General features: G+C 32.1%; 2 protein-coding genes and 1 long non-coding RNA gene across 5 annotated transcripts; 1 reads left to right on the top strand and 2 right to left on the bottom strand.

The window, feature by feature from the left end:
* Window positions 1-30,926: 30,926 nt before the first annotated feature.
* LOC110419136 (uncharacterized) lies at window positions 30,927-32,950 on the top strand. 3 transcript variants are annotated; one of them, XM_021432058.2, is made up of 4 exons: window positions 30,927-31,029; window positions 31,107-31,498; window positions 31,600-31,682; window positions 31,818-32,950. In XM_021432058.2, the coding sequence occupies exons 3-4, from the start codon at window positions 31,632-31,634 to the stop codon at window positions 32,772-32,774; spliced, it is 1,008 nt and encodes a 335-aa protein (XP_021287733.1). In that variant the 5' UTR covers window positions 30,927-31,029; window positions 31,107-31,498; window positions 31,600-31,631; the 3' UTR covers window positions 32,775-32,950. The 3 variants fall into 3 exon arrangements, with proteins under 3 accessions (XP_021287733.1, XP_021287717.1, XP_021287725.1); XM_021432042.2 differs by having other exon boundaries at window positions 31,590-31,682; window positions 31,818-32,949; XM_021432050.2 differs by lacking the exon at window positions 30,927-31,029 and having other exon boundaries at window positions 31,069-31,498; window positions 31,590-31,682; window positions 31,818-32,949.
* A 6,476-nt stretch (window positions 32,951-39,426) lies between these two features.
* On the bottom strand, window positions 39,427-40,111 carry LOC110425709 (uncharacterized). The gene is made up of 2 exons (XR_002446058.1): window positions 39,981-40,111; window positions 39,427-39,841 (listed from the first exon to the last, which is right to left on the bottom strand). It is a non-coding gene; the product is annotated as an uncharacterized LOC110425709 (long non-coding RNA).
* Window positions 40,112-42,675: 2,564 nt separating this feature from the next.
* On the bottom strand, window positions 42,676-44,178 carry LOC110412760 (arabinogalactan O-methyltransferase 1-like). Its single transcript, XM_021423380.1, has one exon. The coding sequence runs from the start codon at window positions 43,956-43,958 to the stop codon at window positions 43,089-43,091; it is 870 nt and encodes a 289-aa protein (XP_021279055.1). The 5' UTR covers window positions 43,959-44,178; the 3' UTR covers window positions 42,676-43,088.
* Between the last annotated feature and the right edge of the window lie 11,288 nt (window positions 44,179-55,466).

Raw genomic sequence — 55,466 nt, 5'->3', positions numbered from 1 at the left:
CAATGTTTCAAATATTGTAGAAATGGTCAAGTGAAGGTAGTCATAGCGGATGCTAAACCATTTACTACTGTAGAGGCACACTTAGTTGATGATAAGTTCTATTTTGAAAGTACTTTTATGGAAAAGGTACAATTTAAAGGCGATCAGGGAAATGATGAAGGACAATCATCAAGGGAAAAGGGAGAGAAACCGTCTTCATCTACAAAGGAAAATAATGATCTTATCAAAGGCTTAAAAAAATTGACTTTGCCACTTACTAGTCTAGAAGAGTCAAAATTCGTCAAGTCTCCATTGAAGAGATTTATGAGGCCAACAAATGGGCCATTGGTTGAAAATGTTGATCTTTCCTCTCAAAGAGCTAATGGTTTCAACCTTAATGCTTATAAGCTCCTAATAAGGGCTGGGTACAAGCAAGAAGAAGTTTCTAAGTTGGTACACGAGCCTAGTGAACCAACCAAAGAAACTTCACAAGATCCTTCCAAGAATCATAGAGTTTGGCAAAAAAAGACAAATGATGTTAAAGCTACAAAATCAAGGTTAGGATTTACACCATTAAAGTTGAAGATTCATAAAAAAGCCTCAAGATATATAACGACTGAAGAAGTCAGCGATGAGGAAGAAACCCCAATGGAGTCATCTAGACTTTTAGTTTTCAATAGCTTGGGCATAGCCATGACTCGAACTTTAGTTTTTGATCGATTAAGCATGCCTTTAGATCAAGGTTCAGTGTTTAATCACATTAAGAAAGATTCTACAAAACAGACTTTAAGAAGTTTCGTCAGTTTAAGGCTAAAGGGAAATCCCATACGAAAGAAGAATAAAAAAGGCCTTATGACACATGAATTAAAGGATTTTCATAGCATCATCCTTTCACGAATGAAAAGAAAATGTAAATTGATTGTAACAAATAATGAAAACATTAAAGGCTAGAAGGCGCACTGTGGCTGTGACTAAACAAGCCTTATCTTCAAAAGAGGAAAAGCAAGAAAAAATGGAGATTTTCACATGTAATTATGTGTCTATAGTAGAAAGTGATGAAAAATCTAAAAAAGAACATATCCAAGAAGCTCTTCCATCATTAGAGGAAGGAAATCGGCCTACGACTGATGAATTAAAAGAAGTTAATATAGGCACTACAGAAGATCCTCGTCTAATCTTCATAAGTGCTAGTTTAACTTCTGAAGAAGAAAAATCTTATCTTGACCTTTTGACAAGGTATCGAGACGTCTTTGCATGGGCTTACAAAGAAATGCCAAGATTGGACCTTAAAGTTGCTGTGCATCATCTAGCAGTAAAGAAGGGCGCTTGACCCATTAAACAAGCACAACGACGTCTCCACCCTAATTTAATTCCCCAAATAGAGGCTGAAGTCAATAAACTCATTAAGGCTGGCTTTATTTGAGAAGTCAAGTACCCTACTTGGATCTTAAATATTGTTACAGTTAGGAAAAAGAATAGCCACAATCAAGTTTGCGTGGATTTTCGAGATTTGAATGATGCTTACTTAAAGAATGACTTCCCTCTCCCTTTGACAGAAATAATGGTGGATGCAACAACTGGCCATGAGGCTTTATCTTTTATGGATGGCTCCTTTGGTTATAATCAAATTCGCATGGATCCAAAGGATGAAGAACTCACTGCATTTCAAACTCCTCAAAGAATATACTGTTACAAAGTTATACCTTTTGGGTTAAAGAATGTAGGCACCACTTATCAAATAGCAATGTCAAAGATATTCGACGATATGCTACACAAGAATGTTGAATGCTATGTGGATGATTTAGTGGTTAAGTCCAAAAAGAGAGTTCATCATTTTGAAGATCTATACCAAGTATTTGAGAGATTACGTCGATATCAATTGAGGATGAATCCCTTAAAGTGTGCCTTTGGAGTATCTTCAGAAAATTTTTTAGAATTCATAGTGCACCATCATGGGATTGAAATTGATCAATCAAAAATAGATGCAATCATGAAAATGCCTGAGCCAAACAATCTCTACGAGATTAAAGTTTGCAAGAAAGATTGGCTTATATTCGACGCTTCATATCCAACTTGGTTGGTAGATGTCAACCATTTAGTTGATTGATGAAAAAGGATACGCCTTTTGTTTGGGATGAGTTTTGTAGTAATGCTTTTAAAAGCATAAAGTCTTATCTACTAAGTCCACCAGTTCTAAGGGCTCCTACACCAGGACGTCCATTGATCCTTTATATTGCGACACAAGAACGCTCTTTGGGAGCACTTTTATCACAGTAAAATGATAAAGGAAAGAAAAGTACGTTTTACTACCTTTGTAGAACTTTTAATGGTGCAGAATTAAATTATTCTCCCATTGAGAAGACATGCTTGGCATTAATGTTTGCAATTAAAAAATTAAGGCATTATTTGCAAGCTCACTTTGTTCATTTAATTTCATGAGCAGATCCCCTCAAGTATCTTATGTCAAAATCGATGCTCACTGAGAGATTGGCAAAATGGGCTCTTTTGTTACAAGAGTTTGACATCACATATATCTCTCAAAAGGCCGTTAAAGGACAAGCACTTGTAGATTTTCTTGCAGACCATCCAATTCTAGATAATTGGGAATTCTCTGAAGATTTCTCTGATGAAGATGTTCTCTACATTGAAATCCCTAATCCATGGGAACTATACTTTGATGGAGCAGCTCAACAAGATGAGGCAGGTGCAGGAGTCATCTTTATCACCCCAGAAGGAGAAGTATTACCTTGTGCATTTACTCTCATTGAAAATTGTTCCAACAATGTAGCAGAATACCAAGCCTTGATCATGGGTTTAGAGATGGCAATGGACATGCAAATCACTTAACTTAAGGTGTTTGTAGATTTTAAATTGGTTATAAACCAAGTCCTTACACTTTATGAAGTTAAAAAGCCTGAGCTCTTGCCATATGTCAACTATGTTAAGAAACTTTTGAAGTGGTTTGACAAAGCTAGTATAGAACATGTGCCTAGAAAAGAAAATAGGCAAGCAGATTCTTTGGCTAATTTAGCGTCAGCAATTGCATTGCCAAGTACAGAATTAAAAGTGCCTCTTTGTAAACGATGGATCTTACCACCAATCACTTTAGTTGAAGAGGTCGATGTAAAGTCTAATGTCGTCTCAATCCTTGAGGTGGGAAAAGAAGATTGGCGACAGCCGTTGATCAACTACCTACAGCATGGGAAGTTTTCTAATGATCCAAGGTATAAAACAGAAATAAAGCGTCGAGCTCCTCGATTTATTTATTTCAAAGGTACACTCTATCGTCATTCCTTTGACGGAGTCTTTCTTTGTTGTTTAGGAGATAAAGAAGCATACAAGGCTTTACAAGAAGCTCATTCAGGAATTTGTGGGGCGTATCAATTTGGAGCAAAGTTGTACTTCCAAATGAAAAGAATGGGGTACTATTGGCCAACTATGTGAAGGAAGCATAGACTATGCTAAAAGATGTCAAGCATGTCAATTTCATGCTAATTTCATTCATCAACCCTCTAAGCCAATCCACCCGACAGTTACATCATGGCCATTTGATGCTTGGGGACTCGACTTGGTTGGGCCATTACCTAAAAGTTACACAGGACATCTCTACATACTTACAACCATAGATTACTTTTCAAGTGGGCAGAATCAGCATCTTATCGAGAAGTAAAGAAAGAAACTATTGCTACCTTCATTAGAACAAACGTCATTTATCATTATGGCATGCCACGATGCATCATAACAGATAATGGAAAACAATTCGCAATGGAGAAGTTATGTGCACAGTTTAACTTCAAGCAATATAATTCTTCCATGTACCACGCACCAGCAAATGGGTTAGCAGAAGCCTTTAACAAGACTTTGTGCAATCTTCTCAAGAAAGTTGCTAATTGCGCAAAGAAAGATTGACCAGAAAAAATAGGGGAAGCTTTATGGGCTTATCGTACGACATTTCGTACACCTACTCAAGCAACTCCGTATTTGCTTGTTTATGGTGTGGAAGCTGTTCTCCCATTAGAACGTCAAATCCCATCATTGAGAATTGCCATTGAAGAAGGTCTTTCAAATGAAGATAATATTCGCCTACGCTTTGAAGAACTTGAAGCATTGGATGAGAAAAGGTTGGAAGCACAACAACGCTTGGAATGTTATCAAGCTCGATTGTCCAAAGCTTTCAACAAGAAAGTTAAACCACAATCATTCCAAGTGGGAGACTTAGTTCTTGCAGTGCGAAGACCCATAAATACTACACATCGTATGGGTAACAAGTTCCTCTCAAAGTGGGATGGACCATATGTTGTTCAAGAAGTCTACACTCATGGTGCATACAAAATTGTTGATCAAGATGGAGTAAGAGTTGGCCCAATTAATGGTAGATTCTTAAAACGCTACTACGCTTGAAGGACAGATGCTCCTTGGCAAGAGCTTAAACGACACCCAAAAAAAAAAACTGTTAAGTTGAAAATCCTTAATAGGACGGCTTAGGCAAAAGTTAAGGTAAAAATAAAAAAAAAGCCTACTAACTTGAAAATCCTTAACAGGACGGCTTAGGCAAAACTTAAGGCACAAAAAAAAAAAATAAAAGAAGATATGAACTACGTTATGACTTGATCCTTCTTTATATTAAGAGGTACATAGGTAGCTTGGTCCCATTGCCAAGTTCAGTCACATCAAAAAAGAAAAATCTCTTACATCTAGCATGGCTCAATTCTTTATGATGATGAAGCTACCAAGATAAAAGATCGAAGAATAAATCAAGTTTGTAATTCTTTGTCAAGTTATGTGATTTTATCAATTAAATTGCAATTGCAAGTTGAATTGTTTTGAAGTCCAATTGGTGTCCAAAAAATTTGTGGAATATAAAGTATTTTGAAGGTTTCATAGGATTATCTTTTAAAATTCTTTTCACAACTAAGGAAAAGCAATAAGAGAAGAAAATTAATCTTTATTGCTAATTTGAAATGCATTACAATGGGAAAGAAAATTTTAAAGGTCTAAATCCTAGAAGAAAAAAAAAGCTGCATGAATAAAGAAGTAATCAAATCAAGGCCTCCACTTGAAATTTTTTAGTTCTTCTTGAGAAGATTCGAACATATTCTGCAGCAATTTTAAGGAATTAGCTTTGCTTTCACTCTAAGTAGGAGAAGTCTTGATGGAAGCTATCTTTTCATTAATCTGGAAAATATTAGCTTCCCTCATTTTCACTTCATCTCTATTTGCTTTAAGAAGATTCAATTTCACTGTTCTTGGGATGCAAAGCATCTATTTCCTCTTCAAGATTTGTTAGCTCAGCTTGCAAACCATTAGCCTCCTCAACAAATTTACTCTTAAGAGACTCCTTTGCCTTGAGACGAATAACTAGTTTTTGAAGCTTCTCGTTTTGATCTTTTGTAGATGCACTACTAAAGGATGATTCAAGGTCAATAAATTTGTGAACTTGTCCAAAATATTCTTGAACTGTGTTCCTCAATGAGGATGAATCCACAATCTCAACCCCTTCTATTACAACAAGAACCTTTTGAACCTCAGTAGTGAGAGAAAAAACTTGATCGAAAGGAGTTTTGACAATTTTTCATTGAATACTCTCCCATAAGGTTATGACAAGTTTTAAATGACAATCATGGATTACTTTATCAGCACTAAATTTAGAAGCTTCTGGAAATATAAAATGACTAGCCTCGGCACACAACTCGGTTGTATTCTTAGAAGCATCACCAATCTCCTTAATGATTACGTGAGGAGAAATATTTTCTTGACTTGAGGACGCATTTGAAATCTCTTGAGCAAAGTGGTTTCCTATCTTCGTTGCAAGCTTGTTAAATCCATGTGGATTAGAAACTGAAGCTATGCTAATAGTAAGAACTACTTTATTGACAAACTCCTTGGTTAGATCTTGGCTTAGAAGTCCATTCTTCCAAAGTCATAGTTTTACTGCAATATACTTCTTTAAATAGTTTTATTACAATTCAAGATTATGGTTTTATTGCAATACATTTCTTCAAGTAGTTTTATTGCAATACACATCTGCCAAGATCATAATTCTCTTACCTTTAGGTAAACATAATCCAAATTTAACTTGGATTGCAAGTGCACCAAGGCATATTAGGATTCTAAGAAATCCTAGATTTTTTTTTAAATTTCAAAACTTGTCCACTTTTCACATTCAAAAATCATGCGTGAACAAGTCTTGAGGGGGCATTTGTAGAAGGAGAAAAATTATCAGCTAATTACGTGCCACTATGTGGATTTAATAATATCTTAACCATGTAATTAATTATAAAATAATTAATTTATTGGTTGAAGACATATAATTGAACCAATTCACCTATTGGTATATATTTATCCCTTGAGATTATTTGGAGATAATATTTATATTTTGACCAATCAAATATTAGTTATTGGTCATTCAATTTCTCTTAATAAATCAAAATAATTTAGAGATAGTATTTAAATTTTGACCAATCAAATATTAGTTATTGGTCATCCAATTTATCTTTAAATAAATCAAAATAATTTGGAGGTAATCTTCATATTTTTGACCAATCAAAATTTAATTATTGGTCATTTAAATTATCTTTAATAATTATATTAATTTAGAGATAAAAATCAAATTGAATTATTTAATTTATTTCTAAATAAATTAAGATAATTTGGAGATAATACCTAACTTCGGCCAATCAAAATTCAAGGACTCAAAGCCTGGCCAATCAAAAGACTTTCAATGAGTCATCATAAGTTATCTCTAAATAAATTAAAATAATTTAGAGATAATTTAAAGAGATTTTATTCTCATCAAAGTCTCCCACTTAGCATTATAAATAAGGGGTTTCTCCAAGCCATTTTTATTCATTCGGAAGCATTCGAAGATTGGGAAGCATTCGAAGATTGAGAGCATTTCAGAGATCAAGAAGAATATAAGATTTCTGAAGTGAAGATCAAGCGACGGTGAAGTTCGTGATCAAGATATCAAGTGTTTGTGATCAAGATTAAGTCGTGAAGACACTTGAAGTGAAGATCAAGTGTTCGTGATCAAGATTAAGTCATGAAGACCCTTGAAGCGAAGATTAAGAAAAGTTCATGACTCTTGAAAACGAATTGAAGAAATTAATCAGAAGAATTTTCAGAGATTATCACTCACATCATCAAATATTTGTATTTGTCTCATAATTTTCAAGTCAAGAAATTTTGACGAGAAATTTATGTGTACAATAATATAAAATATTTTCATTTCTCAAGTTTTCTTTCTCTCTCTACCCATCTTTTTCTTCTCCTTCTCTTTTTGCATTTCCCTCTATCACTAGAGGCCGACAGAAAAGGCAAAAGCAGCACCAGTGTCGGTGAAGGAAGTGTCAACCTAGTGTTCCTCGACCAAACCAATTGCTAGATATTGCAATTGAATTTGGCACTCCATGGCCAGATTCGATCGCAGGGAGCATCGATATAGTGCTCTTTAGCTTGATCTGGCCACAAGGAGCGCATATCAACACTCCTTTACCTTGACCGACCACATCACTAGTGGTTAGCCGGTGAGAAGAAGAAAAGAAAATGAAAAAGAAAAATCAAAGTGAATTTAAAATAAAAAAGGTTTAAGTTTTAATTTTAAATTATAAAAAGTTATTATTTTAAACTTAAAAATTATTAAAATTTTAATTATAAATTTGTAATATTTTAATATGTTAAAAATAAATAATAAAATAAAATAATGATGTTAATGTTTTAATTATAAATTATTAATATTTTAAATGAAATATAAATTATTAAAGTTCTATAATTAAAATAAAATCATATTAAAATTCAAATAAATTTTTTTTAATATTTTTAATAAATTATTAAAATAATAAATATTTTAATTTAAAAATTAAATATTCTAGTAAAATGTATTTTTGTCATTTGTCACTTATTTCTTAACTATTTTTATAAGTATCCTACCAACCAAACATTGGAATAATGCATAATAGCAATTTTTGTCATATTTCATTCCCATAAACCAAACTACATAATAATTATTCTTCTCTTATTTTATTTTCACAGAATAGATATTCTATTCCCACTCTATTCCATAAAGTTTTATGTGTGACCACAAGGGATATGTATGGAGTTTACCATAAGTTAATTCCTATACTCAAATATATAGGCAAACCTAGTTAAATCTCAGCTAACAATGAAGATTATTTACTACACTCGAATGTATGAATGGATAACTTGATTAGGTCTCAGCTATTAATCAAAGTCATTTACGATGCTCAAACATCTGAAACAATAACTTGATTAGGTCTCAACTAATAATTAAAGTTATTTACTATACTCAACGTTGTGATCGAATAACTTGATTAAGTTTCAACTACTAATTAAAGTCATTCCTATACTTAAACATGTAAATTGATAACTTGGTAAATTTTAGGCACTAAATTAAGTCCTTTATCAGCCAATAACTCTATAGGTCTCGACAACTAAGTAAGGTTATCTACTATACTCAAACATGTGAATGAAGAACTATTAGCTTTATTATTATTTTGACGTGACAAAATTAGTTTAATTTAATGAACTTTGCAAGTGAAAGATATTTTTATATATGAAGAAAAATATCAAAGGATTGTTAAAGCTGAACTTAATAAAAAAATATTTTGAAATGTTTTAATTGTTTGAACATATTTTTAATATGGATGATCATACTCTTAATTTTCTCAAAAGTCTCTTGTTTTCAAAATTATATGTGCTAGCCCAAAGATCAATTTTTAAAAAGAAAAGACTTGATTCTTGAATGAAAATGAAGCAAAATATATATTTTTTAATTACAGAAAGAATAGATTCCAGAGAAGAATAAGTTAGGTCTCGAGCAAAGATCAACAGTGAAGAATCAATTCTGAGACAAGGAGAAGTCGGTCCTTGAAAGCCAAAAGCTTCAAGAATTGTGAAGAACTGACATCTTAAAGACAAAGAATTAATTCTGGAGAGACAGAATGCGAATGGAGAAAAGAAAAGAAGAAAGAATTGATTTTACAAGGAGAAGAAGCCAGTTCTCGAAGCACTGAAAGTACAACTCAAAAACTTGTTGACCAATAAAGGCATGGCAGAATTAGACAAAAGTAGAGCGGCAAAATTCAAGCTTGAATTCAAATTTTGGCACTAGCCTATAGTGAAGAACTAACACTCTGAAATAGAAGAATTGATTCTTCATAAATAGAAAGCTACAGATTTTATGAAGAACCAACAACTCAATTAGAAAGAGTCAATTCTACACAAGCGACAAATTTGTGGAAGTTGGCTTGAAACTACAAGAAATGATTCAAAACTTACTCTAACGGGAAAAAAAATCTTAAAGGCTATAAATATTTATCTTAAAAACGTTAACGCAAGAAGAGAAGATGATTTTCAAAAGATTTTGAATCATCCTTGAAGAGGAAAAGAGTGAAAAAATAAGAGCAATAGTTGTGAGCAGAAAAGATCCTACATTTGAGCAAGTAAAGAGCCTAAAGTTCATATACCCTTCAATTAATATTTCTTGAACTTATACCTTTCTTGATCATTTTTATTTTTGTGAAAACACATACGTTTCTGAACTTAAATTTTGTTATTACCTTTCTATAGGTTTTTAGTTTGTGATTAACTTGAATCCACTATTGTATTGGTTATACCTCCAAGCAAAACGTCGAGAGGTTTTGCTTGATTCTTTACAAGGCTTATTCTTGTGTAAAGGTTGTGCTTTAACTTGAAAGATAGTGTCTTGGTAGAGGTTACGTTTAATCCTACAAAAGGTAAGTTGTAAAGGTTACGTCTGATTTTGTAAAAGGCATATTGTAAAGGTTACACCTAACCTAACTTGCACCCGAGCAGTTGGCTCATTAGTTGGTGCATTATCCCCTTGTCAAAAGAGCAGAGTTTGAATCCCCCCTCTCCCAATTATAAAAAAAAAAGGTTACACCTAACCTTATTGAAAAGGCAAGCTGATAGTAAATTCAAACTCCTTGTGCTATCAAGGGAGAGGGCATAAGATTAGAAGGATGAATCTCTATAAAATTCTTGTTAAGTCCCTTCTTACTTTGTTGCTTTTTACATATTGAGTTCATGCTCTATTTTATTGTTTTATTCTTTCACAATTGAATTGATTTTTTATAAAAAGGGAGAATTCTTACTTAACAACCAATTCACCTCCCTTTTGGTAGTTTTACTTTAAGCTTATCTTTTTTAATAATAACCTGCTTAAATCTTAGTTACTAATTAAAATCATTTACTATGAAGTGAGATTTTCTTGCTTTTAGTAGTTGAATTATCAAGATCATTTACTTCAAGATAATGTAATTTATTAACAAAAAAAAAGATAATGTACGAAGTTTTTACTTGCAAGACATTTTGAGATGCATGCTATTTAAACAAAATTTCACTATATTGTACCTTGTAAGTTGTAACTACTTGGGCTACTTATATGGCTTGTATAATTTTTGTGAAAGGGAAGTGTTTTGTATAGAAATTATCTTAAGGGAAAAAATTTGTTGCCTTACATGTACAAGGGGTGTTGGGGGAATGAGTTGCAATCACATCACAAGTGCAACAGAAATTTAAAATGTTTGGCTTAGGTAGAATTATGCTTTGGCTATTTAATGTAAAAAAACTTAATTAAAAGAATGTATAATTATTCCTATTAGATCTTTGAGCACAAAATCCAAATCCTTTATCCACTAAGCTTGAGTTATAGCAAACCACAAGCTGTCTAATTGTATAGCCTCCAATAATGATCTGCACAAGCCAACCAATAACTTGATTATATCTAAATAAATATAAATTATAGCCACGAGTTAGTTTATGAAAAATAATAAAAAAATCATAAGGCATAATGAATGCCATATACACAACCACTGGTTCCAAATGAAGGAAAAATGTTTTATTAATATTGAAATGAAAGTACAAAGGGATCGAGAGTATAAATGTTCCATTGTCGGGCCATAAGGAAAGCCTTAGATGATTAGCCACCAACATATCTTAACTAGTGAAGCAGCCCAATAATCCGTCGACTGCTCACCCCTTATAAAGAGCTAATGAGCTTTTACCCCTATGCCATAATGAACCGTTACAATGCGTGAAATGGGAACACTCTTTCCCTCAAAGGTCTTCCTTTTAAAGACTCAACAAGCTTTTATAATTTGTTGATCAGATTAATACATGCAAGTACACATGACCATATAAGTAATATAAAGGTATGTTGAGTATCATTTCCTATAGAGATGTACACCTATTTTTACAAAGTATCAAATTTATAACATAATATATCTTATCCAAGCACTTATTTTCAATTGATTAATTAAATTAAAAATAATTAATTAACGAAGAATAAATTGTCACTAAAAGAAATATTTACTCAAAACCTAGGATTATGTTGTCTTTCAAAACTTTGTTCGAATTAAATCATTTTCCTTAACTTAAATTAATAGAATACATGGCTAATCTAGAATCCAAATTATGTACACGTCTCTGTTGAGATCATACACACATACCTTTTCAAAATTAATCCCATATGTCAATGCAAATTAATTAGAAAAAGTTTATTAAGTTCGTATTCTAACTTAGTTGCCTAAAGTATTTAGGTATATGTCTATCCTAAACACGAAACTATCACCTAACTCTGAAGTGAATAGAATAAAGGCTATTCAAAACTATAGTTTATTCTAAACTCCCTTTGTTGAGTTCTATTTAGATACCCAAGACATTTCAATTGGTGATCAAGCAGTGAAAAGCATTAAGTGCATAATTAAATAAACCATGCAATTTCCATTAATACCAAGCAAGGAAAAATCACATATTCAAACTACATAATGAAATATCCCATATTCCTAGAAAACAAATTTGGTTCATCATTGTATTTACAACAGACATGATTAAATCAAGAGAAAAGACCATTTTTACAAAAAAGAAAAGAAAGAAATGAAGAGTAAAGAAATATCAAAGCGTTTTCTAATTCTTGATTCTCGATTCCTTCAATTTGTTCTTATTTCTCTCATTGAAAACCCTTTCCGTTTCTTTCAAAAACTACCGTTCATTACCTCTATGAACCTTTTTTCTCACTGCTAAAAGTCACCTATTTATTGTCTTCAATAACCCTTAAAAAATTAATTCCCGATTGGCTAAATTTTCATAATCCATGTTAGAGCATCGTGATACTCCACACATTATTTTTTTCATTGTCTTCCAATAGGTGCCACGACCCTCCTCTTTACATGCTGTTGCGTTGGCCTCTTAAGAGTTTGTATGGGAGCATTGCTGTTCCCTTGGGAGTGCGGCCTTGACTCTTGCAAGGCCGCGATGTTTCTCCTTGTGCTACCTTGGTGCAGAGCTACTGCAGTAACTCATATTTCAATGCAATTTTCTCCTACCTCGAGGCTGATATTGGGAAAGTAGTAAATATGAAAGTTGTAAGTCTGCTTCTTAGCGTTCCTACAATCAAGAATCACATTGATGGAATCTCTGTAGCTTTAGTTATGTCTAAAATACTGAAACATATTCAGTGAAAATCTGCACTTAGTCTCCACTACATTGTTTGTCACCATTTAACTTTATGCATTTAAAAACCTACAAACACAAGGACTAAATCAATATTAGCTTAAAATAGGACTTGAAGCATGTAAATGAACTAGAGTTACTTGAATTAAATTAAGTTAACATGCTTTAAAACTAAATAACTAAAAACATAAAAACTATATAAAATTAACTCAAAACATAAGGACTTAGCTATTTTAACATCCAAAATGTGGAAAAATAACTCTATATAATAGAGTTATCATAATTATGCTACCAAGTACCATTACATTATTTAAAATCGAGACATTTCCCCTTAAGGAATAAAAAATTTAATCCCTCGGACAATTTTACGCCAGGGCCATATGCAATGGTTGGCTCTTGAAATCCTCCTTCACTTAATTTGTTGACACCCTCATTGATTGGTTGGCTTGAAATTCTTCAATTTTTTGCTTGAAGGCATGAAGGTAAACTTCTCTCTCTCAGGTGATTTCATTTGCTCGAAAACCTTCCCATTTAACCAAGCACTCTTGTATTGGTCGTTGAGAGAATTAATCTTGTAAGAGGTTTTCCCATCCTTGGCAGTAATTATTACTGGGCCTTCATACTTCTGTACTAGTTGTCAATCTCTCTTTCTTAGGAATTTGAGTTGTTCAGCTAGTAGTAAAACTAACACAAGGTCACCCACCTTAATATGTCACATTTTTTACCTTTGTCTGCCCACTTCTTCATGCGGTTGGAGGCTTTCTCTAGATATGCCCGTGTAATATCTATTTGGGGGCTTTTTCCTTGATATGACTCCACGGAGGTATGGGGAAGTCTAGGTTATTGCCCAGAGATAACTCCAAAGGGGCTTTGTTAGTGGAGGGGCTTTTTTGCAAATTGAAACATAGTTGAGCCATATTTAGTAGATTATGCTAATCTTTTTGGTTTGCTTCTATAAAATGTAGCAAATATTCATCTAGTAATCTGTTAAAGTGTTTCATTTGGCCATCTATTTGGGGATGATAATTGAAAGAGATGTTAAGTTTTGATCTTAACAACTTGAGCTCTTTCTAAAAGAAACTAGTAAACTTAGGATCCTTATGACTAATGTTGCTCTAAAGGAAGCCTTAGTATTTCACCACATGTTTGAACACCATACGCGTCATATTTTTTGCAAAGTTAAACTTCTAGATCGGGCAGACATAACATACTTAAAAAAAGGGTCCATTACAACTAGAATCGATGCCATATCTCTAACTTTGGGGAGCCTTACTATAAAGTCAAGGGAAATGCTTTCCTAAGGTATGGTTGGTACTAGTAAAGGTTTGAGCATTTCTACTGGCTTTTGTCTCTCCACTTTATTCTGTTGGCAAATGAGGCACATTTTTCTATAATCCATCACATTCTACTATATATGTGGCTAATAGTAACCCTGTTTCAGTAACATAATAGTGCGCTACCAACTTGGATGTCTTACCAAGGAGTATCATGACATTCTTGAATCAACTTCTGTCTCAATTTTCATATTCCTGGAGCAAATATCCATGGCCCTTTTGTTAATATGAGCTTATTTTCTAACCAAAAATACTTTAACTTTTCACTTTCCACTAATTTCATAATGGTAATGGCCCAAGGGTCTTATTTTAAGTTCTTTTCAATAAGGTTATGGATGTTCGTGGTCACTCTACTTGTTGTCATTAGAGCTATCATTCTGAAAGCTATGAATTCGACCTTTTTGCTGAGGGCATTGGCCACTTGGTTAACTCTTTTGGCTTTATGCTTGAAGAGAAAATAAAACTTGGCTAGGAACTCCTACTATCTCGCTTGTTTTATCGTAAGTTTTAGTTGTGTAAGGAAGTGATTGACTGTAGTGTTGCCTATCTTAATCACAAATTAAGAAATTAACAAATAGTGTCGCCATGCTCGAAAATAATGAATTACTGTTAAGAGTTCTTTTTCTTGCAGCTTTGTTCAACTTTTTGGTTTCAATCACGATCATATGTCTTTCTTACAATAATAATCTTATGAAAGCAAAGTTTGATGCATCTGTTTATACATCAAAAGGCTTTTCAATATTCGGGAGTGCCAAGACAAGGTCTGTCATCATCACTTCCTTTAAGTCTTCAAAAACTTCTAGACTTTGAAGTGTCCAACTCCATTTATGTCACTTTTTGTAGTAATTCCGTGACTACCATCATCTTCTTTGAATACCCCTGTATAAATCTCCATTAGTAGTTGGCTAGCCCTAAGAATAAATGAAGTTCAATTATATTCTTAAAAGTCACCCACTTCTTGATTGCCTTCACTTTCTGCATATCCATTCGAATGTAACCTTGCTCTTTATATGGCCTAGGAATTGAACTCAGTTTATGCAAATGCACATTTCTTTCTTTCCACATATAACTGGTTGTCTCATAACCTTTAGAATACCTATCATAAATGCTCTTGATGTTTTTCTAATGTCGAACTATACACCACAATGCCATCCAAGTATATGACCAAGAACTTATCTAGAGAATCATGGAAAACCTGATACATCAATGTACAAAATTTGGAAAGAGTATTTGTTAGTCTAAAAGGCATAACAAGAAATTCAAATGCACCATATCTTGTTACGCAAGTGGTTTTCAGTTAATCTCTATCGATAACTTTTACTTAGTGGTATATAGACCTAAGGACTAATTTAGAGAAATACTTTGCACGACTTAGTTGGTTGAAGAGTTTTACTATAAGGGGAATAAGATATTTGTTCCTTACTGTGACTTTGTTCAACTCCCGATGGTCCACACATAACTGTAAACTCCCATATTGCGTAACCTAGAATAATATCGGGGCTCCAAAAGGTGATTTTGAAGGTCTAATGAATCCAGCTTGTATTAACTCATTTAGTTGTCCCTTAACTTGGTTAGTTATAAGGAAGCCATCCTATACGATCCTTTGGTCAGAGTTTTGACTCCCAAGATTAGTTCTATCTCATGATCAACTGCTCATCGAGGTGGTAGCTGTTTTGGCATCATATCCTCAATTTTTTCAAAAACCAACTTCACTCTTCTAGGTATTGGGTTTGTGTTATCTTTGCCTTTGTAGATAAGCATGGCCACATAGGAAGGTTCTCTTCTCTTAATCCTTTTTTAAAATTGGATGGCTGATATTATCTTCTTTCATCTCTTAGGTAAGATTGTAGTAAGTACCTCACATGGTTGTTCCCCAAAAAACATTAATAGTTAGTAGTAGGGAATGGAATGACCAGTGCTTTTATCATAAGTTTAAGCCAAGAATGACATTAAAGTCATCTATAGTGGCAATAGTTAAGTTTACACCCCATTCCCAAGAGCTGATCATAATCTTCATGTCTTTATAACTCCCCATAATAGATGAGGCTATGAGTTGACTATTTTCCATTACCCAAAATCTTTCTCAACCTGAAGATCATATCTTTTGGCCTTTCTCGAAGTGATGAAAGTGTCGGACACCCTATGTTGAGCATGACTTTGGTCGTTTTGCCATTCAACAATACATCCACATACATGAAACCCCATTAAGACTTTTTTTTCATATTTTCTAGTTGTGCTTAGAGAGCGTTAAGGGAATGAATTAAACCCATTAGCATCGATTCCTCCTTGATTTCGTCAATTAGGGTGTGGGGTTGAGGTGTCTATACATTGGATGTACATATTGCATTGGGAGTTACTTAGTGTGGGCACTTGGTTACTTGATAAGGTTCATTACATAGAAAATAAGATATGTGGAGTCGTGGTTTAAAGCCCCATGTCCTATTTGTTCTTGGTTGGGAAGTGTCTCTAATGGGTGGTCTCCTTTTCTTTTCTTCACTCAAAAGTCGCTAACTTCTGGCAAATGTTGCCCCAATGTAGCTACTATTCCTCGATAAAGGGTCTTTTCTTTTATTTGAGCTATCATTATAATTAGTAAGAAATTTAGTAGCTACCATTAGTGGTGAGTAATTGGACGGTTTGGTCAGTTTAATCAACTATATCTAAAGATCAAATGGATCAAACATTTTTAAAAAATCGATCATAAACGACCAAACATAAAAGAAAACCAAATAAACCAAACATTGAATTAGTTATGTCAATTCAGTTTTAGACCAATGAATCAAAATTTTATCATTTTTTATGCATATTAGAATATTAAAACTTATAAACTTTGTTAGCATTGAGGTATCTTATGTTTTGATCTGACAAAATTACATAGAATCTTAGCTTTAATGATAAGAGTTTGAAATTGTCTAGATTATAATTTTCACTTTCCCAAAATCATTCAAGTGTTTGAAAAGCCATTCATGATTAGAAAGCATCACAAAGCTTTTTAAAACATTAAGTCTTTCGTTGAGTAAATATAGAGCAAACATGCTTTGATTGATATTTAATCATAAGAAATAAATAAGGAAAAAATAGCTAAATTGACGAGCCAAAAAGTCAAGGAATCTTGAAAACATAAGGCAAAACTTGACCTTATGGTAGAATGGTTGAAGAATGATTGAAGAATTGTGAAATATAGAAGGCATAGTCAACCCTATAAGCTCCAAAGTCAACCTTATGGCAAGATGGATGAAAAATCATGAAGACATGAAGCCATAGTCGACCCTGAGATAGAATACAAGCACAATTCTAGATTTAAGCAGCCACAATAGACCTTGATAAACCTATAGTCAACCTTGAGGTAGAACACTCACAAGAATCAATGATTTGAGAAGCCATAGTCAGCCTTCAAGCACCTATAGTTGACCACACCAAGCCTAACTTCGAAAATCACATGCTTCTAGAAGTGGATTGAGTAGAAGACCTTAAGAATTGAGTATGGAAGTCTTAATTCAAGATTTTGAGGAACCATAGTCGACTCTAGGAGCATGGTAGTTGAATTTACAAGCACAGTAATGGCCAGATCTGATTCAAACTTGTGTTTAACGGCTTCAAACATCCTTGAGACTATTAAAAGTCACCTTTAACTCATTTTGAAGAGAGAAAAGACCAGCACTACATTTGAAAACCCTAGAAAGAAAACTTCTTCATCTATATACCTCTTTAGACTTCATTTTAGTCTTTCACCAAACATTCAAAAGCCATACAAGCTCATTCACTTGCAAATCCTTGAGCTTATATTTGTGAGATTACTTCTTCTCTTTGTACACCAAAGCTTAAACTTTTAGCACCCATTCTCTGTGAGGAAAATATTTGCTATTATTCCTTTATACAGATATTTGTAAAGGTTCTAACTTAACTTTGAAAAGTTAGTATGTGGGTTACTGCTTACTCCAGTTAAAAAGTTGGTGCAAGGTTATTGCTTAATCCCGTTAAAAAGAAAGTGTAAAGGTTATCACTTGATCTAATGAAAAAGTCGATGTAAGGGTTATCGCATGATCTAATTAAAAACCAAGAATCTTTTTAGTGGATTAAAAATTCCTTGGTGAACTAAGGGAGTCAATGTAGGCACTTTAGAAAGTCGAACCACTATAAAATCCTTATGTTTTAATTTATTTTTATGCTTTGTGATTTATTGTTGACGCAAGAAGAAAATTTATTTACAAAAAGAGGTTATTCTTCATTAAGCTTGAAAAGAAAATTTTAAAATACCAATTCACCCCCTTCTTAGTGTTTATTACATTTAGCTTACTACACTAACAAACTTCATCCATAATTATAAAATATACAATTAATCTAAACATAAAAAATATAACATTTGTTCCTTCACTCACATAGTTATGGTTTTTACATAAACCATCAAATTAACATTCAAGATTCAATATAACAAAGAGTCAAAGATAATAAAATTAATATCCACAAAATAAAACTATTTAGGTTTAGATTTTGAGGAAAGAAAGAAAGAAATAGTAAAGACTAAACAAATAGTAAAGGTGAGAAAGAAAGAAAGAAAGAGCAAATAAGGATGGGTGGTAAAAATGAAGAAGTGAAAGAAAGAATAGGGTGGGGGGTGTGGGGTATTAGCTTAATTGGTAGTAGTAACTTCGTAATTAAAAATTAAAAAATTAAATATATATTATATTTTATATAAATTTAAAAATAATATATAAAAAATATTTTATATATTAATATATATAATATTAGTTTAGTCTTTTGGTTGGTTCTGTCCAAAAATTTTAAAATCGAGAATTGACAAAATAAACCAAATGGACTAAATGTTTTGGACCAATTGGCCTAATGGACCAGTTGGACCAAATTGTTTTACCCAAATCGCATTTAGTTCAAGTAGGTTATTGGTCCGGTCAAGTTTTGCTCACTCCTAGTTGCCATCGTTGAAGTGACATCCTTCACTTTTTGTCGCTGTAACTTTGTCCTAGCCTATGGTTTTAGACCATTGAGGAAATATAACAACTTTTCCTTTTCAGTCATGTCTTTGATATCCAGCATCCAAGTGTTAACTCCATATGTTTTTATGACAACAAAACATCCTTCATTTATTAATGTTTAACTTCACTATTTAAGTGTGTAGGATAAAGTCAATTCCCTCAACAAAATGAATGATTAAAAACAAGATCATATACTAGATAGGTTAATCAATTAAAGTGAGAAAGATGAAAAGAGTTAGTGAATGCAGGGTTTTTGCAACTAATTATCAAGAAGCCTTAATTAGTTAAAAATTGGCTAGCTTACAAGTTGAAGCAAAGCAGAAAAATTTTAATCAATTAGAATTCGACTTAATTGATTAAAAAGGGCTAGACGAAGAAAATCATACGTGTGCTAATCGGTTAAGGCATGGGATTAATTGGTTAGAGCACAAGACATGAAGAACTTCAAAGTGCCAAAATTCAAATTGGAAATAAGTTTAACCGTTCAAAAGAGCCAAATTAGTAAAATTCAAATTCAAAGATTTTTTAACTGATTATAGCCTATGTTAATAGGTTAATGTTGAAGGAAATGAAGTCTCAATTAGTTAAAGGGAGAGTTAACCAATTAGAGGTAGTGTGTTGAAGTAGATAAGCTTGAAGACAGATATCCCTTAATTAGTTAGAATCTCCTGTGATTGGTTAATAAAGAGCACACAGTAGCAACATAGTGCAAGGTAAATAAGCTATAATTGGTTAGAGCTGCCTATAACTAGTTAGCCAAACTTTGTTTGCCTTTTTGTATTTAAATACTAAAGGACAAAATAACAGCTAGAATGCCATCAGAGTTGTTTCTAATGGCTAGGAACTATCTCTAATAGAAAAATTTGACCCTTTCAGTATAAATTGAAGCTCTAATGGTCAAGAAAAGTAGATTGAATGAGAACAGAGCTACTTTGAGCAAAAAGCCAAATATCTTTCATAAAAAACACTTGTTCTTCATTCATCTTCGAGAAAAAGTGTTTGAGCTTACTTGTAATCTTTCCAGATTTGTAAAAAATTCTTGTTGTACTTTTTTTTCTTTTCTTTCTTGGGAAATTAGAATGTAGGAAGCATTCTAAAGCTTGTTGTAAGGGATTAAAGTTTGGGTTAGAAGCTTACCTCCTAAAAGTTTGGTAGAAGCTATTAATTTCACTAGAATAGTGAAGTTGGGTTAAAAATCCTTGATTGGGAGATCAAGGTAGTGGATGTAAGTTAAAAGGATCGAACCACTATAAATGCTTTTGCATTACTTCTCTTTAATTTTCCTTACTTGATGTCATGTAACTTTAAAAAGTTCTAATCCTTCCCTTCATCTAGTTGATTAAGAGCTTTACAAGCTTTAAAAGGCTGAACAGAAAATTTTTAGTGCTATTCACCCTCCTTCTAGGACTTCAACTCGACGAATGCTAGGTAGAAAAGTTCCTCATAAACTCTCGCATGGATCTTATTTACGCCAACTCCCATAGCTTTCACCTAGCCATATACCCACATTTTCGAAAAAAAATTGATTCTTTAGTTCTTGCTTGAGGTCAACCTAGGTGTTGATAGGGCATTCATCATTAACAAATTTTAAACGTCACTATAACTTAGCAACCCTAGCAAGATACATTGTGGCCATCACTACCTTGTCTTCTTCTAAATCTATATGGACAGATCAAAAGTACTATTATATATCAAAGAGGAAACTCTCCACCTCTTTAGCATCTATGGCCCTTTCGTAGTGCTTTGGCTCTTTCCCCTTTAACTCTTGAGTTTGCATTGCCATTACTTGCAATAATAACCAAAAGATTTACTTAAGCTTTTAATTCTTAAAACTCACCGTAGAGAGTGCTTAACGCATTCCATGTCTCATTGCTCAGGGTATTTATCATATCAGTTAGTTCCCACTCGATTTTCTCAATTTTGCTTATTCACTCAAGCAGGACCGTTTGAGCCTTTACTGCTACCATTACGACTTCTACCTCTTTAATTCTCTAATGGTTCTTTAGTGCACTTTGCATGTTCACTATGTTTGCTTTTTCACTTAGCACATCTTACTCGTGCTTTATTACCAACTGTCACAGATTATGATCCTTAACTCAAGTATGCCATAGCCCAGTACGATGCTTGGGTGGACATTTCCACACAAGCCAGCCAAGAACTTGATTACATTTGAATAAACAAAAATTATATCCATGAGTTAGTTGATAAAAAGCAATAAGAAAATCATAGGACATAATGAATGCCATATACACAACCGTTGGTTCCAAATAAAGGGAAAATGTTTTATTAATATTGAAAAGGGAGTACAAAGGGACTGAGAGTATAAATTGTTGATTCCATGTGTTTTTTATGATAACAAAATATTTCTTAGTCATTGATGTCTAACTACATTACTTAAGTATGCAGGATAAAGTTTAATTCTCATAATAAATTTAAGGTTTAAAAGGAAGTCAAGAAGCTTGTTCTTGTAAAAGATGAGTTAATCAGTTACAAAAGTCAAGAAGACAAGACTTAGTGAAAACAGAATGTTGTTAATTGATTAACATAAAGCCTTAATCAGTTAAGGCAAAAATGGGTGCTATACAAAAAGAAAAATAAAGAAGTTTTAATTAGTTAGCACAAGGGTTAATTGATTAAGAGGGTATTGGACGTAAAGATAGAAATTATTAATTGGTTAAAGCTCAAGCTTGAAGCACCTAGAATTGCCAAAATTCAAATTCAATATGATAATGACCATTAAAGGGCACCAAATGAAGAAATTCAAATTTAAAGAATTCTTAATCAATTGAAGCCTATTTTAATCAATTAAGGATGAAGGGAGAGAAGTCTATCTTACCCAGTTAGCATAGTGAAGAGAACTGCTAGACATTACAAGTCAAAGAAAGCTTAATCGATTAAAGCTTGTCTTTAATCGATTAAAGAGGCATTGCTTGCACATTTGGATTTAAGCAGTAGAAGACAAAACGATGGCTAAAACAAGGCCAGAACTGTTTCCAATGGCAAGAATCTGCCTCCAATAGCAAGAATCTGCCTCCAATAGCTAGAATTTATCTCTCAAGTATAAAAAGCCTCTTCAATGAACATAAAAGGTTTAAAGAAATTCCACAAAATTTAAAAAAAGCCAAAAAGAGTAAAAACCTTCTCTTGCACATTTGTATTCCACTCTTATCCCTTGTAAAGTGTTTGAACTTGATTTTTATATCTTACATCAGCTAGGTGATTAATTATACTCCAACTTTTGTTTATTTCTTGATTGATTAGAATGTACGAGGCACTCTAAGGGTGTTGTAAAGGTTTAGAGCTTGGTTAGAAGCTCACCTTGTAAAAGCTTAGTGAAAATTATTAATTTTATTGGTTATTGTGAAGTTGGGTTGAAAATTCTTGATTAGAAGATTAAAGTAACGGATGTAGGTCAGGCCGATTGAACCATTATAAATATTGTGTTTTGTTCGCTTCTTTTAACCTCTTCTTACATGGTATTCACTAAGATATCAATTTTAAAACTTACATGCAGCTTTCATCTTCCAAAATATTTTTAAATGCTATTCACCCCACCTTTAGTACTCCTTTTGAGACCAATATAAACGCACCATCGTTGGCCCATAAAGGTAGCCCTAGATGATTAGCCACCAGTATGCCTTAACCAGTTAGGCAGCCCAATAATTTGCCCATTGCTTACCCTCTATAAAAAGCTGATGAGTTTTTACACCTATGCCACCATGAACTTTTATAATGTGTGAAATAAGGACACCCCTTCCCTCAAGGGTATTCTCCTTAAAGAATTAATAGGTTTTTGTAAATGTGCTATCGAATGCCATTACATTGTTTACAATAGGGACATTTCCCCTTAAGGCATTGATAGCTTTATTATATAAAGTTATTTTGACACATTTGGGGGTTTAGTAGCTGTTGTTCAATTTTTTACCGACGCAAGTAAATGTATCGCAAAGATAATATTGTGATGAGTAAAGTGTCAATCTCACAGAAAATTGAATTAATCCTTACTGTTAACTACTAAAATTAACACACTCTAATTTTATCTAAATAATTAAAATTAAAACTAATAAAGTAATAACTAAAACTAATCCAAAATATATTAGCAAAATTATTTTATTAACTTCTAGTGATTACCAGACCTAAGATTATGATATCCCTCAATACTTCAACTAAATATTGTCTCTTTCTCTCTTAACTTAGTTTAATGGATTAAGTTGTTAACCTAGAATCCTAAATTATTTATAAACCTCTATCGAGTTTCTCATAAAAATAGATCTCTTAATTAATTTACTATATGCCTATACAAATTAAATTGAAAAAAGATTCATTAAGTTAATGCTTTAATTTAAGCTACATATGGCTTATAAGTGTATGTCTATCCTATATGCAAATCAAATCACCTAATCAACTAAGTGTATTCAATCATACGCTATTATATTCAAGGTTTACCTAAATCTTCTTCGTCAAGGTTTAACCTAGGTTTCCAATTCAATCTAATTAGTGATCAGGCAATTAAAATCATTAAGAACAGAATAAAATAAACAACTTAAATCCATCAAACATAAGCAACAGAGAGATAAATAAATCAGACTACATATTGAGTTCAATCATAATCTTAGATAAACAATTTAGTTTCCCATCAAGTCACATATCATTGTTAAATAAAATTTAAACATTCAAAATAAAACCAAGAGAATAAGAGAATAAAAAAAGATAGAAAAACTTAAGAATTGTATTCTTGATATCCAAATATCCTTGAATCCTTCAAATTCTTCTTAGCTTCAATGACTTTGTGGCTTGACTTTCTGCTGTCAATCTGGTGTTTATTTTTTCTCTCAAAAGTCCTCTAAAAGATTGTTTTTATATGGCTTTGAAGTTAGGCCAAGTTGGGTGAAGAAAGAGGTTAATTCTAAGAAGGATTTCCTCATCAGACCACATGGGCCATGACCTACTACCTCCAAAGCCGCGGCTTGGACCATTTAAATAGAAGAAATCATAATTTTTCAAGACTATTACAGTGTGTCAATTTTGAAAAAAAAATTAGCTACCTTTCAAGCTAAACTGGGTAAAGTGGTACACGTGAAATTGTAGCTTTTTCTCTTTGGTTTTCAATGATTCAAGAATCACTTCATTTAGAGCTTTGTAGAGAGAGTTATGGTTGAAATATCGAAAATGTGTAGTGGAAGTCTACACCTCAAAATAGCTTTCCTTCTTCCACTAAAATTGTTTTTTCATCAAACATCTGCAAAAACACAAATGAATCAATAACAACCTATCTTACCAACATTAATACCAAATTAAGTATAAAATTAACTAAGATTAGATTGACTCATCTAAATTAACTAACCTTAAATAATTAAATAAAACCTATTAATTTCTATGCATTACTACAAGAACTAAGCTAAATTCTTATCAAAATTAAGCCCAATAACTTTATATCATAAAGTTATCACATTATCAGTGGCTAGATCTTTGAGATTTTAGTTTCAAATTTTAGTATTTTAGGTTTCTTTTAGTTTAAGTTGGATTACAGGTTGAGTAGTTAATTTAAGTTATTTTAGTTTAATTTTACTTTTTTTTGCTTTAATTTACTTTAAGAATAGTTATTGTTGATTTGTCTCATTGCTATTGTAGGATATTTGATGAGAACGATTCATTTGATTTAAAATCACACAAATATGGTGATAGCTTCAATCGTACATGCTATAATATTTCCAAGATAACTTGAGCTACAAAAGTCCAATTGATGTGAATTATGCTAAACAACATGCCCACTCAATCTCTAATAGTATTGGGTCAATCTCAACTTGAAAATCTTACTTCAATTAAAATTTTGGTGTTTATACTTACCAATTAGTCACTTGTACTAATGTATAAATGTTAAATCATCTTTTTGGCTATTTTAACTTTCAGTTAATGATATAAGAATCGAGACCAATACAATCCTCATGTTTGATACCAGCATTTTATATCTCATTTAGCAATGGATTCATTAATAAACTTACCCTTGTCAATCCCAACTTGTAAAAGATTTATGAATCCATATATGCCATAAAATGCCAGAAGCCACATTGCCAAGATTGCATCATGCTAGACTAGGATGAAGTATCTGTACCCAAGCACATAATAGAAGTTCCTTAGTTTTAATGTTGACAAGGAATAATGCATCAAGCACAAATGAAGCAACACCAAAGCTAAAAGAACTCACAAATTGCCCATCTTCAATAGATAAAGCAAGGCAAATGTTGGTTATCCAATCTTAGAATTAATTAAATAAGTAACATTATTTAATTTAAAAAATAATTAAATTAATTAATATATTAATAAATTAATGAAATAAATAAATTGTAACACCCCTAACCTTGATATGAATCAGATATGATATTAGCTAAACTTTTAAGGAGTTAAATTATGTTTTCAATTTATGTGCTTGAAGCCTTAAGAATAGGCTTATATGTATATAGGGAATGACTTTGAATTTATAAATGTGTTTAAAGACTTTTGATGATATGTTGAAATAGCTTAAGCTAATTGATGAGCTAATTTGAACTTTGATGAGTATGATTATGCTTATAGGTGGATGACTGTGAATATTGGCATAATTGAAAGCCTTGAATGGATTTGTGCATATGTTTGACACTTGGACACTTAAGGATTACACTTAGCCAAATTCTTAAAAAATGATTGATGAATCTTAAAGATTGAAGGTTAGATTGAAATTTTGATCTTATATTTGAGTATAAGTATAAGAATTATGAATTATAATAGCATTTTGAAGCGTGAATTGAATAGGGAGTGATTTGAGAGTTTGAAATTTGAATTTTTGGTAGTTTGGAGTGTTAAAAATGCCTATTCTAGAGAAAATGTATCGATACATTCACCAATGTATCGATACATTCACCAATGTATCGATACATTCACCAATGTATCGATACATTCTTGGCAGGAAGAATAAATAGAGGCATTTTGAGAATTTTCTATCGATACATTCACAAATGTATCGATAGATTTGAATAACACAAGCGTACTATGTAATTCTCTTAATACATTGTCTAAAGGTATTGATAGATTTGAAACAAGGGACATTTTATGAAATGTGTATCAATAGATTTTCCCAATGTAGTGATACAAATAAGGTAGTGAGCATTATGCTTGATTTTTATCAATACATTGCCTCATGTATTGATAGATTTGAAGAAAATTTGTGAAAATGTATTAGTACATTTACAAATGTATTGATACATCCCTAGGTATTCACAAAAATAAAAAAAGAGTTCGGGTTGTTCGCCCATTTTAAAATAAAAGAAAACTATTTTTCTTTTTACCCCTCTGAAACCCTAACCCTTAAGTAGACTTTGAAGCTCATTTGAAGTAGATCGGGGCATCGAAAACCCTTTTAGAGGTAAGATTAACCTTTTACCAATTATTTTTTATTTAATTGATTTATAACTTTGAAATCCACTTACTCCAACTTTGGTGAAAATTCTCCCCTTTGAGTTGCTAGAAATTTGGAGTTTGGAATTGGTTAAACCCAACATCAAAGGTAAGGATTTAAGCCTTTGAACTTAAGATTTGAAACCTAGGTTTTCACCACTATGAGTAGTGGAACTAAACCTAGCTTGGAATTCTGGAAATGTTCGAAAGCTAAGAAATAATTATTATATGATTTGATTAAGGGAAAATAAAGCTATTAGCACATTGGTGAGTGGAGGGCCATTAGAGCCAAGAAAAGCTCAATTTGGCTATGGAGTAGCCTTCGCATATCACATATGCTAAAAGGTTGAGTGAATATGACGAATGCAAGAGAATATGATGAATGTTTAGGAGTAGTTTACTCAAGACAAATAGCCTCTTAGAGGATTATCAGTATTTGATGCCTTGAAGGACCAAGGGCACTTCAAAATGATATTGAGCTAGCTAGGAATTTAAGCTCGTTAAGTATGATCTTTGATGTGAAATGGTATATATGTGGTATCAAAGGCATGATGGCCTTGATTGTGGTTATATGTTCCTTCCGATGATGAGAAATTTAGAACGTTGATTTGATTTGAGGTTAAGTGGAGTCCTATCCCTGTGATCTATTTTTTGTCAGATGCTTTCGTCTTTTTGCGTGATTTGATTTTTCTCCGATTGCTTTTACACCATTCATGATTTGAATTTTTGTCAGTGGCCTCAGCCTTGAGCTTAATTTTAACCCTTTGTCTGTCACTTTAGTGCCATACGTGATCTAATTTTTTGTCGGTTGTTTTAGTACTATGTTTGATTTGGCTTCGTTAGTTGGCCACCATATGTGATTTGATTATATCCAGGGAGGACCACTCAATGATTATAATTTGAATAATGAGTAACATGATGAAGCAATATGATCATGTGATTGTGGAGAAATGATTAAATATGATTAGTAAATGATGACATAAATTTGAAGTTAGTAGAAATGAGTTCGAATTTGATATTGATCTTCAGGCAACTATGGTGTGCTATGGATACTAGTTTTCTAACTATTTTCAAGGCAAGCCTAACATGATATGAACTATTTGTAGATGATCAAAGGCTTACTGAAGATGTAGGAGAAATTTCAACTCAATCAACAAAAGATGAGAAATACTTAACTTGAAGAGCGAGAATAAGAAACTTTCTTTTTGAAACTTCACTTTTTCTTAGGATTTCTTCTTATGGTGCTCTCCCACTTCACATATGAGTTCTATCCTTCTCTTTATGCTAAAAGACCTTGTTCTAGCCTTTTGACACTTGAATTTCAAAATTTTAGCCTTTAAGTTTGGCATTTTCTAGCTTGTCTGATATGGGGTCTCAATACCTATGATCTAAGCCTCGATACTTTACGTTCCATTCTTTACTGATGTCTCAGTACGTCAGACGCTTATCTCGATTCTTGTTTTTCTTAAACAATCCCAAACTAAGCCTTTCTCGATATTCCTTTGGCTCGGTCTCAATACACGGAAACTTGCTCTCTAAACGATCATATTTGGATAGGTAGTTTTGATACTATTATAAGCTAGTCTTAATACTTGTGCAATTGACCTTTAGAATTTTTAATTTTGACAATATGGTCTCGATACAATTTTCTTGTGTCTCGACTTGGACACTTCCTCTCTGGAATTTGATCTCTAGATGTGAAGTCTTAATACTTAAAACCTTGAGTCTAATGCATTCGGACAAAGTCTTGATACTTGAAAAGTTGTATCCCGATACACTTGGACTTACTCTCTAGAATTTTACTCTTTTAAGAAGTTGTCTCGATACATGTAGGCTTGATCTCAATACTTCAAGGCATGCTCTTTGGAATTTTGTCTTTCACCACATGGAGTCTTGATCTTGTCCAAAGTTGTCTCGATACACCTTCATGCTTAGGTTGTTTCTTGAGGCATACAAAGCTAATAGTCTCAATACCCTTGCTTGAGGTCTCAATACTTCATGTTAGCTTAAGCCTCTTCAGATACAATAAAGCTTTAAGTATTTAGCTTATTTTTCAATCAAAATCACAGGGGTTTTTGCAAAGTCCTAATGCACTTAATTTTCATATTTTGATCATTAGCTTTTGTCATATTAAAACAAGGATCAATCAAAAAGCTAAATTGGTGTTGATGGATGCAACCTAAAAAGGTCATGTGTAGGAGGTATTTTATCAATTATAGCTATTGATGGTAATTGTTAACTTTTTCCTTTTGTCATTGTAATTGTGGAGTTAGAAAATGGTCATGCATGGTCATGATTTTTGCAACTATTGAATATTGTGATTGGGGACTTCAACAAACCATTGGTACTTATGAATGATGGCCAAAAGGTAAAATGATCCATTTACTATTTCAATTAATTATTTTATTGACTTATTATTTGCTTAATTAATTGTTTGAATTTTCTTATATGGTAAGGGTTGGATGACATCATCATAGAAATCATACCTTATATAAGTCAAAGAAGGTGTGCTAGGCAGTTATACAATAATTTAAACAAAGGCTTATAAGATTGGCTTTAAAGGTAAATTTCTGAAAGGTTAGGAAAGCTTACAATCAATGGGAATGGAATGCGGCAATGATGAGGATAAAGGGTGAAAACGGTGACACATACAACTGGTTGATGGAAAATGTGGAAAGGCACACATTTGACTCTAATGTGAAGGGTGATCATGTCACCAACAGCAGGGCAGAGAGCTTCGATCAGTGGATTGGAAGTGTCAAAAGCAAGCCTATATTGACACCAAAGATATTAGGGTCAAGATCATGAAAAGGTTTCATGATATATATGAGAAGGCATGTACATGGAACTATATGCTTACTCAAATTAAGAAGAAACTAGATGCTGCTAAGTAGAATGGGAGGTTTTGCAAAGTGGTGTCTACTAGGGAAAGTGAGTTCAATACCTTTGAATATGGAAGGACTTTTCTAGTAAACTTAAGGCTAAGAGTTAACAATTATCCATGGGGGGTTTGTCAGATTATAACCCTATCTTGTAAGCATGCAATAACTTGCATTATTCACAAGAGGGGTTATATTTAACTATATTGTGATAATTATTACTCTAAAGAAAATTTCATGCGCTAGCATATAATGAGTTCATTCACCCTATGCTTGATATCACCATGGCTGAGTTCAAAGGTCAAGTTGATCAAATGGAACCTCCATTATGTTGCCATATGCCTAGTAGATCCAAGAATAATTGAATAAGGGAACTTGGGGAAGCACTAGCTAAGACCAAAATGATAGAAAGAGAAGCACTGCCAGATGTACTTTCTACTCTAGGTTTGGTTATAGTACAAAAGAACTTGTCCTAGAGTTCCTATGGAAAATAATAGAAAGTTAATTCCATTTTTCGGCATCATTTTTTTTTTTAAAAGAAAACTACATAAAAGAATTTTGGCATCATTTTCAATCAACCAAGTGAGTAACGCTACCCAAAATGATAAGTCAATATTGAGATGGAGTGCCAAAAATCAAAAGCAAGGAAGAAATCAACAAAATCTTTCTTCTTTTTTTTTTTAGAAAATCAACGAAATCTTGCTTTTAGAGGAGCTTTAGCTTCTTGTGGATGCTTCAAACCCTAACCTTCTTCTTTCTTTGATAAAGGAGGGATAAAATTGTTTACAAAATGCTATGATGTTATTAAATAAGAAAACACATTAACGTTGGATTAACAGTAGGACTTATATGTTCAGTAATACATGTATTTTTAGGATAAAGTGTTCATTTTCGATACTAATAGATCCAAACTGAATTATGATCAAAACTTAAAGTAGAGATAATTTACCCATAATTTTTTTTATAGATGCTTACATGTTATTACAATACTCTACTTGTTTATCTTCAATAATTATCTAATAAATAAAAAACTCATAGCGAAGCCTAGGTCACAGTCTGGTGCACATAAAGGTGAGATGGCCTTCACAAGGCACTCATTTTCTTGACTCTTATTTAGTTATTTTCACTCCCTAATTCTCGTTCCTCTATTTGCAATGAGACACTGACTTGACCTTGGATATGCACCTCAAAGTACAAACTCTGGCATCCTGTAACTATCCAACTCTTGCTGGTCCTTCGATTTAGCTTCATTGTCAACAGGAAGGGTTTTGCAATGGAGAGCCATACGGGGGAAGGGAAAACATCAACAATAGACAAATAAAAACTGAGAACCCTAAAATGAAAGAGTATCAACCAAGGCCATTGGCCACTTGAAACGACGCCAACAAATTAATTATCTTAATTTGATTAATATATAATTTTCATGAGAATAAAATAAGACGTGAACCATGACCAAAGACAATTTCTAATGGAATATTACTTTTCTTTTGGGGGTAGCAATATAGCCTTTTCTAAAGACTCGAATGAAGGGACTTCTGTCCAAGGAAATTCCCACTAAAGGTTTGTTGTGAAACTGACGTCGTCCCAAACGGTCCATTTTTCATTCCATCTTAATGCTCATGGCTCAAGCTGTACAGCATTCTACTTTTTTCATATATTTATCATAATTCCCACTGAAGACAGAAGACTTGGAACAAAGCATCTTTAAGATAAACTAGATTAAGTGATTCATTTTTTTTTAAAGAAAAAATAATATGTATATTGTTCCCTTTTCCATTCCTTTTAAATATCAGCTGCAACTCGCTTCGGCAGAGTTAGGCGTTTAGTCCAAATCAATGTTGTCAGCAGGTCAATTATTAGATAGGCTAGCCCAGAGACTGTGACTTGCGAGCCAAATCCTATGCATGCAATTATTGATTATAGGTACGCCCAGGCTCTTTTAAATTAATTTAAATAAAACTCCTCATTTTGATGAATTTTTCATTTATGATCCTTTGCAGGTAACAATTCGATGGAAGCTGGTGATGAATATGAATTAGTATTTTTTTTTTTAATAGTTGGCTTTGCGTGCCTTCCAGTCTCATTCAGCTGCTCCGTGTTTTCGGATGTTATTGAAGCATTTGATTAAAATAGTTCTATGTTGCGGGTCACTGCTGTTGTCACTTGGCGGCGCTTTTCTCTTGTTGCTAAACTTTTGATTGCCCTTTTAATAGTACTGATTTCAATCCTCCCCAGGCTATCAGTAATTGGCCCTCTTTCCTGCCTAATTTCTTCTTTTTTTAGGTGTTGCTTGCAGGTATGTCCAGTGTATGCATATAGTCACTCTTTCAGGTGAGGAGGCACCATGGAAAGGAACATACAACAAAACCTTATTCTGCTTGAAGAATCCAAGGTTTTTGCTTTTCCTTTTTACTTGGAGGTTGCTTTTGTGTCGCTTTCGGTTCATAAAAACTAACGTAAGGCTTGCATTTGATCATGGTTAGGATGCTGCAGATGGTGAATTGGATAAATCAATCCTACTTTCAATGCCCAATTCACCAAGTCAAAATGGCAGACCACGCAGCATGGTTATCAAGGCAAGTCCTATAATCTAGCCTTTAAAAACGAACAAAATCATTAACAGGTTCTCCTTTCATTGCGTATTAATTTGATGGTGTTCTTCCCAACCTGGAAATTAAAAATTTGATTGTGACTTGGGAATTCAACAACAGAAAGCGCACAGTGTAATTCCTGCTCACTTGGTAGCTGAAGCAATCTCAACATTACAAGGCCTTGACTTGAGATGGTCTGGCCCTATAACACCCAGCGAAATGCAATATGTGAAGCAGTATGTCTTTGCAAAATATCCGCAATATTGCAGTGGGCTTGTGGAAGATGGAGAAAAGATTGATCTTGATGATCTTTCCATCAATGAGGAATCCTCTGAGAACGAGACCATGACCGATGATAAGCGAAAATCCCCAAGGACTGTTGGCAGCAGAGAGTGTTTTTCCTCTCCCTCCAGTATAGCCACTAGCCTCTCTGATATTGAAAACACTCAATTGGAGCCTTCAAGACTTCGGGATATCCTCACTAGGAAAACTTCCTTTCAAGGGAATTTCATTTCAATACCAGAAATTCAAGCTCAAAACAGGGCTTTGAAACATTGCGGGCTAAGTGACGAAGAATATTTAGTCCTTTTCATGCCCAACTACAAGGATGCTATGATGCTGATAGGAGAAAGCTACCCCTTCTTTAGAGGGAACTACTATTTGACAGTCGTTACCGAAGAATCCGACTACATAAGGGAATTCGCCACCCGTAGAGAATCAAAGGTTATTTCTGCACCAGAAACTTGGTTGGATCTGAGGATTAAGGGATCTCAACTTAGCCAAAACTTCAGAAGAAAATGTAAACACAGCCCCAAAGGCCTTTTCTCGTACCCAGCTGATGTAAATGGGACTAGATTTTCCATGCATTGGATCTCAGAGGCACACAGAAATTCGTGGCACGTCCTCCTTGATGCCACAGGTTTGGTTTTCGGTGAAGGTCAGGAGCGGCTGCCCCTAGCCCTCCACCGACCTGATTTTGTGTTATGTACGCTCGATAACACGCATGCCCAGCCATCCAAGATTATCTGCCTCCTTGTGAGGAGAACATCATTTGATACATCCTCATGCTCAGCATAGGTTCACACTTTTCTTCAAGGCTTATTTTAATTCATATTGACGTAGTAATGCAAAAGTATAATGTATAAAATATATATTTTTTCAATATATTCTTTCACCCATAAAATTTATTTACGTAATTAAGTACTACTAGGCCAAGGGAAGGGTCACAATGTAAATTCTTAATTTAACTATGCATTAAAAAACGATTTCAATGAGATCAAGCTATAGTAATTGGGTTTCAACCATAAGTGTTGATCACGAAATCTTGTTGGTGGGGATTGGGGGAGCTAGCCCGTAGCCACAGGATGGGTAATATATAAATGTTATTTATTTTAAATATATAAATATATCCAACCCATCAATTATTTGGAGTCGCATCACAAAACCTCTCCAACTTGATTACAAGTATCATGACCTTGTCTTGTCACTTTTGGTTTTGGGCATTCATCGGGTAACGATACATCTATTGTCTTTGGAATGATGTTTGGCTTGGGAACTCCAGCCTTGCAGCCTTTTTCCCCCAAATTTAGACCCCTGCAGCTGATAAAGAGACAAATATTGGTAGCCTAGGGCACTGCGCCAACAACAAATGGTGCTGGGATATTAAGCTACGTAGACAACCGCTCAGTTGAGAACAAAGTCAGTGGACAAATCTTTTTGAATTTTATTGATGATATTCAATCCCACCCTCCCGATAAGGATAAAGTCAACTAGAGAACAGTCACAAGTGGTCAATACTCATCCACTTCCTTGTGCAAAGCCTACCATGACTCCCACATCACTACACACGAACCTTGGAACAGCCTCTGGATTGGTCTTGCACCCTTAAAAACTGAAACCTTCTGTTGGCAAGTTTTACGTGGGAAATTGGCAATCAAAGCTAATTTGCTTAAGAGGGGAATCATTAACAGCGAAGAGGCCTCCTGCACGTTATGCAAAACCCATCTAGCAACCCCTTTCCACTTTTTCTTCAACTGTAATATGGCTTGGGAAATATGGTCTCTTTGTTGCAAGAAATGGAATGCCAGTAGGGTATCTCCAAGGAATGTCGGAACTTTCTTCAAGGCATGGATGCTTTCGCTTGTACCATCACATCAAAGAGACCGTTCGAGGATGTTGTTCTTTACCTCACTTTGGTCTTTACGGCTATGTCTCAATGAAATTATTTTCAAAAACAAGACTTTTCGACTCTCATCATATTGCTTATATCATTTTGAAATATTTTAAAAAATAATTCTTAAAGATAAGATATTTTTAAAAAATAATTTTTTATAATTTTAATTATTTTTAATTAAATTAAATAAAATTATTTTTAATGAAATTACATATCATGATGTTACACATTATGTACAGAAATATATTACACGTAATTATTAGATTGTTATACGTCATGTATAAAAATATGTAACAGGTCATGGTTAGGTTGTTACATGTCATGGTTAAGTTGTTACATATCATGTACAAAAAGTTGTTACACGCCATGATTAGGTTGTTACACGTCATGTTAAAAAAAATACTGTTGTTACACGTTGTGTACAAAAATATGTTACACGCTGGTTAAAAAATATTGTTACATGTCATGTTGAAAAAAAACTACTGTTATTATACGCCATGTTAAAAAAATATTATTGTTACACACCATATTCAAAAATATTTTGTTACATTTTAATGCCTAAAACTGTTGTTGTTACTTACAAACCAAAACTTCAAATCCTCTCAACTCTTTTTATTTCTTTTTATTTTTTTGACAATTTGGCATCAATTGAAGTGTTTCTAACATATTTTTGTAAATCAAAACACAAATTTTCTTATCTAAAACACCTATTTTGACTAAAAATCGAAAAAAAATTCATTAAAAACTTGGATTTATAAATTTTAAAATTTTGAGTTTATTAATGTCTAGATCCCAAATTGATCCAATTAAAAACTATTTCAAACATCTGCGATCATTTCTACTATTTAGTTTTATCCAAAATACCTAAAAATCAAATTCTCCAAATAGGCATCCACTCAAGCACATTAAAACTATCGTTTGGTATCTTCAAGGTGCTGGAAAGAGAAATTTGAAAGCGTGAGAGAAAGAAATCAGGAGCATAATAGACGAATGCTAAAGAGAGAAATCGATAAAATTAGAGCGAGTGGGAAGTTGAGAGAGAGAAATTGGAAGCACAAATGAAAAGAAATTATAATAAATAGTTTAATTTATTTGAAATAGTTTTAAGAATATTTTTATCAAGTCGTGACTAAATATGATTAAAAATAATTAAATTTATTTTGATGATTATTTTTAAAATACTTTTATCAAGAAATGTTATTCTTCATAGATTCCTCTTATCATTTTCATTTGACACAGTAAGAGTTAATTGTAGTTGGGACATATCTCTACCATTACGTGCTTACCCAACCCGACTGCTTCACTGACAGTGTAAAAAGGAACAAGGTGAAAGCTAATATCACCTGGACACCACCACCTCATTGTACGCCCAAGCTGTATATTGATGGTGCTGCCAAGGGGAAACCTGGGCCTGTTGATGTTGGTGGTGTCCTAAGGGACCACCAGGGAGTCATAAAAGACACTTTCTCTCACAACATAAGAATAGAAGACTCAAAATTTTTCGAATTCCAAGCCATTCACCAAGGACTCAAATTCTTCCTTGCTTCTGATGGGCCCCAACCTTCAACCTAAAAGTTGAGAGTGACTCTTCCAACGCTATCTTATCGAGTACTTATCACAACAAGGTCCCTTAACGTATGAAGCTTATCTCCTACGCCATTGAAACTCTCACTAAAAGACTAAGCAAGGTCACTCTCAACCATATTAGTCATGAAATCAATACAGTGACAAATGGCCTGTTCAAAGCTGGTGTTCTAAGAGTTTATAATTTCAATACTTTCTTTGTTTTTCCTGATAGGGGTTCCTTATCTCCTCATATTGATAGCTCCATTTAGGCATGCTGGTTTATGTATGAGCAGAGTTCTTTTATTCCTTAAGGCTATGGGTTGTTATGGCATTCACTTGAATACTGTAATGTCACTCTTTCTTTTGTAGGCACATCAGATCACTTCTAATGCTTAGCCAATCCTCATTTGCGAGGCTTCGTTTGTCTACAACGGTAAAGCTTATATCTCCCTTGTGTGACCTTATCAATAAATTTACCTTTCAAAAAAAAAAAAACACAATGTTTATTCACCTTTCATAAAAAGATCCCTTAGCTATAAATGGGTAATGACTAATATATAAATATATATATATAATAATTTGACATAAATTTTTTAAAAAAATTAAATAAATTTTATTATTTTTTATTACGTTCAATCAAATTTTTATATTTTAATTTTGAATCAAATAAACTTTTATGACTACTAGTTAAGGTGACATTTGGTAACATAATCTGTTTTTGTTTTGAGTAAAAACAGAAACACTGTTTTTGTATTTTTCTTAAAAAAACAAAAATAAAACACAATTGGTAATATTCTTGTTACAAGAAACTTTTAAAAATAAAAACATGAAATCATGTTTGGTAATATCATATATTTGTTTTTGTTATATACTAACTTAAAAATATATTGCAAAATAAAAGAACAATTAAGCCATATAAATCTGCAAAATACCATTTCTATAATTGTTTTACCAAGTTCAAAACCTGCACCAAGAGGTAAGAATACAACCAAAGACATAAAATTCAAAGAAAAAAGTGAGAATTAGAACAATGAGTTTCAAAATTAACATTTAAACCAATTATCTGCCATGGACACTCGCTTAAATCTAGTTCGCAATATCATCTCTTACACGAGCCATTTAGTGAAGTCAACCATGAGATATATTAATGTCAATAAGATTTTGTGAACTACTACCACCAATAAGGTTTTCGTCCTCCATTATCATGTCTTTATTAGCATAATGATAAAAAAATTGATCATTTCATCCATTCATCCAAACAAAGTTGTGAACTCACAATATGCAGTTGAAAGATACTTTTGGGTCTTCATTGGATATGAAAGCATTTTCTTTAAAATTTTAAAATGAGCTTTTAACATTCCAAAGCATTGCTTTATGACATTACCCATGGATGAATGTTGATATTTAAATAGTTTTTCCTTTCCTTGTGGTTCCCAACCACTGCTATTAAAATCATTCAAGTGATATCTCTCTTCAAGAATAGGTGCTAAAAACCCTAGCATATTCATGAATCTAGAATCAACAAGATAATATTTATCTATCCAAAAGAAAAACCAAAAAATAGAGGTAAAAGTTAGTCTAAAGCTAACTATCAAAATACAACCTAGAATAAAAATGAACAAACAATATAAATCCCCTTATTTGGCATAGATTGTTGCTTCCTAGCCTAGTTTGACCATATGATTGATATTGAAACTGTTAACAATACTTCGATCTCTCTCAAGTCTCAAAAACATTTTTATCAAGGATCTCCTATAACTAATACTTTTGCTATGCAAAAGTTTCAGTTTCATCGTTATCTTAAATGCTTAGAGTTAACAAGGAAACGTGAACATAGCTATCATAACTCTAAAAAAAATGGCATTAAAAAACAAGAAGCATTTTTCTATCCAGGGCGTCCAAAGTCTCTAGAAACAATAAATCAAATGCAAAAGATAAAATAAATTAAAAAACGAAAAGAGAGGAAAAGAAAAGAAAAAGATATTTGCTTAAGGTGAATTAGATCTAAAGAAACTCACCTGAGGTGGAAAAGTAAATGAATTAGATAGAAAAAATAAAATAGGACTTAGGGTGTGGCTGTTGGAAGAGAGAGAGAGAGAGAGAGAGAGGTGGTTTGGTGTTGGTCTAATTAGGGATAAGGTGGTTCAGCATTTTGTTTTTTGTTTTGAAAACAAAAACAAAAAATGTAAGACACTTTTTATGTGTTTGTGTTTTTCCCAACAATTTCAAAAATGTTTTCAAAAAGGAGAAAACAAAAACAGGGATACTAAACACCTTTTTTGTTAGTGTTTCCATAATTCTGAAAGCAAAAATTAAAAAAAAAGCAGCAAATACTTGCATTACCAAACGGGGCTTAACTAATTATAATTAGTTAAAATATTACTTGTCATTGCATGCTTAAATAACACTGATATATGGTTGACATGGAAAGTTAAAAATATCATATGACCATATCATCATATGACCATATCATCATATTACATCAACAAACTATATTCTCATCAATTATTACATGTTAACATGTCATATCAATGCGCATATAACATAAAATGACAAGTTTTATTTAAATTAATGACAGTTGGTCAACCATTAATCATAATGACTTATTTGATTTAAAATAAGATTATAAGAACTTGATCGAATATAATAGAAAAATAAAAATTTATTTAAATTTTTTAAATATATAATTTAAAGAATTTTTGAATATTATACCTAATAATTTTAAAGCTTGTGCTTTCCTTTAACTTACATTAAACATGATAGAAAAAGTCTTTACTCTTATATCTAACTAAATAAACAATATTTTTCCCTTTTGATTTGTTTATTTTTGACATAATACTCAAAAAATCCTTTGAACTATTGAAGAAAATTCAAATAAGCCTTTATTTTTTTATTATGCTCTATTAAGCTCCTAAACTTTTATTTTAGATCAAATAAGAGTTTCTAATTAATGGTTAATTAATTATCATTAATCAAAATATCTCTTTATCATTTTATACTCATATAGCATTGATGTGGAAAGTTAAAAGGTGCGATATGGCAATGTCATCATGTTATTTCAACATGCAACATTATCATCCATTATGATATGACTTATTACGTTAGTATTAAGTCAACACCACGTGATATAGAAAGAGAAGTGATATTTTGATTAAGTCAATAATTTGTTATAAAGATTTATTTGATTCAAAATAAAAGTATAAAGAGATTATTTGACTCAAAATTAAAATATAAGAGCTTGTTTAGTTCAAAATAAAAAAAAAACTTATTTGACTCAAAATAAAATATAAGAGTTTGATTAAATATAATAAAAATATAAAGACTTATTTAAATTTTTTTAATAATTTACAAACTTTTGTAAATATTAGGGTTTTTTTTCCTTTCCCTTTCCTTATCTATATAAGCATGGTCTAATTTGTGAGGGAGTATTAAGGGGTCAAAATCATAGTTGTTAAATCAAGATGCGTGTATTGTGTATCAAAATTTCATTTTTTAGCATTGAGTATCATAAAATACAGTAAAAGATTTTACAATTAATTATAAATAACATTTATATATTTAAAATAAAACAATTGAAATATTATATTTTTTAAATAAAATTGAAGATAAAGACATAAATTGGAAAAATGATTATTTTTTAATTAAACTCTCAACATATTCCTTAATAACATATATATATATTTTGAAATAAAATATATATTTTGCATATTAATTTATTAATTAAAAATTAAAAAACGCTTATGAAGTCAAAAGCCAAGTTTGATTTTTTTAGTATTTTTTATCTAAATTAAAAAAATTGAAGTTAATAAAAAATAATTTTTTATATTTCAACTAAACAAATAATTAAAATTAAACTTATAAAAAGTATATTGACTATATCATACGAGACCCCTTGTATCGTATATTGTAAAATATGCATATATATTACGATACATTTTAAATATTTGATGAAATATAATATAATTATCAATATGTATAGTTTTCTACTGATATTATATCATACTATATTGATAACTATAATCAAAATATAAACCTGCCAAATCACTTGTTCTTTACTCAGACAAAGATTATTGGACAAACCATAAATGCAAATGTTTTTGGGTACACCGATTTCCATCCGGAGAGAATTATTTTATTTTCTTTTCTTTTCTTTTGTTTTGGCTGAATAAGGACGTGCATCAACCAAAACAGAGACAGCTCACAGCTACAAAGTTCCCACATCACGATAGAGTACAGTACTAGCCCTACCACAGCTACAAATAAAGAAACAAAAGGCAGGCTCATGATGTGCAAGTTAAAGTCAAATTCTGAAGCAGAACCTCTTCCGGCCAGTGCATCTGTTGCGGTAGTAGCTTCCCTGAAGATAAGACTAACTTTGAGTCTATCAAACCTCTTCTGAAGGTTCCTGCAATCACCAACAATTGGGTTCAAGAATCTGTTTTTGATGAGTCATTTATAATCAAGGTTTTAATAGCCAGTGCATGTAATTTCAACCCCAGTGAGGTGATACCCAATTGCATAGCAAGGTGCAACTCATCACGTACCGTCCAACAGTCTGCCAACACACGCAGCTTGAATAACCCAATTTTCTCACAAATTTGGTTTTATTTTTTTTTCCTTAAGGGAAGAGAGTAAAAGTGGGAAGATGTTCAAATTAATTTTGGTATTGTGATAGCAACCACCTGTACAGAAAAATGTAGGGCTTTGCACTATTTTCTTCTAAAAGGGACATTGTCCTTATCCGGACACTAGATCCCCTGTAGATCACATATATGTATCTTGAAAAATCATGTTATCTTTCTTTAATTCCCCGTGCCACGTCTTGGATCAATTCTAGCGCACCATCTGATAAGACAATGATGACTTTGATATATCATTGGATTTGTTTTAGTAGGAATTTTCAACGCTTGCGGAAAAGTCAAGAGGATTTCTAAGAATGGAGTTGTTAACTCAAACCCACCATTTAAATGCTCAATCATTTAGTTGCGACAAATTCTGAAGTACTACAAGAACCGTCGGCATAGGAGATGGCGTTGTCTAATCAAAGATTATGGTTTCTAATTAGTATGAAGGAAATGATGCTTAAAGAAAGTTGTCAAGAAAGGGAATTAATAATTGGACACATGGGATTATAATCCTTGTTTGTCGGGAACTTTTCCCTTGGTCCCTGCTAAAAAAAATCTATTGAAGTACATGTCATGATCTCGTAATTTCCAATTTTGTAATAATAGGAGGGGTCCTTCATTAGTTTATTTTACCAGTTGAACAATAGTATTTCTTTTTCAGCTACATATATATCATGCTAAGAAAGTGAAACATGACATGACAAATGGTTCATCCAATCCCCCCTTTCCACAAAGATACACGTAGAGAGAACAACATTGTCCCGAGATATGGCAATTTGTATCGGACGAAAAGCAAAGCAACAATGGCAGTACACATTTAGAAAGGCTATCAAACACCCAACAAAATGGGTACAGCTTACATGTAACCATTCTCTCTGTACAGCTTACTTTTTTGTGATGGTTTAGCTGGATTCTGGTTTATGATTTTGCCAGTTGATTTTTTTTTACAAGTTATGGGGCATATTTTTGTTCAGAACCCTAAAATGAATTGTACAAATTTAGGGGATGGTTTTCTTGTTTTAGTGTTATCTTGAGTCCTAAAGCTGTAGATTTTTTGGGTTTTTGGATAACTGATGAAGGATCTCTAGGAGCAAATATTGGGGAGGCATGCCATAGTCAAAGGGATACCAACCAATATTTCTGCTTTTAATGACATGCTTTCTTTGCTGTTTGTTTTCTAAGGGCACATTCGGTATGAGAAATAGTTAAAGCTATTCCTCTCTATTCCCAACCACTATTTACTTTCTTTGTTTGGTTGGTAATTTAGTAAGGAATAGCAACTCCTTTGTTTTAACTATTCTTTAAAATTGGTTAAAAGTCTTCTTTAATTGCACCCACCTACCCCTTGCTATTAGCTATTCCATCTCTAACGGAATAGATTCAAAAATTATTATGATTAAATTACCCTTTCTAAATTTAAAAATTTACAATCCTCAAATATTAATGATTAAATTATAAATAAAATATTAATATTTAATGATTAATTATTAATAAACCTAAATAAATTATAAATTATTAATATTTAAAAATTAATAATCATAATAGCATTTAACTTACACATAAAATATTAATATTTTTAAATATTAGTGATTAAAAGTTAATAAAGCATTAATATTTTCATGATCAATTATTAATATTTTAAATAAATTATAAATTATTAATATTTAAAAATAAATAATCATATTAATATTTAAATTAGAAATAAAATATTAATATTTTTAAATATTAATGATTAAATTATAATAAAATATTTATATTTAAATGATCAATCATTAATATAATAATTAAATTATAAATTATTTAAAAATAATTAATTATAATAAATTTAATTATCAATTACTAATATTTTAAATAAATTATAAGTTATAAAGATTTAAAAATAATATAAAATAAAAATAAATAATCAAAATAACATTTAAATTATAATAAAATATTAATATTATGTAATACTAATGATTAAATTGTAAACAAAATATTAACATTTAAATTACCAATTATTAATATTTTAAATAAAGTACAAATTATTAATATTTTAAAAAATAAAATAAAAATAAATAATTATATATATAATAAAAATTATTTTTATTTATTTATCTTTCATTTCTTTCTTATTTCAAAATTAACCTTAATAATCAAATACTGCAATAAATTATAATAATTATTTTTATTTTATTCTATTATTGTACTTAATTATGTAATAATTATTTAATTTCATTTTTATAAATAATTATTTTATTCTATTTCTATGTATATTGCAAATCAAACATAAGTGCATTTCAAAAAAAAAAAAATCATACCAGTGAGGTTTCTTCTCAAAATATATTAAATGAATATCCATTTTAATCAACATTTGTTAAATAATAAAATTTAATCAAAATTTCCTCCATAAATAAAATATCTAAACGTTTCAACTTAATAAAAATTTTACATAATTGATTTATATAATAAAACCTATCAATTTAATAATTTAAATTTAAATATTTGTTTAATTACTTTTAATAAAAACTGATGTACAAAACTTTATTTAATAGGCGTACGACAACGCCAATGTAACACACTGCAAAGCTACCAAAACTAAATAAAAAAAAAGGTTGAAGGAAACAGAAATCCAAGATGAAGAAAAGATTTTAAAAATTCAAAATTCAAACTAACATATGGGAGACATTTATTGCCTGCAATAATAAAGTGGGCACAGACAAGACAACAACACTTCATCGCGCGAAATACTAGGGTATCAAACATTACAATATTATTTCAGTAACAGAAGCCATCAATCAGCCTCCACCACCTATCTCAGTAAAAAGAGCACACCATTTTATTTTCAAAATACCCCGTAGAATTAAAATGAAAAAAAAATCCTACCGCAGTAAAATATTATTTCAAGGTATATTATATCATTTTCATTGGGTCGATACACCCTCATACGCTCATTCTTTTAAAATAGAAGGTAAACAGAAAATAAATTTTCTAAAATTAATAATTAAAAAAAAAAACCAAAACAAAAGCAATGAACTGGAGCGGCGCATTTTAGCAAAATCGTGCAACGTCATAGCTGCTCATGTTAGCAGCGGATGGAATCACGAAATGCCAAAGCCTACCGACACTTTTCACCAAGTATTTTCTACACAGAAACTCCTCGGCGAAAACCTTCTCCACTCTCCGATCAACATCGTGCAAGAACACGTGCGTCACACCGGATCCTTTCCTGTTCCTCGCCATAACGGCTGCCGAGAAAATCGCCGCCATCCTGCCTGGTGCCTCCGCGAAATATCCCCGCGGTGCATCGATCATTATCAGATCCCACTGCGTCTCGTAAAACTCATCCGGAAACCCCGTTAAGGCTAGCTTGCACTTCTCGTTGCCACGTAGGTAAGCTTTCGATGGAGAACAGCTCGGTTCCGACTGGTAATGGGAGAGCAGATCGTCTGCTTGCTGGAGCTGCGTACGGTACTTTACGGCGTGCGCGTGGAGGTTTGGTGCGTCTTTGAGCACGGTCTGCACCCATTTGGGATCCTCCTCGAGGAATATGGTGGTGCCGCGTGGATTAAGGGAAGTCCACATTAGGGAGTCGTAGCCGAGCCCGAAGACCAGGAAGTTGCAAGGAGAGACTTTTTTGAGGACGTCAAAGGTTACGGAGATCTCGGCGAAGTTTTGCTGCGGGATTATTCGTGACGTAGCGTAGTGGATGATGGCTTGGAGTTGGATCGGCGTAGCGGAGTAATCAGCCACGGCTTGGGATCTGTAGTTGGCGAGAGAGCATAGGAGGGAATAATCGGTAGTTTTTATGAAGCTCGAGATTAGTATCGCTCCAGCGATAAAGCCAGCGACAGCGATAGGGAGAAACCATCTCTTATCGGCGAGGAAATTCCGATTCTTCACAATCTCTTCTCTTTTCATTTTCCTTTCACTAGTTGAAAAATAAATTTAGAAACAAAAGAAACATAAAAGGTTTCAGATGTAGCTTGCTTTTGTTATATAGAAGAGGAGCAGGAAACAGGACAGGAAACGAGATAGAGAGAAAACGCGGACCAGGACCAGGACCAATACCCGGACCTGCTTTGGAGTATAAGCAGAGAAAGTGGTGCTTTCATTTATTTTCAAATTTAGAAAAAATAATTCCAAATACTGTGTTGATGTTTATGTTAAAACCTAACTAGATAGGTTAAGATTTATGGTTCGGAGTCCTCGATATCCTATTGTTCTGGCCTACAGAAATTTTACACAGTAATTATTTTAGGAAAGCTCAGTATTTGCGGAGAAAGGACAAGTAGAAAACGTCAATGACACGGTTCCTAGGGAGTGGCATGCATGTTCCGGCAGCACATATGTCTCATCTTTTCGTAAGATGTCTTATCGTGTCTCACAACGTAGCATCTGGTGATTGGGTGACGGCCTAGTTATGGGGTCCAGGCTCTGCTTTTTTTTAATTTAATTTAATAGATATATCAGTCTCAGTTTGTTGGTTAATAAATCAATACCTATGCCCCCTGTCGTCCATCGGATGCATTCATTTGTTACACGTGTCGTAACTCAATGCTGCTGATGATGAATGGTGTTTCGTAAGTGAAAGACAGAGGGAAGCAGCGTAAATCTGCTCGTTAATAATTGGGTGCCCAATTTCTTGTGAACTCGGGAGGAGAGTGAGTTTAAGTTGTGGCGTTGAAATTTCATTCCACACTGCCCAATTAGTGTTTTTTTCAATTTGAGGATTTGAAAAGTCAACACCTAACATTTCCCGTTGCTGTAACAAGTAGTAACCCCCACCTACATGCCAAAAGAGTATTAACTCCCAGCTTTCTTTCTTTCGATGTATTCCAGGTAGGAAGATTTTGGCTGACGTTGAATTCCAATTTAAAGGACAGGAGCTTGGACTTGCGCGGTGGCGGCCCGCACTATGCCCTAGTCATCGTTATCATGTCTTTGGTCCGCTATTTAGTAATCGTTGCATCATTGCTAGTGAAGGGCAATAGCATCCCAATCTTGACGGCCATGTTGGAGCCTTAGAAAACAAGACAATTTGATTGTGGACTTCAATCCTAAAGCTTCCGTAACTAATGGAAGTGGGTCCTTAAGACACCAATATATTTGATAACAAAAAACAAGAAAAAAGAAATAATTTCATTAGTTTGCCTCAACTTTTAATTCTTTCATATCCGACCAATCAAACAATATTGGTAAGCCATAATTTAAAAAATTAAGCCTATTCCTATATATATATATATATATATATTAAGACAAAGCATCTTTTTTTTTAAAAAAAAATCTGTTCATCCTTCTTTTAAAAACCTTAATCGAAAAAAAAAACCTAAAAAATTTTGATTTGAAGACATAAACATTTAAAGTTGTATCCACCTTAAAAACCATAAACTTCTTTTTTAAAGTAAAGTTTTTTTTTTCTTTAAAAAAAAAGAGGAGGAGCTTCAGAAGTCAGAAGTAGCTGGTTTTTTAAAGTAAAGTTCATTGTCATTAAATTCTTTATTTTTTTTCGACAGTTTAAGAATTCTTTTCATTGAAAAAAATGTATTAAAATTAAATTTTTGTTCAATAATAGATATTTCAAATTTGATTCTGTCGAATCAAGAGCATAATATTTTACTTGTGATTAGTAATATTTTTGAAAAATTTTTGCTCAAAATTTGTTTTTTGAAATTAGGGTTTAAGATAATGTAAAATGGTTTTGACTTCATTACTATATATCAAAAGTTTAAAGGTTTGATGGTTCATCATGTACTGAGTTTCATTTTGTATTTGTGAGGCTTTAGCTCTGATATGTTTTTGTTTTGGATTTCCTAGTTAAACTCTATTGCGTTTTTTATTTGGTTAGGATTAAGTTTTGCTTTTTATATAGTGCCTGCTATATAGTTGTTGGGAAAAGGCTCTTGTGGTTGCCTTGAGATTTGATGGGAAGACATCTTAATCTTCTTACAACATGGGAACTAATCTTGAGTTTCTATTTGTTGATCGGATTTGGATTTTTTGGGTTCTTGTTTCTACCATGGTTGGTAGCTCTTTATAATTTTTTCATTATGAAATCAAAGTTGTTTTTCAAAAAAAAAAAAAAAAGTTTTTAAGTTTTTTTTTATCAAATATTGAATTTTATTAAGCATCAAAGTAAGACAAGGTAACACATTCACAAATCTCGTTTTAAAAGTTTATTAAATTTTAGGTTTTTTTTATTGTCAAATATTAAATTTTATTAAATATTAAAGTAAATTTTATTAAATATTTATATATTAAAATATTTATGTAGGATTGGATATAATTTTTTTTAAAATATTGACCATCGATGTTAATAATTAAAAGATCAAAAATATTATATTAAAATAAAAAAATCAAAATATCTTTTTAAAATGTTTTACACGAGATTTTAAGATTTTACCCTTAGCCTCACCTTTCCTAATTCAGATGCATGTTGGGCCAATTCCGTTACCATTTCCCGTTCTCTCTTTGAGCTCTACTACTATTATTGAAGATGGATGGGCGCCCGACCGATGTACTTTTCTGATTTATAAACAAATTTTATTGTCTTGTTGAAAATGAAAAGCAGAGGGAGTTGAAGAGAAAGAGGACAAAAAAAAAAAAAAGAAGAGAGTTGTGAGGGATTGTCGATTTGCTTGATAGTTTCTAATATGCACAATTTTAATTTTCAAATCAATAATAATAATTGTTATCTAAATGTATTTATAGTTTAACCACACAATTCAAGTGTCTCTCCTTTTAATGGATTCATAATCTTTCTTTGTTCGATAAGACTTATATATAAAATTCAAAACAAAAAAATATGGCATCTTTAAGAATTTCTCTCCAATTGTTGGTCCAAGTTCATCCCATCTAATGGTTAATATTTTTCTTGAAATTTCATTCAATCTAATGTTATCATTTCAGTTTCTTAAATTAATTAAGAAACATTATTTACTTATAAATTTTAATAATGTTCATCAGCACATTACAACTAACCTTTTAAAAAGAATTATCAAAGAGGTTCATTTCATTACAATCTTTACTATTCAGTCTTTTCACCATATTGTATTCTTCATGGGTTCTATAGGTAAATAATTTTCACTGTTACATCTATCTCATATAATACCAATTCATGACTTTCATTCTTGTTAGACTTTGAAAGATATTTTTCTTATACAAACACTTACATATAATATTAATATAAATAATATAATTCTAAAGCATTTTTAGAAAGCACATTGATCAGATTTTTTGAGTCCAACAATCTTATGAAAATCACTTGAATATCTTTATCAATAAAGAATGGTGAATCCTTTATTGAACATCCAATATAATTTATTTACATGTACCTAACCAACATATCAAAGTATAGCCTTTAAATTCAGCATCACTTGTTGGCAACATTATATTGATATAAATAATTTAATAACATATATTGACCCTTCAAGTCTAAGGACAATTAATATATTGTAATAGATCTCTTTTTAATTATTGACAGTGACAAGCTTATATGGTACCTTTTAATTAGATCATGTTCAATGCATGTATCTTATGCACTACATGCTTGTTTGCTTTAAAGTCACTATGACAATGACAGAGTTAAAACATTCAATCTTTTGATAGAGACATAATAAGTGTAAGCTTTAAATCTAGAACAATTTTGGTAAACAAGGAACTAAAGAACTATAACTTCTCGCTTAATAGTTCATCAACTATTAACATAGTGTTTGTTTCTGCAATGTCACCAAATAATATATGATCATATCATATGTCATAAATGAACAAAATATCCATTAAAATGAAATATATGTGAAAACAATAATTAATGTAGCGATTTATTATCTAATAAATAAAAAATAAAATTGATTTTTAAAGGCATATGTCTAACAATCTCTCACTTGCACTTAGAACCAATCATAGACATATTTCAAAACAATTCATTCTAAGGGCTTCTCAAACACCTTTTTTTTTTGACAAAAACTCAATCTATGGATTTGTTACACTTTCAGCTGAAGCAATCTTTGCATTTGTAACACCCTTTTTATGCATAATATCACGAATCAAAAAGAATTTGTGCTTTATGTGTTTTGTTTTTTGAATAGATCTTGGCTCCACAGTATATGCTACTACTCCTTTATTATCGTAATAAAAAGTAATGGGAGAATTTGTATAATGAACAACTCCACACCCTTGTATGAATTCTCATCCATACAGCTTCCTTTGTAGCTTTACTAATAGCAACATACTTTACTTTAATGGCGGAATCTGCAATAATATCTTGCTTGCAACTTCTCTAACTTATTACTCCTTTATCCATTGTGAGAACAAATTCAGATGTTGATTTTCTATCACTCACATCTGAATGAAAATCTGTATCAATATAACCTATTACAACTTAACCTTCTCCACCAAACTCTAAACAATAATGCTTAGTTCAATTCATATATTTCAATGTGTTTGTCATGACCCAAATTCAAGGGTCTTGACCGACACTCGACCCAGTAGGTAAGCCCATTAAACCCGAGTAAGCCTTAGATATCAAAATCAAATAATACATAGCCAATGGATTTCATAACCAAATATTAATAAATAACATTTAAATTCATCATGATATGTTATCCCTAGCACATAGTTCATACAAATATCCATAAGGCCATACATTGACCATTCACGATAGGTTCAAACATAACAACCTTTAACACACAATATTACAGGACAATCAGTGCCGACAATATTTAGAATACATTACTTTCTAAACTTAAAATTTCAAGTGCAGAAGCTAATATGGACTTGACCCAACAAAGGGACTAAAATGGAAGACTTACCAGATGCCAAAATCAGTCTGTCTTATTTTTTACCCTTGTCATGCTTTGTCTAGAAGACTATTTATCTACACATGGTACAAAATGGATGAATACTATATGTTAGGAATTTTGAAAATATGGTGCATTGGAAAGCAAGTGTATTATCATGTTTAATTTCATTTAATTTATTTGTAATGAAAGTACATTTTGTTAAAAAGATAAAGAGTTTGTTTTAAGTAAGCATTCGGTATCTAGTTATTAAGGTACTATGATTCTATTGAGATAATAAAATACATTTGTATGAAAAGTCATATGTAGGAGACATATATTTTAATTGAATCCAAAAATTGTTCACAGCCATATAATAAAGCTAGTCACTTTATTGTATTAAGGCTATAGTATCCAAATTACTTCTAACGGAATGAATGTGATTTACTTCAAGGGAATAATGAGTCTCAAATCATCGAAATAGTTAACTTCGAGTAATGACACTGTACCATGAACTAGAATCATGTGTGAATCAAATTTAAGTTTATCCGTTACTTAAATCATGATCTCACACTTATGCATTTGTTTATAGTAGAACCGAAATCTTGATGGATAATTGACTCGTGTTTAATCTCTTTATAATCTTTGATATACCATGAGCATGATCATCATGAAGCATTGATCTAGACTCTATATTTTTAAATTATAATTGAGATGAATATATAAGAACACATATCCAAATAATGGAGTTCATAACATTAACATCACTTCAGGTAATTTCTAGAAGATTGGTGATTAATCTAAGCCTAGTGGATTGATGAATTAGCTACTCATCACATCTGGATATTCAAAGGATTAGATCTAGATTATTGAATCACTAATTTTATGAAATTTGAGACTTGGCGATAAAATTGATATAAAAGGTAAAACGGTAATTTCACTTTTTATCATTGGATGGTTATGAGGGTTCACAATATAAGGTTTGCAATTTGATGCATTATTTCTGGTAATTATAGTTAATCTAAAAGTGTAACCATGAATCTATGGTAAAGTGATTTCGTGGTTAATAAGAGTGAATTATTTTTTAATGAGATTAAGAATAATTCTAAGTTTATTGAAACTTCAAATATCTATATCCAAATAGGTTCCCTACTTAGCTTCGTAGAATTTAACTTTTTTAAGTTAGAATGCATATTTTATTTGATTCATTAAATTGTGTACAAAAATGACATCTTAAACATGTTTGTCTTAATTTAGAGAAGAAAACATGTTTAGTTTTAATTTAAGCAAGAAAATATGTTTGTCTTAATTTAAGACAAGAAAAACATGTTTGTCTTAATCTAGACAACAAAATATATTTGTGTTCAATTTAGACAAGATAACATATTTTTATCTTAATTTAAGATAAATTAAAGATAAGAATTATCTTAAATTAAGATAATACTAAGAAGATTTTTACAAAATGAATCTAGACATCTATGTTGATAAAAGGAGACTCTATGTTTGACTATCACTCTTTTATTTATTATTAATTCTTTTTAAACAAAAAGATTGATAATAATAAAATAAAAGTTATTATTGAACAAAGAGTTTTATTTTATCAAGAACTCTAAATGATGATTAAAGAATCAAATTATTTATTCTTTAATGTTAATTTTAATAATTATGGAGCATGTTTAATCATTCCATAACTCTAAGCAGATGGTCAAGATTGATTTAAGAGTTTTAATAAAAAGAGAAGAGTTGGAAGAAAAGAAATGTATGTACTTTTCTTGAAAAAGTTTTCGAGCATCACTTTTCTCCTTCTTCTCCAAACTTTGTCTTATTTCTCTTCCTCCCTCTCATGCTTGGCTGAATTTTTTTTTTGAAAGAAAAATAACCATTAATTTTTAGGAAGGAAAGAGAAACAAAATTAGTTGCCATCTTGTAGTCTAGCATTTCACACCTTGTCCACTTAAGGTTCAAGTTGAAAGTATTCTTGAAGAATAAGTGATAAACTTGTTTGGTTGAAAAATTAATTGTTGGTGTGGTGATGTCCGAAAATAAGAATATCAAAATAAAAGGTAAGTTTTTTTTTCTTACTTAATAGATACTTATTTTTTAGGATGTGATTTTGTTACTTGTAATAAGAATGATGTGTATTTCTGCTAGTGTAATTGCATTATTTGTTTTCTTTATAAAAGAAATCTTTTAAAATCTATACTTTATACAATTACATCAATCCACTTAGATCCAAATCCATCACTATAATTCTCAATGAATGGTGCACATAATCAAATTTATTTACATATATTAAATACATAATAAACATGGCACTCTTAGTGTATCCACATGATCTAACAAACATCTCCAAATATGGCATATCATTATCCCTAAGTTTCCTATATAGAGGCATATCATCCCCAACATCTCCAAAGATCTTCACACACATCATTAAACTTACTTTCGTAGCCAACCAAAGTCCATCACATCATTTTCTACAACACACTCTAGTTGTCAAAGTATAGTATCAAACCATATCATGTTTATTGAAGCCTTTCCCAAGCTATCTCACACCATATACACATCAAATCAATTAGTGGTCCTCCCTTGGACACAGTCAAACCTGCATGGTGTCTAGTCAATGGAGAAACAAATCACACCTGGCACCGAAGCAGTTGATGGAGCACAAGTCACATGTGTGTCAAACCAATGGGTGGAGAATCAAATCACATTCAACGTCAAAGCAACTAGTGAAAATCATATCATTGACCAGAGCAATCTCTTGACGGTCGGCATCGTTAGGGGTAATCTCCTATTGGCGACACCTCTAGGAGTAATATCTTGACGAGTGGCATCATGGCATTGCAAATGGGAATCATAGGCGGCACTAAACCACAGCCCTTGTTTACCACCATCCCTGCATGCACACACATAGTCACAGGGTAACAGAATTGACTCAATCCTCAAGTCAAATTGATGTCCGAAATTCATTCCTCAAATGAAACATAAGTCCACAACGAGACCATCATGTCTCTATCTTTCCATATGTCCAAAACATAGTAACAATCATATTTATCGAGCTTTATTTGTCAATAAGCTCATTAAAGTTCTAATTGCCTCAATAATCATGGCTCACTGGCTACATATACATCAACAATCTCATTTTAATTTGATCCTGGCTTAATAGCCTCATATACATGAATAAAATCACATTAGATCATACATCAATATTGTGTCAACAAATGGGCAATCTAATCCCACATCGTAGTATCACCATCATATTGGTTTAGTCACAATATATACAGTAGCCATTAAAATCATACATCACCTAAATGTTTAATAGTTGATACTTCCTAATGGCATTCACAAGCAAACACATATACTAACGTGTACATTAACAATATACTATGGTAGACACACCCATCTAGGCGATCACATTCACATATATACATACATAGTTCTCTAGCCTAGGCATGTTCATCTAAGCTTGCATTCATAATATAGTACTAGTGCAGCGCATGTTTTATGCGTTGTACATCACATGCATGTAATTAACCCACTCACAGTGACAAATTAGAGGTGCTCCACAGCTAAGCTTCAATCCTTAGCCTTCAATCGTGTTTCAGCTCATAAATGTGTCCAGATGGCTCAATCTTCCCTTAAGCACATCAAAATATTACAAAACTAATTAAATCTTGGCTTTTGAAAAATTCCAGCTTTTCTAAAATTAACCAATTCGTTAACAATCAAACATATAAGCTTAAATCCTTTAATAATGAGCTAGACCCATATCTTAGAAACTGGATTGTACAATTATTTACTCCAAATCCTTAGTCAACTCAAGAGGGCCAATTTCTTCAAAGCTGGATCAAATTGGATCTAAGTCATTAGCCAATTAAATTCAGAAATAATTGGTAAAAACATTTAATCTTACCTCAATAATTTTTCTCCAAGCTTAGATTAGCTCCAAATTGCTCCAAATCGCTCCAAATAGCTACAAGAATCCATTTATGGCCTAGGGTTTTAAATTGGTAGAGAGAGAATAAAAATCAAACCAAGCTTTTAGGAGTGAAAACTCTTTCCTTTAACACTTAGAATCCAAGATGTATTGATGGAGTTTGAAGGTTTTGAAGGGTTTGAACATTGAAAGAAAATGGGTGGAGGAATTTGGATGCCATATCCCATTTCTTGGAAGGATCGTGACCGGTGCATAGACTTAAATGAGCGTAACCCATTGGGCTCAAGCAAGCCTTTTATCGTAACATCATCAAACATTCATCATCACATGCGGAAGCATCATATAACATCCATTGATGTACGTAATCACAACACATACATTCAAAAAACCCATTATACAATTAAGGAACTTCTCAACTTAATTATATAAGCTCAAGCTTTTGGTATATATATATATCTAAAAAAATGCCACTATCATAATGCACATTAGCACTTGCTATCAACAACACCCTCGGGTGTCCATGTAGGCTCTCAAGCCATCATCATAATCTCATACATAACATTATTAACATAAAATGCCAACATTGGCAACATTAACATAAACATGCTCATAGTCTGTAAACATAAAAATAAAGTAAAGATCGACTCATTACCGTAATGTGATTGACCTTTTAGACATGAAGTCACTGCTACACACCTACCAAAGAATGAAGACCGAACATTGATATCCATGACACTAGTTGCTATCAGACGCTATCACTGATCTATAATAAAATAAATGAGAAAAATAACGTGTAAGTCACAAAGACTCCATCAGTGGATATGGGAAAAGGACAAGCTAGAGGATAATAGTATTTCGTAAACAAGCACTTATATTCTCATGTCTTTCATAAGCAATTTATCATAGAATTCATAAAACATGTTATTTGAACACATTTGAATAGTATTCGTATGAAAACATGCCAATATAGACCTTTGGGAATCCTTTACCTTTGAAATTCTTATCAAGTTCAATCAAATAACCTATTCTGCACCAAAACTATCGATACATTCTTGAATGTATCTATACATTATACATCTATCAATACATTAGTAAAATGTATCAACACATTTCACATAGAAAGCCTATTAAAGAATTCCGTTTAGAATATATTGATAATTAACTCATATGTATTGATACTTTCAGCTCAGAACCCAAATTTCTAGCAAACTCCTCCATTTTTACCATTCCTTAAGTTCTTTTACCTTTTGGGACTTTCTCTAAGGATTAGTCTTTTTCACTAAGCACATTTTAATGTCATCATAAAGTACAGCTCATGAACACTGCTCAAACAACATTAGTATGCAACATGCCATAAACATAATAATTATGATCATTCCATTAACTTTAAACTCATACTTTGTGATGATATGTCACCCATTAGCCTTGGGCTGCCAATGTATAGTCCCATTGCACCTTGGATGTTTATGATGCATCATAAGAGTGAAGTCCTCACTTGCATCTCGTGAAAGTGGAATCAATCGCACTAATAGAGTTCTCATACTTGTAGCATTATGTATGTGGGATGTCCTTCACATACTAGCTTATTCATCTCATAAGGTATATGGAAAATACATCATATACATAATTTCATATCATTCATCATGCTTTCTCAATCATCTCATGTAGTATATGGAATATACAAACATATACATTATCTCATGGCACTTATCATGCATACTTAATCACTTCATATGGTATATGGAATTTACATCATATACACAATCTTATATATATGTCATTGTTGTTGATTTTTCATGCAAGTGCATGTGTCATTAACAAGTAATATAATAGTAAATAGAATTCATTCTCAAGAGAATTAAATTAATTCCTAATTGCTAACTGTTGGTCCCTAATAAATATGCTAAGGGGGGTGAATGGCACTTTTGGCTCTTACTAAATTTGATCTCTATTTGGGGCAAGTTAAAGTTCAATGATGGGAGGTTAAATGCAAGATAAGCAATAATCTAACAAAGAATGCAAGGAAAAATAAAACAGAGAAGACAATACACAAAGATTTATATGGTTCGGTCAAAGACCTACATCCACTACCTTGATTGTTCAATTAAGGATTTTTCAAACGAAATCACTATAAACGGTGAAATTACCAAGCTTTTACCAAGCTTTTACAATGAATTTTAACAGGTTCAACCACAACCCTCAACAATGATTTTTTCCGAGATCAATCAAAATCCAAAAACTAACTTTTCTAGGCTTAGTTAGAACCTATGCACTCAATCAAGCTAACCCAAGCTTGATTAATCCCCTTAGAGTGTCGTGCACACTCTAAGAAATCAAGGAGAAGAGAAATAAAAAGGTACCTATGATCACTAACCTGATTTGATGGTACAAGATGAAGTTCTTAACTCTGTTACAAAGATTAGAGTGAAGTGCAAAAAGTATGCAGAGTGTTCTTGAGATTTTTTAGCTCTTTTTGATCTTGGAAGCCTTCAAAACTAATTCTTGGCTATTGGGAGGGCTTTTTATATTTGAAAAATCAACTCTGATGGTAGCTGGACAGATTTTGACTGTTGAAAACAGTTTGGGAGCAGTTCTAGCCGTTAGTTTGTCTTTTAGCGTTTAGTTCAAACTGTCAGACAGAATGTTCTTAGTCGACTAACTATTATCACTTAGTCAACTAAATTGTCTCTATCTCTAAAGCCAGTTTCTAGC

This window comes from Theobroma umbraticum, unplaced genomic scaffold, assembly GCF_002168275.2.
Source record: "Theobroma umbraticum cultivar Fairchild unplaced genomic scaffold, ASM216827v3 scaffold_30.0, whole genome shotgun sequence".
Taxonomy (NCBI): Eukaryota; Viridiplantae; Streptophyta; class Magnoliopsida; order Malvales; family Malvaceae; genus Theobroma; species Theobroma umbraticum.
This window is presented reverse-complemented; position numbering and strand designations above follow the sequence as displayed.

Coding starts and splice junctions, on each gene's coding strand:
- LOC110412760 (XM_021423380.1), bottom strand. CDS start 43,958: ATGAAAAGAGAAGAGATTGTGAAGAATCGGAATTTCCTCGCCGATAAG.
- LOC110419136 (XM_021432042.2), top strand. CDS start 31,451: ATGGAAAGGAACATACAACAAAACCTTATTCTGCTTGAAGAATCCAAG. Junction 31,499..31,589: donor TTCTGCTTGAAGAATCCAAG/GTTTTTGCTTTT, acceptor GATCATGGTTAG/GATGCTGCAGATGGTGAATT. Junction 31,683..31,817: donor CACGCAGCATGGTTATCAAG/GCAAGTCCTATA, acceptor ATTCAACAACAG/AAAGCGCACAGTGTAATTCC.